We start from the raw sequence: 72,089 nt of genomic DNA, 5'->3' as shown, positions 1-72,089 counted from the left end.
CGGCTGATAAGTTTTGGTCGCCGATATATATCAGTGCATCCCCTAGTATAACCCCTGTCAGGTTTCTTCTTTTTTTTGCCACCTGTGCCCCATTATGAAGATAAGCAAGTTATTATTAGTTCGTTATTATTTCAGGATTTTCAGGTTTTTGGATTTACTAATTTACGAGTTTTCGAATTTGTTGAAATTCGTAAAAAATGAATAAATAAATTTGGAACAAATTGAATTGCACGTGTCTAGTTGGGATGTTGCTGTGTATTGTGTCATATTGTACAGTGCAGTGTATGTGGTCGGCTCCTGTCACCAGGATGGAGATATACACCCAGCCTCTCTATACATAGGCAGACGGTATATATTTCACTCCTCCGATGTTCCGCTTATGTGGCGATTTGTCATGTTATGTCTTCGAAAGAGCAAAATTTCACGGAGGTCAGACCCTAAAATTAGACCGCCATGTGCCTGCGAATGTTGTCACCCGACCCCGTCCATTCGGCGGCCCCAAATTGGTGCTCCGAGGAATAATACCGGACGGAATGTAGAGGGAAAAAAATATTCTTGTTGCCCAGCCAATCAAATTCTTCCCTTTAGTTCTATCGTGCGGCACTGAAAACATGAAGAGTCAATCTGATTGGAGGATTCTGACCAGACACGTCTGATTGGTTGGATGAAGCACAGCCAACGTTTAATTTAATACGGGGATCAGCAAAATGATGACTTTTCCATCATGATTATTATTATAATAATAGAATAAAATAAAATATAATAATAATAATATATTAAAAATAAATAATAATACATAATCTATTAAAAATAAATAATAATACAATATATATATAGTATTATTATTTATTTTTAATATATATTATGTATTATTATTTATTTTTAATATATATATATTATTAAAAATAAATAATAATACATAATATATATTAAAAATAAATACTAATACTAATATATATATATATATATATATATATATATATATTTATTAAAAATAATAATACTATATATATATATATATATATATATATATATATATATATATATATTTATTAAAAATAATAATACATATATATATATATATATATATATATATATTTATTTATTAAAAATAACAATACTATATATATATATATATGTATATGTATATATATATATATGTATATATATTTATATTTATTTTTATTTATTTATTTATTTATTTATTTATTTTTTTTCTTGTTGCTGCCACTTCAGTGAACACTTTTGAGAGACTTGAATCAACTCTACCGTTCATCCTTGTCCCTTCTTGTTTCAACATCATTGTAGCATGTATCTATTACTTGAATACGTTTTTTTTTTTTTTTTGTTTCCCCCACCCCCCCTTGGGCTACTAACATGCCATCTCGCAGTATACATCCATTTACAAAATATTGTCCCTCCCGACCCAGTTCCACCCACCCGCGTCCCACCATTAGGTCTCTCCAAGTATCTAAAGTCCAGCCCTTGCGGCCCTTAGTACTTCTGCCATCCTTTCGACGTATCTCGGTGATTGCTTATATTTTACCCAATCTTTCCATCATTTTTCGAACCCTACTTCTCCGCTCAACTTTAAAAGCTCTAGATTGTAAATTTTGTTAATTTTACAAAACCAGCTTTTCAAAGAGGGGCTCGCTAGACCTTTCCACTGGCGGGGGATTAAACTCTTTGCTGCGTTTAGGAGACATGGTATCGATATTCTCCTATATTGTTTGATGGACATGCTGACTCTGGAGCAGGCAAACCCTTGGCTCTTCTGGTATTTTAAAACCCGAGATATATATTAAAAATAAATAAATAATAATAATAATAATAAATATATATATATATTTTCTTTTTTTTTTAAATAATATATATATGTTTTGTTTTTTAACATACTGTTACCAGTAAGTGTCTCTGATCATCGCCACACCAGTTAAATAATGACGCTGTACTGCACTGGTGACACTATGTAAAAAAATAATTTTTAAATAATTGTTTTTTGAAAATTTCTTACATTTTTCAAAAAGTTGTGACAAAAAAAAAAAAATATATATATATTAATTCATCAATACTGATCTCATTTCTTGAAGCCTAAAAACACAAGGACAGTACGAATACCCCCCAAATGACCCCTTTTTGGGAAGTAGACAGCGTCCTCATAAAACTGGTGTGGCAGTGATCAAGGACACTGACTGGTGACAGTATGTAAAAAAAAATAAAATAATATTTTATACATACATATATATATATACATACACACACACACATACAATTTTTTTTTTTAATATTTTTTATTACTTTGTTTTATTTTTATACAGCTGATAATAATATTTTTTTCAAAACAAACAGAAAAAGACTGCACGTTTAAAAAAAAAAAAACATGTTTTTGTTAAAAAAACAAAAAACTTAGCAAATAATCTTTTTCTTCAAAAAATTTAGACCAAAATAAATTCTGCTGCATCTCCTTGGTGAAAACTACACAAATGAGTGTAAATTATTTAGTCTGTAGGAAAGTTATAGTCCACAAACTATGATCATATATATATATATATATACACACACACACATTATATATATATATATATATATACAGCAGAATAAATTTTGGCCTAAATCTGGCCAAAATTTATGAAGAAATATTTAATTGCAAAATGTTTAACAAAAACAAGTTTAAAAAAAAAACAAAATCGGTCTTTGTTTGTTTTGCAAAAATAGGAAAAAAAATAAAATAAAATCAGCGGTGATTAAATGCCATCAAAAGAAAGCTAAATATCTGTGAAAAAAAAATTATTACATTTTGGTTTGGTTACAGTGTAGCATGACTAATTGCCATTCAAAGCGTGACAGCACTGAAAATTGGCCTGGGCAGGAAGGGGGGTAAAAGTGCCCAGTATTGAAGCAGTAAAGGAACTTTTTTTTATTTTTTTTTGTATTATTATTATTTAAGGGCTCTTCCATACATGCAATCCTTTGGATAGGATTCCTGATTGAGGGATTAAAAGGGTCAGTTTCGCTCCACTTGATACAAATACAGATAAGATCAGTAAATTGACTTTGTCTCGGTGTTTATTTTCGGTATCTATAAATCCTCCGGGAACAATTCCCCAATTTACCACCAATTTCTCTCCTAACCCAAATCATTTACAAAGACTGTCGCCTGCCAAACAATTCCAATTCTCACCCTAATTAGAGATCCCATTGTATGTATGGGGGGGGGGGCGGAGTCATCACACCGGTATCTATGTGCTGATATCTCATTGGCTGATATCATTTTGGATTACAGACGGAGACGGTTTGTTCTCCTATCACTGAGTATCTGGTAGAATTGGGGTTCATGCACTGTATCCTTCAGACATTGCAGGAAAAAAATAAATAAAAAAAAAACCCCACAGTAAAGGCCGCGTTTTATTTATTTTTTTTTTTTTTGCATGTGCGTTCGGCATTAATGCATTCTGTTGTCCAGAATATTAATTTAGTCTGCCCATTAAAATGTATTAACGCACATTAAATGTGCCCAGCCTCAACACGCGTTTATGCATTTTTTATTTATTTTTTCCCTCAGCCCAAGCCCTCCTCTTCAGAATGCCCGAGAGTTCTGTCATTTCCAATTATACGATTTAGACTCTAGTGCACTGCTGAAAAAAATTGTTCATTTTCATTTCATTCGTTCGTTTCTTGTTTTTTTTTGTTGTTTTTCCGGTCATTCGTTTTGATCGAAAATTTGTTAAGTCTAATAAAATTCAGAGAAAATTTTCAATTCACTATGTTCCATTCGTTGAGATGCGGTATTCGTTATTTCCAACGTTCGGAAAAATCCAGGAAATTCGGATATTCAAAAAATCCTAAAATAGGAACGAAAAGCCAAAAATAATACCCAACTATTAAAATTATAGGTATTGGAATTTCCTTTCAAATTTGGCTGTTAGTGAACGTAACGAATACGAATTTATCCGAAGTTACGAGTTATCCGAAATAACGAATGGCCGCATCTAAAATGAATGGAACGTAACGAATAAATAGTAATAAAAAAAGTGTTTATTATTATTCATTTGTTACGTTCCATTCGTTTAGATGCACCATTCGTTATTTCGGATAATTTGTAACTTCGGATAAATTCGCCTTTGTTGCGAAATTGTGGTGTCATTGGCTCGTTTCCTCGCGCCAGCCGTGGTCCGCACCTGTGCCTCTGGACCCGGCTGGAAAACAACAAGCACCACAGGTGTTCACCCCAAAGCTCAAAAACACGTTTGTGTGATATATATATATATATATATATATATATATATATATACATATATATATTTTTTTTTTATTTTTTATTTATATATTTTCAAATTCAATGGACAGTGTTGGTAGAGCAGTGGACAATTTTATGTTAGTAGGGCAGAGGTTGGTGTCAGCAGAGCAGTGGGTGGTGTCAGAAGGGGCAGAAATTAATCTTAGTAGTTTATTTTTTATATTACTTTTTTTTTTTTACAATTTGCTTCTGTTTTTTTTTTTTTTATATTTTATTTAAATAAATTTTTTATATATATATATATATATATATATATATATATATATATATATATATATATATATATATATATATATATATATATATATATATATATATATATATATATATATATATATATATATATATATATTTTTTTTTTTTTTTTTTTCTTGTTGCTGCCACTTTTTTTTTTTTACAATATTTTTATTGGTTGTTTTAAAAACATTTTTATTGTTTTTTTTTTTGTTTTTTTTAAATTTTTAATTTTTTTGTTTTTTTTTTAGGAGCCCCCTTGGGTCTAAACAGACCCCTGATGCCTCACTTTTGAGACATAGAAAGGGATCGAGGACAGAGATTCCCCAGTCCCTTTCTCTGCAGCCAAGCAGCAGTGAGAATCTTCCCAGCACAGGGTCATTGGGGTGTGCCCCCGGACTGATGTGCGCTCTAGGCCCGGCGCCTACCATGCCTATAAGCAGTGGCGTCGAGGGGGGGGGGCCTGATGGTGGCTGGAGCCCCAAGTGGGTCCCCAAAAAGCCCGGGCATGCACAGTTCTATTATTAGCCCCGAGTGCCACTGCAGAGCAGGGACCGATCTGACCCAGAGTGCGGCTGAGTGACATAGCAGGTCCCGCCTTCTAGAGCCTGCAGTGCCTATGATGGATGTCCCACTGGTCCAATGCGGGGACCGTGGGATGTGTGAGGTCCATAGGCGCTGCAGGCTCCAGAAGGCAGGAATTACAATGCGGCCACCACGCCACTGTCAGAAGATCCACATTTGGAGCTCGGGCAGGCGGCTCTCCTCTCCACTCCTGTCCTGTCATCATGGCTCTGGCTGCCTGGAGTGCCTGCTGTCTACTCTACTGTGATGGGTATGCCGCACGCTATGACTGAGCTTCAGGAGGAGGTCACGTCACCTGAAGTGTGGTCAGGTAGGTCAGTATATGTCAGGTAGGTCTGCGTGGGTCAGTGTAATGGTCAGTGTGGGTCAGGTAGGTCGTGTAATGGTCAGCGTGAGTCAGTGTAATGGTCAGTGTATCATGTCAGGTAGGTCGGTGTAATGGTCAGCGTGGGTCAGGTAGGTCGGTGTAATGGTCAGCGTGGGTCAGGTAGGTCGGTGTAATGGTCAGCGTGGGTCAGGTAGGTCGGTGTATCGTCAGCGTGGGTCGGTGTAATGGTCAGCGTGGGTCAGGTAGGTTGGTGTATCATGTCAGGTAGGTCAGTGTAATGGTCAGTGTGGGTCAGGTAGGTCAGTGTGATGGTCAGTGTATCATGTCAGGTAGGTCAGTGTATCATGTCAGGTAGGTCAGTGTATCATGTCAGGTAGGTCAGCGTAATGGTCAGCGTAATGGTCAGTGTGGGTCAGGTAGGTCAGTGTAATGGTCACTGTGGGTCAGGTAGGTCAGTGTAATGGTCAGTGTATCATGTCAGGTAGGCAACACTGCCAACCTCCCCTCCCCCTTGGGGCTGGGACTCTGTTTTATTATGCCACCTAGCACTGCCCCTGCCTAGTTAGCACCAGCCCCACATTGGACAGTACGGCCACCAAAGTTGACAAAAGGGGATCATTTTTGAAATGCGTTGAGCGACCCGCGGGATGTAAAACACTCTCATCCGGCCGCCTTTGTGGCTCAAGGCCGGGTTCACACCTAGCGTTGTGTGAATAGACGTTTATGTGTTTTTTCACAATACGCACACAGGACCCTCATTAAATGTAAACGGGCTTCTGTACGCTGCACACAATAAAACCACCACAGTAACTTATGTATATTTTGGGGGCGCTGAGCTTTGCGCGTTTTTTTAAACGCGATAAAATGCCCATCTGCTTGCCATGTTTGGGGTGCCATTAACAACGAATGCCCACTGCAAGCACGACGCATGCGTCGCATTGGTTTTGGGTGCGTTCGCAAAACTCTCTTCTACATACCCACCACCAGCACTACTCCATAAAACAGGCGGAGCGCGCCAGCAAGGATTGATTTCGCTGTGACTTGTGCACTGGCACCATCTAGTGACCAAATCTGGATATTCAGGCTGTTCTACTATACTGTTCATAATATATATATATATATATATATTGTTGTTTTATTCCTTTTGATAAGCCGATTTCCTCGGCAGGTTGGACATGTGTGCGGTTGGCATCAGAGACCCAAAGAGACATCATTGCTTGAGGAGGGGGGTGGGGGGAGCCTAAAAGTAGAACTAAAAAGGCAGAGCTTCTTTTATTTTATTTTATTTTATATTTTATTTTTTCTATTTCTTTTAATTTTCCTTGTTCAAACATTTTATTTTATTAGACAATGTATGATGCAATAAATGTAGACTTTGGTCCTATTTCTTTTATTTTAATGTGTGAAAAATATTTCCCTGCGGCCCAGTCTCTGAAGTATGTCACAGTACAAGTTGGCATTCATAACTTTTGCACAAACCAGTCAATATACGCTCTTTGGGCTTATTATTTTATTATTATTTTTTTTTTACCAAAAATAATGTAGCAGAAGACCCAAATACCATTTATGAAAAAAAAAAAAAATTCCACAAATGCACTATAGCAGAAATTTTTTTTTTCAAAAGTGTCTGCTTTTTTTTGTTTATAGCACAAAAACAAAAAAAAACAAAAAACACAACAAATATCACCATTTTGTTTTTACAGTGATTTCCTACGATCGTCAACTCCATCTAGTGGCCATAATGCGGTATTTTGTTTTCACAGTGATTTCCTACGATCGTCAGCTCCATCTAGTAGGCATAATGCTGTATTTTGTTTTCACAGGGCTTTCCTACGGTCGTCAGCTCCATCTAGTGGCCATAATGCGGTATTTTGTTTTCACAGGGCTTTCCTACGGTCGTCAGCTCCATCTAGTGGGCATAATGCTGTATTTTGTTTTCACAGTGATTTCCTACGATCGTACTGGCCATTGGGACTACAGGGAGTTTCCCGGTGGGCCGATGGCTCAGTGGGCCACTCTGATGCAAGGGGGCTGGTGATGGGACACTCTGATGTAAGGGGCTGCTAATGAGACACTCTGATGTAAGGGGCTTGTGATGGGACACTCTGATGTAAGGGGGCTGGTGATGGAACACTCTGATGTAAGGGAGCGCTGATGGGACACTCTGATGTAAGGGAGCGCTGATGGGACACTCTGATGTAAGGGGGTGCTGATGGGACACTCTGATGTTAGGGGGTGCTGATGGGACACTCTGATGTAAGGGGGCTGGTGATGGAACACTCTGATGTAAGGGAGCGCTGATGGGACACTCTGATGTAAGGGGGTGCTGATGGGACACTCTGATGTAAGGGGGTGCTGATGGGACACTCTGATGTAAGGGGGCACTGATGAGAAACTCTGATGTAAGGGGGTGCTATTGAGACACTCTGATGTAAGGGGGTGCTATTGAGACACTCTGATGTAAGGGGCTGCTGATGGGACACTCAAAATGTAAGTGGGCTGGTCTAAGGATAAAGTCCAGGGCCAAATTTCTTTCCCAGTCCAACCAATGGCTCCATCTAGTGGCCATAATGCAGTATTTTGTTTTCACAGTGATTTCCTATGTTCATCAGCGCCATCTAGTGGCCATAATGCGTTATTTTGTTTTTACAGTGATTTTCTACGATCTTCAGCTCCCTCTAATGGCCATAATGCGGTATTTTGTTTTTACAGTGATTTCCTATGGTCGTCTTCTAGTGGTCCTGTAAAACTAAAATAATGCCTAATGGCCACTAGATGGAGCTAAAGATCATAGGAAATCACTTGTAAAAACAAAATGCCACGCTATGCCCACTAGATGGAGCTGACAATCTTAGAAAATCACTGTATTTAGGAAAATATGGCCAGAATTTCGCCAAGGATGGGCAAAGGTTTGTTACATTCGTCCAACAACTTTGTTCATAAATAGACCCCCTTAGCCTTTTTTTCGCAGGTCTGGCCATCATTTTCTTACTTTTCTCTACAGTGATTTCCTGTCACTTTCAGCTCCATCTAGTGGCCATAATCCAGTATTTTTTTTTCTTTTCTGACTATTAGAGATATTATTATTTCATAAAGATATTTGAGGGAAAAAAGATCACTTGATGGAGCTGAAAGTGATAAAAAAAATCACTGTATTAAGAAAATTACAGCCAGAATTTGGTCAATGATGGGCGAATGCTTGTTACATTCGTCCATCAAGTTTTAGTTTTATAAATAGCCCCCCTTAGTGTTTTATATATATTTTTTTAATACATTGATTTCCTATCATAGCTCCACCAAGTGGCCATAATACAGTATATTCATAGGTAGATATAGGAAATTATTGTATGAAGGAAAATACAGCCAGGATTTTGCCAAGGATGGCTTGTTACATTCACCCTAATTTTTCTTTTTCTTTTCTTTTTTTATTAAAAGACCCCTTAGTCTTCTATTACAGGAGTAATGCTTCTTTTTTTTTTTCGTTTTTTTTCTAACAGGTATTTTTTTTTTAGATATTTCAGAAAAAAATGGCCACTAGATGGAGCTGATGATCATAGGAAATCACTATATTTGGGGAAATACAGACAAAATTAGGCAATAGTCTTCTATTACAGGAGTAATGCTGCTTTTCTTTTCTTTTTTTTTTTCTAACAAGTATTTTTTTTTCTGAGATATTTTCAGGAAAAAATGGTCACTAGATGGAGCTGACGATCATAGGAAATCACTATATTTGGGGAAATACAGACAGAATTAGGCAACAGACTTCTATTACAGGAGTAATGCTTTTTTTCTTTTCTTTTTTTTTCTAACAGGTATTTTTTTTTTCTGAGATATTTTCAGAAAAAATGGCCACTAGATGGAGCTGACGATCATAGGAAATCACTTTATTAGGGAAAATACAGACAGAATTAGGCAATAGTCTTCTATTACAGGAGTAATGCTTTTTTTCTTTTCTTTTTTTTTTCTAACAATGTTTTTTTTTTCTGAGATATTTTCAGGAAAAAATGGCCACTAGATGGAGCTGACGATCATAGGAAATCACTGTATTAGGGAAAATACAGACAGAATTAGGCAATAGTCTTCTATTACAGGAGTAATGCTTCTTTTCTTTTTTTTTCTAACAAGTATTTTTTTTCTGAGATATTTTCAGAAAAAATGGGCACTAGATGGAGCTGGCGATCATAGGAAATCACTGTATTAAGGAAAATACAGACAGATTTAGGCAATAGTCTTCTATTACAGGAGTAATGCTTCTTTTCTTTTTTTTTCTAACAAGTCATTTTTTTTCTGAGATATTTTCAGAAAAAATGGCCACTAGATGGAGCCGATGATCATAGGAAATCACTGTATTAGGGAAAATACAGACAGAATTAGGCAATAGTCTTCTATTAGAGGAGTAATGCTTTTTTTCTTTTCTTTTCTTTTTTTTCTTTTTCGTTTTCTTCCAGGCATTTTTTTTTTCTGAAATATTTCAGAAAAAATGCCCACTAGATGGAGCTGACGATCATAGGAAATCACTGTATTAAGGAAAATACAGACAGAATTAGGCAATAGTCTTCTATTACAGGAGTAATGCTTCTTTTCTTTTTTTTTCTAACAAGTATTTTTTTTTTTCAGAGATATTTTCAGAAAAAATGCCCACTAGATGGAGCTGACGATCATAGGAAATCACTGTATTAGGGAAAATACAGACAGAATGAGACAATAGTCTTCTATTATAGGAGTAATGCTTTTTTCTTTTCTTTTTTTTTTTTTGTTTTCTACCAGGTATTTTTTTTTTCTGAGATATTTTCAGAAAAAATGGCCACTAGATGGAGCTGACAATCATAGGAAATCACTGTATTAGGGAAAATACAGACAGAATTAGGCAATAGTCTTCTATCACAGGAGTAATGCTTCGTTTCTTTTCTTTTTTTTCTAACAGGTATTTTTTTCTGAGATATTTTCAGAAAAGAATGGCCACTAGATGGAGCTGACGATCATAGGAAATCACTGTATTAGGGAAAATAGGTCCAGAATTTTATCGCGGATGGGTGAATGCTTGTTACATTCGTCCAACAAACCTGATTATAAATGGGTCCCTTAGTCTTTTATTTCAGGTCCGGCCGTAATTTTCTTAACAGTGTGATTTCCTATCACTGTCAGCTCCATCTAGTGGACATAATGCGGTATGACAAGTATTTAAAAAAATAAATCAAAATGACCACTGCTGACGATCAGGCGGAATTTGTCAATAATGGACAAAGGCCCGTTACAGCTTGTGGCCCTATAGTGCTGCTCTGGCCCAGGGGCCGCCAATCGGACAGCCATGGCACGCCGGTAAATAAACATTCAAAAAACATTTTATAAACAACATTGTAAAAAAAAGGAGAATTCCAGATGTGGTTTTATTCCTCTTCAGAAACTCCCTCCCCGCACTTTAATGATATGAAACAGCAGCTGGTGATCTGTGCTGTCGTCTTGCGGTTGTGAGATCCGATCCGTGTGACGGACTTTTATTGCCGGAATAAGGTAGTGAAATTTATGGTACTTTTTGGCACTTTTATATTACTTTATAACTTTTTGTTTGGTCACAAAATTCTGCAAAAAGTCTGTGTTCAAAGGAGCTGACAATCTAATGTCTCCGCGGCAATCACTTACACATCCTGAGCTCAGTGCGGTCGGAGGTCAGAGGTCGGAGGTCAGTCCGTCTTCAGGTATGGAGGAGATTGTGGCGTCTGTGAGCTCGGAGCCCGGTGCTGGAAAAAAGGGAAGCAGGTTGCCCCACCAGGCTGTCCTCCTGGCCTAGGGAGGACTTAAAGAGGAACTCCGAACAATTGTTTCCCACCTCCCCTCTTGGCTTCCTCAGATTTCACCGCACACTGTGAGCGTCTCACCATGTGCATTAGAAGCTGCAGCAAGTCAGACAGAGATTTTCTAACTGGAGAACGTCCAGTACAATCTCTAGTCTAGCTGCCCCCCTTCACATGACAGCCCCCCCTTTACATCAACCTTCCCCCCCTTTACCTCAGTGTTCTCAGTCTCCCCTTCACATCACAGCCCCCCTTTTAATGATTGTCCACAGCCCCTCCTTTACATCACAACCCCCCATCCTTTACATTAACCCCCTCTTTACATCAGTGTCCTCTGTCCCCCTTCACATCACAGCCCCCCCTTTACATCAACCTTCCCCCCCTTTACCTCGGTGTTCTCAGTCTCCCCTTCACATCAAAGCCCCCCTTTACATCACAGCCCCCCTTTAACCAAGTGTTCACAGCCCCTCGATTAAATCACAACCCCTCATCCGTTACATTGACTCTCCCTTTACCTCAGTGTCCTCAATCCCCCGTCACATCACAGCCCCCCCTTTACATCCAACCCCCCTCCTTACATTAGTGTCCTTAGTCCCCCCACCACATCACAGCCCCCTCCTTTAATAAAACCTTTACATCAGGGTCCTCAATTCCCCCCTTCGTATCTCAGCCCCCCTCCTTTACATCAACCCTCCCTTACATCAGTGCTCTTAGTCCCCCCTACACATCTCAGCCCCCCCTTTACATTAACCTTCCCCCTTTTACCTCAGTGTCCTCAGTCCCTCTTCACATCATAACCCCCCTTTTACATCACAGCTGCCCTTTAAATTAGTGTTCGCAGCCCCTCCATTAAATTACAAACACCCCATCCTTTACATGAACCCCCCTTTACGTCAGTGTCCTCAATCCCCCTTCACATCACAGCCCCCCTCCTTTAATCAAACCTTTACATGAGTGTCCTCATCCCCCCCTTCATATCACAGCCCCTCTCCTTTACTTTAAACCCCCTTTACATCAGTGCCCTCAGTCCCTCCCACATCACAACCCCCCCTTCCTTTGATCAAACCCCCCCTTTCCATCAGTGTCCTCAGTCCCCCCAATCACAGCCCCCGCCCTTTTACATCAACCTTCCCCCCCTTTACATCAGTGTCCTCAGTCCCCCTTCACATCACAGCCCCCCCTCCTTTACATCACTGTCCCCTTAACATATCACAGCCCCCCTAACATCACAGTCCCCTCCTTTTCATCACAACCCCAATTTACCTCATAGCCCCCCCCCCTTAAATCATTATTTTTTATTATACAGTGCCAACAGTTTGCTCAGCTCTTTACAATATAAAGGAAGACAACACAATAAAATACAAAAGAGTTAAGAGGGCCCTGCTCATAAGAGCTTACAATCTAATACCTTCATATCTACATGCACTCACTCCATGCATTGGCTTTGCACCAAACAGGCTCCACCTACTATAAAAAAAACGATGGGAGGGGGCGGAGACAAGACCAGTCACCCTGCACAAGGAGAGAGACCAGAGCTGTGGGAGGGGCCCAGCAGGCTCCACCTACTAAAGAAAACGACAGGGGGGGGGCGGAGACAAGACCAGTCACCCTGCACAAGGAGTGGGAGGGGCCCAGCAGGCTCCACCTACTAAAGAAAACGACAGGAGGGGCGGAGACAAGACCAGTCACCCTGCACAAGGAGAGAGAGCAGAGCAGTGGGAGGGGCTCAGCAGGCTCCACCTACTATAAAAAAACGACAGGAGGGGGGCGGAGACAAGACCGGTTACCCCGCACAAGGAGAGAGGGCAGAGCCGTGGGAGGGGCCCAGCAGGCTCCACCTACTAAAGAAAACTACAGGAGGGGGCGGAGACAAGACCGGTCACCCTACACAAGGAGAGAGAGAGAGGGCAGAGCCGTGGGAGGGGCCCATCAGGCTCCACCTACTAAAGAAAACTACAGGAGGGGGGCGGAGACAAGACCAGTCACCCTGCACAAGGAGAGAGAGCAGCAGTGAGTGGTCTTTATTACAGAAAGAAAGTCTCACACTGGATTACTGCAGATCTGGAAGAAATGCACAAAGGACACAGGAAGAACACACATGACAAATATATCTTATTTATATTTACTTATCCCAGAGTTCAGCATCAAGGATGAAATAAAGGAATACTAAGCTATAATATTTCGGATCGTATATATCTGCTTGGGATTTAGAATTAATTTTTTTTATTTTTTTACTTTTTTTTAAATTATTATTATTATTATTATTATTATTGTTATTATTATTATTATTATTAATATTTAATGCCCTTGCAGATGTCCCCAACTGAATTTTTATGACTAACACCCACACTGTCTGCTCGTGCTATTTTTTTTCCTCTGAAATAAATCACAAGTTGAACTTCCCCCATTTGCTCACACATCTGTACACTCAGCTCAACCTTTAGACAGAAAGCATAAAAAAAAGGGAAATGACACATTTTATTTTTACCTCTACTGAGTCTTTAGTTTGTAGATTTGTAGCGTTGTTAAAAAAAACAAAAAAAACAAAGCAAAAAAAAAAAAAACTTTTATTTTATTTGTATATAACATCACCATATTTTGTAGTAGAAGCATCATTTTAGTGTCATGAACTATACAAATCACAAATAAACGTCTTATATTTACAAGAAGAGATGAAGGAATTAAAACTACCATTGTTCCCAGGCACAAAGTAAAAAAAAAAAAATCCTTTTTATTTATTTTTTTTATTTTTTTTGAAACTCAACTTATGAAATAGGTGGATAAATTAGTCTTTCATTTGGTGGTATATGGTAATGGATATAATTTTTTTTTTTGGATATCATTTTTTGATTTGGATGGATATTGATTTTTTTGGGGGTTTTTTTTATTTATTTTTTTGGAAGAAAATAAATTTTTTTAATCAAAGGAAATCTGGCACAACATTGTAAAAAAAATAATAATAATATAATTTTAAAAACATGTAGCTATATATTTGATGCAAGTACCATAACCTACCACCGTAGAACAACCCACCACCATAGAACAACCCACCACCATAGAACAACCCCAGATAAATTCTCCTGCTCCTTATGATCTCAGCGATACCATATACCAGGGATATGCAATTAGTGGACCTCCAGCTGTTGCAAAACTACAAATCCCAACATGCCTCTGCCTCTGGGTGTCATGCTTGTGGCTGTCAGGGTCTTGCTATGCCTCATGGGACTTGTAGTTCTGCAACAGCTGGAGGTCCGCTAATTGCATAATCCTGCCATATACCATATACCAAGCATATGCAATTAGCGGACCTCCAGCTGTTGCAGAACTACAAGTCCCATGAGGCATACAAGACACTGACAGCCACAAGCATTACACCCAGAGGCAGAGGCATGATGGGACTTGTAGTTTTGCAACAGCTGGAGGTCCACTAATTGCATATCCCTGGTATATGGTATCGCTGAGATCATCAGGAGCAGGAGAATTTATCTGGGGTTGTTCTATGGTGGTGGGTTGTTCTATGGTGGTGGGTTGTTGGTGTTTTTTTTTATTCTACTTAAAAACACTGATACTGACACTAACTTACATATATTTAATATTATATTATATGTTTGTAATCCTACCAAAAATACACTGACCTTGACCTTTGGCTCTGATTATGACCTATGACCCTAACTCTAACCCTGACACCGACCTAGATCAAACCCTGATCTACCTATTTTTTTCTATATTCTTTTACTTTTCTAGGCTTACTATTTTCTAGTCTAGAGGGAAAAGAAAACGCACAGGGGTGGGCTGTACAGTGACTGATCACTGTGACAGCCAGTCAGACGCTGATCAGCAACCTGACAGCTGTCCAGGCTGTCCACAAGGTTTAGGAGTGTGTCTAACTTTAATGGCATCCCAGTCTTAGTCCGTAGGGTTCAATGTTGAGTTGGCCCACCCTTTGTAGCTATGACAACTTCAACTCTTCTGGGAAGGACGTCCATAAGGTTTAGCAGTGCATTTAGGGGAATGTTTTGACCATTCGTCCAGAAGCCCATTTGTGAGGTCAGGCATAGACCCCAAAGAGTCTATTTATAGAACATTTGCATAGCTACACTATATTGCCAAAAGTATTAAGACACCTGCCTTTACATGCACATGAACTTTAATGGCATCCCAGTCTTAGTCTGCAGAGTTCAATATTGAGTTGGCCCACCCTCTGCAGCTATAACAGCTTCAACTCTTCTGGGAAGGCCGTCCACGAGGTTTAGGAGTGTGTCAATGGGAATGTTTGACCATTCGTCCAGAAGCCCATTTGTGAGGTCAGGCACTGATGTTCGACGAGAAGGCCTGGCTTGCAGTCTTCGCTCTAATTCAACCCAAAAGGTGTTCTATCGGGTCGAGGTCAGGACTATGTGCAGGCCAGTCAAGTTCCTCCACCCCAAACACGCTCATCCATGTCTTTATGGACCTTGCTTTGTGCACTGGTCCGCAGTCATGTTGCAGCAGGAAAGGGCCATCCCCAAAACTGTTCCCACAAAGTTGTATTTTGAGTTGTTGGAGTTGGAGAATGAAAGTTGGGAGCATGAAATTGTGCAAAATGTCTTGGTATGCTGACATATTAAGATTTCCCTTCACAGGAACTAAGGGGCCAAGCCCAACCCCTGAAAAATAACCCCACACCATAATCCCCCCTCCACCAAATGATTTGGATCAGTGCACAAAGCAAGGTCCATAAAGACATGGATGAGCGAGCTTGGGGTGGAGGAACTTGACTGGCCTGACCTTAACCCGATAGAAGACCCTTGGGATGAATTAGAGCGGAGACTGTGAGCCAGGGCTTCTCGTCCAACATCAGTGCCTGACCTGACGAATGCGCTTCTGGAAGAATGGTTAAACATTCCCATAGACGCACTCCTAAACCTTGTGGACGGCCTTCCCAGAAGAGTTGAAGCTGTTATAGCTACAAAGGGTGGGCCAACTCAATATTGAACCCTACGGACGAAGACTGGGATGCCATTGTCTCAATACTTTTGGCAATATAGTGTAGCTATGCAAATGTTCTATAAATAGACTCTTTGGGGTCTTTACATGTAACTCTTATGTACAGATATGTTGATTACATTGTCTTTGAGTGTCACATGATTTAATGCTGTAAGCACAAACCCTATTTAGGTTGCAAGAGTCTATTCAAGCATTAGCAGCAGGCGCTTTCCAGCATCACCAGATTACAGACAATACGGAGTGGAGAAAAAAATAAAGCAGCAAAACAGATGGGTCGTGCTCCGTGTGCTGATCTCAAAGCTGCATTTTCAGTTGTGACCGGAATGTACCTTTCATGTTACTTTTCATGTTGCATGATGTAGAATAATGCACAGCTCTTCATTCTTGGGTGGTCTTTCAGTCACAATACATTTGAACACTATCATCGCCTTGAAGCAAATCTCCTCTGTTATAGGCTGATTTCTGTAATAAAAAATAGGCAGAGATTAAGGAATTATGGAACATTTACTGTAATTAAATGTGTAATTGTTAGCTCTGAGCTGTGGTCCTAGGCTCAAATCCCACCAGGGACACTATCTGAATGGAGTTGGCCTGTACTTTGTACTTGACTTCCCATCCTGTGCTTAATATGAGTTTTTTGGACATCCAGGTACTCTTATGCCGCAATCGGACTTTCCGGCAGAAAAAGTCAGACGGAATCATTTCATAGGATATTCCAATCGTGTGTGGAGTTCATCTGACTTTTTTCTTCAAAAATTCTGATGGACCTAGAAATAGAACATGTTTTAAATCTTTCCAACGGAATCAATTCCTATCAGGAAAGCCACTCGTCTGTATGCAATTCCGACAGACAAAATACGATGCAAGGGCAGCTATTTGCTACTGGCTATTGAACTTCCTTTTCTTGTCCCGTCGTACGTCATTGCGTTCAAAACGAACGGACTTTGGTGTGATCGTGTGTAGGCAAGTCCGTTCGGTCAGAGCTCCGTCGGAAAGACCGTCAGAATTTATTCATACGGAAAGTCCGGTCGTGTGTACGCGGCATTAGATGGGCCCCGTCTTTTTATATATATATATATATATATATATATATATATATATATATATATATATATATATATATATATATATATATATATATATATATATATATATATATATATACTCCTTTAGGCGTAGATGGGCCCCATCTTTTTATCCTTTTTCTGTATATATTCCCTTTTAGGAGTCATTGGGCAGCTGGTTGAAGAATGTGAACTTAAAGCCTAACTCCAGGAAACTTGAAAACTCTTCTTTGCAAAAGTTAACAGCTCATTTAGGTCTAGGGAGGCATATATATTTCCCTTCAGGGGGTCATTGGGCAGCTGGTTGAAGAGTACTTTTGGGTACTCTTAGATGGGCCCTGTCTTTTTATTCCTTTTCCATATATATATTCCCCTTTAGGGATCATTGGGCAGCTGGTTGAAGAGTACCAGTGGGTGCTCGTAGAAGGGCCATGTCTTTGTATACCTTTTCTGTGTATATTTCCCTTTAGGGGTCATTGGGCACTTGGGCAGCTGGTTGAAGAGTACCAGTGGCTACTCTTGGATGGGCCTCATCCTTTTAACCCTTTTCTGTGTTTATTCCCCTTTAGGGGTCATTGGGCAGCTGGTTGAAGATTACCAGTGGGTACTCTTAGATGGGCCCTGTCTTTTTATTCCTTTTCCATATATATATTCCCCTTTAGGGATCATTGGGCAGCTGATTGAAGATTGCCAGTGAGTACTTTTGGATGGGCCTTATCTTTTTATCCCTTTTCTGTGTATATTCCCCTTTAGGGGTCATTGGGCAGCTGGTTGAAGAGTACCAGTGGGTACTATTAGATGGGCCCCATCTTTGTATCCCTTTTCTATGTATATTTCCCTTTAGGGATCATTAGACATCTGGTTGAAGAATGTGAACTTAAAGCCCACGCCAGGAAGCTTGAGAATTCTCCCTTGTAAGAGTTAACAGCTCATTTAGGTCTAGGGGGCATATATATTTACCTTTAAGGGATTAATGGGGCAGCTGGCTGAAGAGTACCAGTGGGTACTCTTTGGTGGGCCCCGTCTTTTTATCCTTTTTCTGTCTATATTCCCTTTTACAAGTCATTGTGCAGCTGGTTGAAGAGTACTAGTGGGTACTCTTAGATGGGCCCCATCATTTTATCCTTTTGCCATATGTATATTCCCCTTTAGGGATCATTGGGCAGCTGGTTGAAGAGTACCGTTAGGTATTCTTAGATGAGCCCCATCTTTTTATCCTTTTTCCATATATATTGCCCTTTAGGAGTTTTTGGGCAGCTGGTTGAGGAGTACCCGTAGGTACCATAAGCTGAGCCCCATTTTTATATCCCTTTTCCATCTATATTGCCTTTTAGGGGTTATTGGGCAGCTGGTTGAAGCCCCACTCCCGGAAGCTTGAAAATTTTCTCTTGCAAGGGTTACCAGCTCATTTAGGTCTAGGGAACATTAAAAGAAAGTTCACTTGCCCTATTCTCTGCTTCTCTGCACTGCTGGACCAGTTCCCATTACATCTTCTCCCCTATGCTCATGCAGTCTAAGGTCCTTTGGTAATGAAAACCAATGTATGAACCACAGCTCTGTACTGGACATGATGATGCTGAAGGACAGTTCACCGCCAGGGCATGGATGAGCAGAGTATCTGTATCTTGCCCACTTGTGATAATGTCAAAGGATCACTACGTAGATATGTCCAAAAGTTGTGGCCACCTGATCATCACACCTTTATGAGCTTGGACACCCCATTCAAAAAACATAGACATTCATATAGAGTTGGCCTTCCTTCAACAACCTCCACTTTTCCCAAGAAGGCTTTCCTCAGGACTATGAAGTGTGTGAAGGAATTTGTGTGCATTCAGTCAAAAGAACATTTGTGAAGTCAGGTACTGATGTTGGGGGAGAAGATCTGACTTGCAATTGGCATTCCAATGCATCTCAAATCTTCAGTATGGTTGAGGTCCAAAGGTCTTCAGTAGGGTTAAGGTCCAAAGGTCTTCAGTGGGATTGGGGTCCAAAGGTGTTCAATAGTGTTGGGATTTTAGTATTAATAGGACCCATCACTGGAAACGTCTGAACTCTGGTCCTGCTCCAATTACATTTGGTCATGTATTAGGTGTGATGGTCAGGGTAAACAAATGTTGACTATAGTGTGTAGCTCCACCTTTTTCAATGATAGTTCTACTATTTAAAAAATATGTGATAAAAGAGAAATGGTGAATATAATACGGTTTTACTTCATGCGTACCCCAGATACGCGTAGCGATGTCATATATACAGGATCAATATTCAGGTTTCCTTTCCTTGCGGTAGCCTCTGTTTTACTGCAGGCCTGCAAAAATGGATTGAAATAAATCAGAACATGGACCCATGGGGACATGGACAGCATTAAAAGGTTAATAGAGGTTTTAACCTTTCCCTACTTACTAACTAAATATGTTTGCCACTCACAAGCCTATAATACTGGATCACTCTTCAGGAAGACTGAGTGCCAAAGGCTAGGAAGGAGCTCATTTATGCCCCAAACGACCAATGAATCCAAGAAGAAAAGCCAATGGTTTGCTTTTAAAATTCAACCCAGGTAACTTTATTGACCTGGACACAGACACAGACCTAGAATCCCCACCTGGGATGTCCTCATTTGACATATTTCACCCACAGGACTGGCCTTAACATTCATGTTCAATTTTAATGGAATGTTGCCAGGCGCCAGTTTTTATACCTGGATTAATTGACTGAAACATACCAAATTGTATTTACCTATTGCAGGTGACACTTTAAGCACTTAGAATTGGGTTAAACATATAAAAGGACATTGATGAGTTTGTAGTAGAGGAGGTTGTTGGAAACTTTATTACTTTTTATCTAGACCAGAGTTTCTCAACTAGAGTTCCTCCAGAGGTTGCTAGAGGTTCCTTGAGCAATGAGCAGTGTCTGCCTCTCAGATAAGTTCCCACTGACACTACTTGTCTTTTTAGCTATCTGTAAGGAGCATTCTTCCCACTAACCTTGACACTAAGTTGTAGATATAGTTATTTTGGCAGGGGTTCCCTGAGACCAGGAAAATTATTTCAAAGGTCCCTATGTGTTGAAAAGGTTGAGAAAGGTTGATCTAGACCAGGGATCCCCAAACATTCTAAACAAAGGGTCAGTTTACTGTTCTTCAAACTTCAGGGATTCAGACTGTGGCCAGAGGGAGTAGAAAATGTCATTATTGATGTCAGTGGAAGGAATAGTGCCCCATCATTGGTGTCAGTGGGAGGAATAGTGTCTCATTATTGATATCAGTGGGAGGAATAGTGTCCATCGTTGGTGTCAGTGGGAGGAATAGTGTCCCATCATTGGTGTCAGCGGGAGGAATAGTGTCCATCATTGGTGTCAGTGGGAGGAATAGTGTCCCTTCATTGGTATCAGTGGGGGGAATAGTGTCCCACTATTGGTGTCAGTGGAAGGAACTATGCCCCGCTGTTGCTGACAGTGGGGGGAATAATGGCCCCTGTGGGCCAGGTGAAAGCAAGCAAAGCAATCCTGCCCCCGGGCCAAAGTTTGGAGACCACTGATGTTGACAAATACATTTTGTAAGACATTGCAGACCCACTTGCCTTTGATTGATCAATATCCCAATAAACATGTTCAGTTTGCTGGGGGTCCTCATTTGTAGAGGTTAATTTTTTCTTCCTCTTCCTCTCAAAAAAAGCACAAAAAAATGAATGAAGAAACTTAATAACCTTAAATATTCAAGTCAAAATAGCATTTAAAGGTAAGGTGTTGTGGTTCTCTGTACATATTATTTCCATTTTTTTGAGTCGCACCTAATAAAAAATGATTAAACACAATCTTTTTTTTTTTTTATCAAGTAAATCTAAAATATTGCATAATAATATTTTTATTATTATTATTATCTTTTTTTATTATGGCTAGTGTGTGGTCACCTGGGACAACAAAATATGATGTGCAGAACCATCCCCTGGTTTGCCAGGGACTCATTATCTCATTCAGTGATGTGATCTCAGTCAGTGAATCTGTTATTTTTTAATTATGATACACTGTTGTAAACTCTGTCTTATTGCTTCTCTTACAATGTATTGTAATAAAAATGTAATAATAGAATAAAAAATAAAAAAAGATGATAAAGGCTTACCAAATGTAATTGTGTTTCTTCCACAAATAGCAAATGCATGCAATGATTGCAAGTAGGGAGAGACAAGTGAAAACAGCAATGATGATGATTTTCCATTTGCTTTCTGTAATAAAGAACAAAGTTTTATTAATTTCTAGAAAAATACAGGATATACAGTGGGAAGAACTAGCAAAGCATCTTCTCCCCAGATTGATGATAGCAAAGGCCTCTTCCCCCACAACCGTGGCCCGGTGTTTATGGGGGGTGGGGGGGCTTACTGGAACCTGTGACAAGCTCACAATGGCAGCCCAATAATATAAAGAAACACAAAATATTTTTTCCTAGTTACAGTGGGGAGAACAAGTATTTGATACACTGCTGATTTTGCAGGTTTTCCAACTTACAAAGCATGTAGAGGTCTGTAATTTTTATCATAGGTACTCTTCAACTGTGAGAGACAGAATCAAAAGCAAAAATCCAGAAATCACATTGTATGATTTTTAAGTAATTAATTTGCAATTACAATTCCAATAAGCCCCCCATATGTGGACCCCCAGAAACACTGGGCCACGGTTGTGGGGGAAGAGGCCTTTGCTCCCATCAACCTGGGGAGAAGATGCTTTGTTAGAGGGGTTGCCCCTTGGAAAGGAACCCCACCATGTTGAGGGCATGTGGCCTTGCATAGTCCAGGAAGGGGATTGGTATGCTAACATGCTAATCACCTCCCTTGGCCTGTATTCTCAGATAAGGTTTTTTTTTATGGCATTTCGGTTGGAGACCTCATTCTTTTCTCTTGGTTTTTGCATGGTGTTCCCTTCTAAAATCTATTGTATACCAGACCCTATGGGCCTTGTATAGAATTTGAGGAGGAGCCTCATGCCTGCCTTTTCTTTCTGTTTTTTTCTTTCCACATAAGGTTCCCATTGTAATTTAAACCAGACCTGAAGGGCCCCACACAGTCCCTGGCTCCTTTGCTTACATGGCCAGAGATTCTCACGGACCCCCACAAATACCGGGCCATGGTTGTAGGGGAAGTGGCCTTTGCTCTCATCAATATGGGGAGAAGATGCTTTGCTAGGAGGGTTGCCCCTTGGAATGGAACCCCGACACATTGAGGGTGTGAGGCTGTGCATGGTTCAGCAAGAGGATTGGCATGCTAATCACCCCCTTTCATGGCATGTATGCTCAAATAAGGAATTTTTATCTTGGCATTTGGGGGGGGGGGGCTTTTACCTCATTGTATTCTCTTGATTTTTGCATGAGGTTCCCTTCCTTCTAAAATCGATACCAGACTTGTAAAAAAGTTAATGGGGAACCTCATGCCTGCTTTTTCTTTCTCTTTTTTGCATAGGGTTCCCATTATATTTTAAACTAGACCTGAAGGACCCACACAGTCTCCTTTGCTTACATGGTCAGGGATTCTCAGCCATGTGAGTGATTGGGGCCAGTGGTGGGAACCTTCAGGGTCCTGGTGCAAATAACAATAAAGCCCCCCCCTAACCTTTCCATTGGTCTTGGGGCCCTTTCCATAAATTCCAGGGCCCTTTCCATCAGTCCCAGGGCCTTTCCCTCCAGTCCTGGGTTACTTCCATCAGTCCCAGAGCCCTTCTCTCAGAGCACAGGGGCCCTTCACTCCGAGCCTGGGGCCCTTCCGACTGATCCTGGGGCCCTCAAAACACATTGATATCAATGGTTGCCATCCTAATCAATGCGACTCAAGTGGCAGCATAAAAAAAAGGTTCCTGCACTACTTTTCTGTTACTTTGGTGCTATTTGAGTCCCATAGACAATGCAATGTCAATGCACAAGTGGCAAGCAAGTTTCACCACTTTGGGGTCACAGCAGTGTGATCCTGGCCCCTCCCCATGGGGGCAGAATGCCAGGGTCCAGTTGCAAGTGCAATCTTTGCGACCCTTGTAGTTCCGTCACTGCTGGAGACTAATCTACAGTACAGATCTATACATTAAATTCAGTTATTAAAATATATCCACATGCAATCCTTAACATTTCATATAAGCTGTAACATGTTAATGTGATATGTTTTGCAGCTTTCATGTTCATCCTGCCAGGAAGGTCCTTGTTCAGCCCCTTCCTGTTATGGGTTAACAACGGGCAGCCAACTGTGCCCTTGCGCAGGGCCGGGACAAGGGGTGGGCAGGGGGGATGGCTGCCTTGGGCACTGTAGGGGGTGCCCACAAAGAGATTGGGCAGAGCGGATTTGGTTGAGAAAGGGAATTTGGGGGTGGCAGGGGGTAAGAATTGTTCTAGGAGGGCAAATTTGGAGGAGGTGTGCTATGAGTGGTGATTTGGGGGGATTTGTGTTAGGAATGGTACTTTGTTTTTTTTTTGTTGGGAAGGAGGATGGGTATGAGGATTTGTGCTAGGACGGGGGATTTGGGTTTTTGTTTTGGTAGAAGGGAAATTTTTTTTTTTTGGGGGGGGGGGGGGGTGCTAGTATGGATGATTGGAGTATTTGTGCTAGGGGGGAAATTTGTGGGGGTCATTTGTGCTAAGATGGGAGATTGGGGGAGGGGAATTTTTGCTGGAAGGGGGAATTTGGAGTGTGCGGATGGGGGGGATTTGTGCTTGGGGGGAATTTTGAAAGGTAGAGGATTTGTGCTAGGAGGGGAGGAGGGGGAAGAGTATTTTTTGGAGGGGTTTGGGCTAAGGGCATATGTTGAGAGAGAGGATTTTAGCTAGGTGCTTAGGGAGTGATCATGCAGATTAGTGCTCGACTTTTATATGGGGGGTGGGGATTTTTGCTGACATATAATGCTCATACATCTAAGGGGGGGGGGGTGCAATTGCAATTTGGCAAGTTCACCCTGGGTTCTAGTTGACCTTGTCCCGACGCTGCCCTTGGGTTGTCACATGAGCCACTACAAGTGGTCTTGCTGACGCACATTGTACAGGCATGCCCCACCGTTGTCACCATCATGAAGCTGATCCAGAGCAAAGAAAAGAATTGCAGCCAAGTACATCTAGACATGAAGTGGCTACAAGAGCCTGCAGGAGATCCTTTTAAGCTCACCATTCTGACAGAAGTCCAGCGGTATGACGGTTCTGGAGATGCTGGCAACTGGATGTGAGACCGTACAGGTCCAGCTGGAGTTGGTGTCTGGGTCGGCAACCTGTATGGTTGAGGTCTTCATGACAGTATTGGTCACGGAATCGTTCCAAGAGATTGACACGTCTTTTTTATCAACGGCGCATATTAAAGTCACATTACAGATTTCGCTGTAATGTGTGACGTTGTGATAAATCCTGATGTCACCATCCAACAGTTTACCTGCATAAAAACAAATAAAAAAGATCCACCAAAGAATGAGATGTTCCAGATATGGAATCCAGAATTATTCTCTCGTTTTCACTATTGGGAAAGTCATGGGGCCAAGGACCACCGAGATAGGACCGGTTGGAGGGCCAAACCACGCATCAGCAAGAGTTTCATGAGGATAATCCCCGGGGGGCCAAAGATTAAGGCTGGACAGGACCTCTTTTTGGAAAGCAAACACCCTCAAGGAGATCTAACGTTTGTCACAATTTAATGGAGATGAAGAAAAATCGGGGTAAAAACATGGCGCTTGGTAATGGTGCACTAGATACAGAGCATGCTGGTCATACACAGAGGAAGGGGCACGAGGAGGGGATAATGTACAGGTCACATACACTGGAAGGGTGGAGAGAAAGGGGTTAATGGATGGATGTGCAGATCAAGGAAGGTCTACCGGGGGTGCTTCTGGTACGGCACTGGAACCTCCATCAGGTACGAGTTCCGGCTGTAAACAATATAAGTATTGGAAGTGGGGGGGGGTGATAAAGCACCCCTAAAAATTCTGCAGGCCCCAAACAGCGGCAGCCAAAAAAACATATTTTACATTTAAATGCAGTAAAATAATGGGATTTATTGTTGCTTCTGAGGTATTTATCTTTGCTGACAGGAGATTCATTGATGCTGCTGAGGGATTTATTGTTGCCAGTGAGAATTTTTTCATTCGGTTAGGTGATTTATTGTTGCTGTTGGTGGATTTATCGATGCTGATGGGAGATTTATTGTTGCAGCTGGGGGGATTTATCGATGCTGATGGGAGATTTATTGTTATAGCTGGGGGATTTAACAATGCCACTAGGGGATTTATTGTTCCTGATGGGGGGTTTATCAATGCTGCTGTAGGGGATTTATCAATGCTACTGGGGGATTCATTGTTGCTGATGGGGAATTTATCGATGCTGCTGAGGGATTTATCGATGCTGCTGAGGGATTTATTGTCGCTGATGGGGCATTTATTGTTGCTGATTGGGGATTTATCAATGCTGCTAGGGGGTTTGTTGTTGCTGATGGGGAATTTATTGGTGCCGCTGGGGGATTTATTGTTACTGATGGGGAATTTATCAATGCTCTTAGGGTATTTGTTGTTGCTAATGGGGGATGTATTGATGCCACGGGGGGATTTTTTATTGTTGCAGCTGGGGGATTTATCAATGCTACTAGGGAATTTATTGTTGCAGCTGGAGGGTCTGTCAATGCTGCTGGGGGCCTTATTGTTGCTGCTGATTTTTTGGTGTTGTGGGCAAGTAATTTATTTATGGTGCTGGGAGATTTATTGTGAATTCTGGAGGATTTATTATTCCTGGCAAAGGAACTGAATATTACAATAGGAGGATCTATTCTTTTAATGGTGGTGGTGCTGAGAGGTGGGTAGGGGTGGAGAGAGACAAGTATGATTGGGGGAGGGGGGGGGGTGGGCTTGGCAGTACCTGCCACTATTCTCTGATAGAAAAAGCCCTGCAAATATGTATAATGGGTCAGATTTGCTTTTCCTTAAAATATAACATCAACAGGAAGGACAATTTATTGATTATGTCTGTGCATGCTCTTGGGGTATCTAGATTGTAGGATGGGCTCTGGGCACATCTGGGTACAATGTTCTATGGAATACTCACAATAATATATAACCATGACTACACTCTGAATCAGGGTTTCTCAACCAGGGTTCCATGAAACTCTAAGGTTCCACCCTGCTAAGGGTTTCTTGAGCCATTAGCAATGTCTCCTTCTCAGATAAGTTCCCACTGACACCCTTGATCTTTTTAGCTATCTGTAGGTAATTTATGCTGATGACTATCCCACTAGAGCACCATGAGTTGTAGATATAGTCATTATTAATAGGAGTTCCCTGAGACCAGAAAGTTATTTCAAGGGTTCCTTGGTGTTGAAAAGGTTGAGAAAGGATGGTGGGTCTTCAAACTTTCTAACCAAAGGGCCAATTTACTGTCCTCAAGACTTTAGGGGGGCCGGACTGTGGCCGTTGGGGGTACAAAATGTCCTAGCATCAATTGTGATCCATGGTTGTTTTTTATTGGGAGGAATTATGCCCTATCATTGGTGTCATTGGGCCCCATCGTTGGTGTTATTGGGAGGAATTGGGCCCCATCATTGGTGTCATTGGGCCCCATCGTTGGTGTTATTGGGAGGAACTGTGCCCCATCGTTGGTGTCATTGGGCCCCATCGTTGGTGTTATTGAGAGGAATTCTGCCCCATCATTGGTGTCATTGGGCCCCATCATTGGTGTTATTGGGAGGAATTATGCCCCATTATTGGTGTCATTGGGCCCCATCATTGGTGTTATTGGGAGGAATTGTGCCCCATCATTGGTGTGCTTGGGCCCCATCGTTGGTGTTATTGGGAGGAATTCTGCCCCATCATTGGTGTCATTGGGCCCCATCGTTGGTGTTATTGGGAGGTATTATGCCCCATCATTGGTGTCATTGGGCCCCATCGTTGGTGTTATTGGGAGTAATTATGCCCCATCATTGGTGCCATTGGGCCCCATCATTGTTGTTATTGGGAGGAACTGTGCCCCAACATTGGTGTCATTGGGCCCCATCGTTGGTGACATTGGGAGGAATTGTGCCCCATCATTGGTGTCATTGGGCCCCATCATTGGTTTTAGTGGGAGGAATTTTGCCCCACCATTGGTGTCATTGGGCCCCATCATTGGTTTTAGTGGGAGGAACTGTGCCTCATCATTGGTGTCATTGGGCCCCATCTTGTTGTTATTGGGAGGAATTATGCCCCATCATTGGTGTCATTGGGCCCCATCATTGGTGACATTGGGAGGAATTGTGCCCCATCATTGGTGTCATTGGGCCCCATCTTTGGTGTTATTGGGAGGAACTGTGCCCCATCATTGGTGTCATTGGGCCCCTTCGTTGGTGTTATTGGGAGGAATTGTGCCCCACCACTGGTGTCACTGGGTTCTACTGTTAGTGTTATTGGGAGGAATTGTGCCCCATCATTGGCGTCATTGGGCCCCACTGTTGGTGTTATTGGGAGGAATTGTGCCCCATCATTGGTGTCATTAGGCCCCCACTGTTGGTGTCCGTGGGAAGAACTGTGCTCCATCGTTGATGTCACTGGTGGGAATTGTGCCCTTCATTGTTGTCAGTGAATAAAATATCACCCCAAGGGCCTGATAAAAGCAAGCAAAGGGCCATAGCCGACCCCCGGGCTGCAGTTTGGAGACCACTGGTCTAAAGGGTCAGCTCCCATACACTCATTCTGTAGAGCTACAGAGAAATAAGACGCAATGACTTACTGTATATGGTGAGGTTGTAGATCTGATTGCACTCTTCATCCTTATCTAAACGTATGTTGGCTGCAAACTCTCCTTGGTCATCTCTGGTCAACTTTGTGATGTTCAGTGATCCGTTTGTTCCATTGTAGAGTCTGTTTTTGAACTGACGAGGCTTCACCTCCACAGATTCATGAGGCTTGGTCAAGGCAATGAGGGTATTCCTGAGGACCCAAGAAATTTCTGTCACTCCAGGCTGGTCCACTCGTAGAAGAACGTCTCCTGATTCCTGGCCGACCACGTGTTTCATTTCTCCACAGGGATCAGCAGTACACAACACATCTGAGAATGAGTGGAAGAATTAACGTGATTGATAGATAGATCAAATTTACAAAGAAATTCAAACTTACATCTGTAGAGAGACGGCAGTAGAAGCAGCCAGCAGTACAGAGACATTTCCGATGCTTTGTGGCACCTACTTCTTCATTTATTATTTTTGTACAGATAAGTTGTGTGCTTCCCTTTAACTCTTTAGAACTTGGACAATAAACTGAATATAATGGAAATCACCAGATGGAAGCATGCTCAGTCATCTAAGGGGTGTGAGACATTACCCAACAGAGGCCTGCTGAGCTGAAGATCAAAGGAAGCTAGTATAAAGACATGTCTGGTGACTTCTACTTCTACTAGCTTCATTAATAAAAAAAAATATATATATATATATATATATATATATATATATATATATATATATATATATATATTTTAGGATTTATTTGTAACTACCTAACTGGAATATATAGGGGATAATAAAACTGGAGAGGGCAAAATCTGGTGCAGCTCTGCATGGTAGCCAACTTCAGCTTGTTCAATCAAAGCGGAGGTTCACACAAAAATTGAACCTCCACTTTTCGGATCCCCCCCCCCCCCTCCGGTGTCACATTTGGCACCACTTTTCAGGGGGGGGGGGAGGGGGGTCCAGATACCTGTATAATATAATACAGGTATTTGTACCCACTTCCGGGCATAGAAGTGGGCAATAGAAGTCTGGGAAACACACGGGTCCCAGAGACAGCAGGGACCATCCGTATTGCGCAGCACGACTGACGCATGCGCAGTAGGGAACCGGGAATTGAAGCCACAAGACTTCACTTCCTGATTCCTTTACCGAAGATGGTGGCGGTAGCACCCAAGAGCTATAGGCTCTTATTCAGTGGTAACTTTCTCACTACTTATGATAACTAAGTAATATATAACGTGCATATATCTATCTATCTATCTATCTATCTATCTATCTATCTATCTATCTATCTATCTATCTATCTATCTATATACACTGTATTTATTGGCGTATAACATGCACCTTTTCATCCTGAAAATCGGGTGCAAATTGTGTGTATGGTATACGCCAATACTTCAACTTTAGCTGCCTCGGAGGGGACAGGGAGGGGGCGGGACGAGCGCTGTCAGATTACATACAGTGAGAATCTCCTGTTTACTCTATGGTGAGGCTGCTGCATTAATGCCAATTGTGAGGCTGCTGCGTTGATGGCAATGGTGAGGCTGCAGATGGGCATTGATCGGGCTGCATTGATGGAAATGGTGAGGCTGCAGATGGGCACTGACCCTTATTTTGCTTCAAAATTGCTTATTTAAAATGTATTTTTTCCCCTCTTAAAATTAATGTGTGTGTTATACACTGATAAATATGGTATACATATATAAATAGATAGATATAGCTAAGACCCACTTTTTGTTGCCACTTTGACTGCTGTTAGTAAAACAACTAACTACCAAAACTAATAAAATAGCATTACTGTAGACAAAAAGTAAATAAAATATATGCTATAAATTAAACCTTTAAATTCAAATTAAGATTTTAAATAATTTCAATTTCCAAATTTTTCCTCCTTCCAAATATTGATACTTGTGTGTGCGTGTGTGTGTGTATATATATATATATATATATATATATATATATATATATATATATATATATATATATTGGACTTGTGTCTTTTGTCAACCTCACCAACTATGTAGCTATGTATGTATTAACATTTTAAAAAGTATAACATATAACAATATGCAATGCGTTAAAGATTTGTCAACAATAAAGAACACTCCAAAAAATATAACAAATAGTACACCGAAGAAAAGGCTGCCCTGAGAGAAGCATCTTGCATAGGGGGTAACACAAAGCCAACTTCTTCTTAGGTGAACCAAGAAACAAATAGAAGAGAGAGAAAATTAAGAAAAATAAAAAAAGGTGTGGGGGGGTAGAAAGAACAGGGAAAAAATCTCTTGCTTAAGTAATAGGTTATAACTTGTAACTAAGAATTAAATAACCCCTAAATGTAAAGAGTTAAATATACATAGGGTAACCAAGTACCATCATCCAAATCGATTGAGATGGACAAGTTGAGGGACCAATCCCCAGCTTTTATTGGTGCAATTACCTTGGCTGGGCATGTTTTTTTTGTACCTTTTGATTGATTTGTTTATTTTGTATTTGCGTTAATTATTTATTAACCACTACAATACAGGGCACTTTCACCCCCTTCCTTCCCAGCCCAATTTTCAGCTTTCAGCGCTCTCGCTCTTTCAGTGACAATTGCGCGGTCATGCTACACTGTACCCAAATGAAATTGTTATCATTTTTTTCGCACAAATAGAGCTTTATTTTGGTGTTATTTATTCACGACTCCGTTTTTTTTTTTTTGCGATATAAGCGCAAAAATAGCGGAAATTTGGAAAAAAAACTATATTTTCTTTTTTCTATTTGAAAAGAAATCCAATAAAATCAAATTTTGTCATAAATTTAAGCCAAAATGTATTCTGCTACATGTTTTTGGTAAAAAAAATTCCGTTAAGTGTATAATAATTGGTTTGTGTGATCACGGACATATGTACGCAAATGATCATGTACATATGTGTGCAGGTGATCACGTACATATGTGTGCAGATAATCATTGGGACATGTGATTTTAGTGGGACATATGTGGGGGACATGTTTTTATTATTAGGGACATGTGTTTTTATTATTTGGGGACATGTATGTTTTGGGGACATGTGTGTTTTGGGGACATATGTGGGGACTGTGTTTGTACTGTGTGGTGTGTTGTGTGTGTACACTACACTGATGATCAGTGAGTAAAAAGCTGTAAAAAGCAGCCCATACTCACTGATCATCAGCCGGCTGCAGCGATCTGCTCTCTTCTCCTCAGCGGTGACTTCCGTGTGAGGAGAGGAGAGCCGATTGCCTAGCAACCGGCTGTTTGTTTACATCACATGACGGCCGTGATTGGACACGGCCGTCATGTGATCAGGAGGGCCAATCACAGAGCCCTCCTGCCGATCTGAGATGTGCCGTGTCCGGGTGACACGAGCACATCGGGATCGCGCCGCTGCGCGGGCGCGCGCGCGCGCGATCCCGCTGCTCCTGAATGACGTTCCCAAACGTCCTATCAGGAGCAGGCGGCTCCCACCCGGCCGTATATACGCATTGGCCGGGTGGGAAGTGGTTAAAACCTATTTACAGAATTTCTCCTGAAGAAACAGCCTTGAGACCGCGAAACTAGTTGATATGTCATCTGTGAACAGTCATTCCAATGTGATTTTTTTTCCCCCCCTGGGGGCCATTATACTGGTGATATCTATTGATTTTTCATCATGCTATATTTTATATATCTATGACTGTATGTTTTTCCTGATTTTACACGCGTTTCGTCAGCACCTCTGCCGTCATCAGGGGCTTATGTGACCGTATACGTTGAATCCTTGTTTATATACCGCCGCCCATTAAGAGGATCCAATCCAATGTAATCCTCTTAAATCATAAACTATTAAAATAAAGCAATTCGATCTTGTGTGGGCTCCATCGGACCTTTGCTTGCCAAAAATCCGGCGGACTTTAGAAATAGAACATGTTTTAAATTTCTCCACCGGACCGAGAAAGCCGTTCGTGTGTATGCTAGTCAGACGGACAAAAACCGACGCTAGGGCAGCTATTGGCTACTGGCTATGAACTTCCTTACTCTGGTCCAGTCGTACGTCATCACGTTCGAATCCGTCGGACCTTGGTGTGATTGTGTGTGGCCAAGTCCGTTCATTCGGGAAGTCCGTCGGAACTCCGCTGAAAGTCCGTCGGTAAGACCGTCTGATCTAGTCCCTCGAAAAGTCTGGACGTGTGTACGCGGCACTACAGTTTTTTTATTTAAGTCAGTGATTCTCAACCAGGGTTCCTCCGGAGGTTGCTAGGGGTTCCTTCAGCATTGGGCCATTTCTGCTTCTCAGATAAGCTCCCACTGACACCATTGATCTTTTTAGCTACCTGTAAGGAGGTAATTCTTCCCAATGACCACAAGTGTAAGGACCATTCTTCTCACTGACCATCACACTAATGTATCATGAGTTGTAGATTTCTCATTTTTAGCAGGGGTTCCCCGAGACCGGAGAACTATTTCAAGGGTTCGTCTTTGTTGAATAGGTTGAAAAAGGCTGATTTAAGTAATACTTAGCTTAGAGTTCAGGGGTGTGCTGTGCTATGTACAGAATGCAAAGTTCAAGAGTGCGCTGTGTACAGAGTGCAGGGTTCAGAGGTTGTGCTGTGGACCCTGCACTCTGTACACAGCGCACTCTTGAACTCTGCATTCTGTACGTAGCGCAGCACACCCCTGAACTCTAAGCTATTACTTAAATATAATAACTGTTAGAATTAAATGCAGAGACAATTATTTAATATGATAAACGGTAGATACACAGTCTTAGGTATACAACTGGCCCACAGAGTGCAGGGACAGAGTGCAGGGTTCAGGGTTGCACTGTGGACAGAGTGCAGGGTTCAGAGGTTGCTCTGTGGACAGAGTGCAGGGTTCAGAGGTTGAGCTGTGGACAGAGTGCAGGGTTCAGAGGTTGAGCTGTGGACAGAGTGCAGGGTTCAGAGGTTGAGCTGTGGACAGAGTGCAGGGTTCAGAGGTTGAGCTGTGGACAGAGTGCAGGGTTCAGAGGTTGAACTGTGGACAGAGTGCAGGGTTCAGAGGTTGAGCTGTGGACAGAGTGCAGGGTTCAGAGGTTGAGCTGTGGACAGAGTGCAGGGTTCAGAGGTTGCGTTGTGGACAGAGTGCAGGGTTCAGAGGTTGCGTTGTGGACAGAGTGCAGGGTTCAGAGGGTGCGCTGTGGACAGAGTGCAGGGTTCAGAGGTTGCGTTGTGGACAGAGTGCAGGGTTCAGAGGTTGAGCTGTGGACAGAGTGCAGGGTTCAGAGGTTGAGCTGTGGACAGAGTGCAGGGTTCAGAGGTTGAGCTGTGGGCAGAGTGCAGGGTTCAGAGGTTGCGCTGTGGACAGAGTGCAGTGTTCAGGGTTGCGCTGTGGACAGAGTGCAGGATTCAGGAGTTGCGCTATGTACAAAGTGCAGGGTTCAAAAGTGCCCTGTGTACAGAGTGCAGGATCCATGGGTGAGGGGGTTCAGCTCACCCCACTAACTAACGCCCCTCCACTACCAGATCCCCCACCCCCCCAAATACTGCCCTGCCACTCACCACTGACAGACCCCCCCCACACTGACAAATCACCACCCCAAACTAAAGCCCGGCCCACTACCAGACCACCACCCCCTGTGAAATCCCCAGGGATAAGCACTCAACTTTTGGCATTCAAGTGGTTCATCCAGCCTGTGTGTCCTCCATTCCAGCCTGTGCTTGCGTGTCCGGCCGACCGCTCGGCATGTAAGAAGTTAATTTTGTAAGCTGCCTGTTCGGCTGCAACATCTCAGCGCTCGGCTTGTATAGCCTGAAATGGGCGCATGCGCAGTAACAGGAGCGGGGACTCGCTGAGACCATAGCTGTCACTGTAAACACAGAAGTTCCTGTGCGTACAAGTGACAGGAGGAAGAGTGGGTGAGAGCCAGAGGTGGCTGCCACATGACAAGCCTCGGCGGGCCTTGTGTTTGACACCTGTGCCCTAGACTATCACAATTGTGTCGAATGCGCTTCAACTGACCCTTTGGGATCCCCCCTCCAGCCACTTTGGATGATGGCAACTAGCTGTGGGGATATAACTGTTCCTGTCAGTCTCTTTAAAAAATGTTTTGGTGTTGATCTGTCCACCGCGCTTCATCAGAACCAGATCCGGGAAGCTGAGCTCTTGCAAGTCCCAATTCCCAGTGAACTTAAAGAGGTTGTAAACCTTGGAAAAAATATAAAAAAACAAACAAACCCTGCAAGACAAAGGCATAATGAGCTAGTATGCATCGCATGCTAGCTCATTATGAAATACTTACCCTAGAACGATGCCTTGGATCAGGGTCGGCCCTCCAAGTACAGCGTGGACATCTTCCACCGGAGTTACTTCCGGGTTCGTGGCTCTGGCACTGTGATTTGGCGGAGCCACGATTTACGTCAATTCCACGTTCCGGTCACGGCACAACTCGTGAAGAAACGGCATAGCGCATATACTGAATATCTCCTAAACTTTGCAAGTGTCAGGGCTGGTCTCAGCCCTTCCTTCTCAGAGCTGGCCGCTCAGCTGTCGGCTGATTGCCAGCTCCCATCTCTCTCCACAGTGACTCAACTGTTGATGATATCCTGCTCGTCAGTCCTGCCTACTTAAGCCGTCCAGTCCAGAGGATCGCTGCCTTCACCTTGGTCAACATCATAGAGATGCATTCTCCCGCGTTCCTGTTTAAAGACTTTCTTTGCTGGACATCCCTTCTGGCTGCAGATCCTGCTTGTTGTTCCACTACATTGATCCCTGACTTCTGGCTTGGCTGACTATCTGTTCCAGTTACTGAACTTTGGCTATGTTTTTTTTTAAAATTCCTTTATTTTTCTGTGCAAAACAGCCAAACTATACAGTAATTTCACACGTTACTTTTTAGCTATACACACCATCTACATGAACAGAAATTGAGAACAGTGAGCGATACAATTTAGACATAGTAAATATTGGCACATAACTTCGGAGAGAAACTGTCATCTCAATGCTTCGAAGGAACCTTAAACCAGGGGGTCCATGTATTCCACACAGACCCGCCCCGTAGACGACTGTTTTAATCTGTATCCCCATACCTATGTCATCTGGTTAGGTCTACAGGACATATCCGCAGCTCTGAGCGTAGAATGGTGAAAAGTCTAAAAGACGCAGAAAGAAAGGATAGAGAAGGAAACTGGGCAGGATGGAGAGGGACGTGGAAAGGGAAGGTGGGGGGGGACAAAACAAAAGGAGAAAAAAAAAAGGGGGGAGAGAGGACGAGGGTAAGGGCGAAAGGCTTGTTACCCACTCTCGAGCCAGAGTCATGTGCCCAGCTCCCTGAGCACTAGTTGTGTTTAAGGCGGTCAGGCGGTTTCCAGGGCAGCCGCACCAGCTATCTCAAGCAAATACTCTTGGGTGCTTGTGAAATACCTCCAGGGTCTCCACTTATCTTGGAACTGCTCTTCCGTGTTGGTAAGAGTGGCAGTCAGTTCCTCCATCCGGAGGATGTAGTTTAACAGGACCCTCGATGGAGGCTGAGGTTGCCTCCACATCGAAGGGATGCATACCCTTGCCGCGTTCAGGAGTTGTATTCTCAGCGTCTTTTTATACTTCCGGATGGGCCTCTCCGTCAGGTGGAGAAGGCACAACTTTGGTTATGTTCTTTTTACTTTTATCATTAAACAAGTGTGATTTAACTGTACGTCTGTCTCGGCCTGATTTCATGGTTTCTGACAGCAAGTTTAGGAGATATTCACGTGTACCTACAGGTAAGCCCTGTTATAGGCTTACCTGTAGGTCAAAGTGGTGTAAGAGGGTTTACAACCACTTTACGTTCATAGCAGTTATTGTTGATACTAGCTAAAAATGTTCTTTAATTTTCCTCTTAGCCATCCCATAAAATATGTATATCATAAATATATCTTTTGTACAAAGGTATTTCTGATATGTCCTGACCAAAAATACTTGATTCCTCCCATTGACTCATCAGTAGGTTGGCCACGCCAAGAGCATATTTGGCTCCCATGGCCACTTTGCTGATCTGGATTATGGTGAGAGGCCTCGTGCCAAAAATAATTGCTAGACAATGGCTAAGTTGAGAACTTCCACCAAAAATTCTTTCTGTTCCCTCCTGAGGTCAGACTTGTGATCTAGAGCATTTCTGGTGGTCAATTGACCACTAGTTGTCCCAAACTGGTATATAATGATTCAACATCTATCATAACAATAAACGTGTTGTCATTAATAGGGATAGCTTTTGGGATGTTCATGAGATGTTTACTGTCCCTCAAGTAGGATGGATAAGTTTCCACAATGGGCTGTAAAAAAACAGTACACGTATTCCCCTATACGAGAGAACACCGAGTTAAAAACACTAATGATGGGTCTCCCCGGTGGAGTTACATAGCGCTTATATATTGTAAATTCACATTAGTCTCTGCCCTCAAGGAGCAATACAATCTAAGGTTCCTAACTCACATATACTGAGGCCATTTTAACTGTGCTTCTGTCTCGGCCTGATTTCATGGTTTCTGACAGCAAGTTTAGGAGATATTCACGTGTACCTACAGGTAAGCCCTGTTATAGGCTTACCTGTAGGTAAAAGTGGTGTAACAGGGTTTACAACCACTTTAAGTTCATAGCAGTTATTGTTGATACTAGCTAAAAATGTTCTTACATATTCCTCTTAGCCATCCCATAAGATATGTATATCATCAATATATCTTTTGTACAAAGATATTTCTGATATGTCCTAACCAAAAATACTTGATTCCTCCCATTGACTTATCAGTAGGTTGGCCACGCCAAGAGCATATTTGGCTCCTATGGCCACTTCGCTGATCTGGATTATGGTGAGAGGCCTTGTGCCAAAAATAATTGCTAGACAATGGCTAAGTTGAGAACTTCAACCAAAAATTCTTTCTGTTCCCTCCTGAGGTCAGACTTGTGATCTAGAGCCTTTCTGGTGGTCAATTGACCACTAGTTGTCCCAAACTGGTATATAATGATTCAACATCTATCGTAACAATAAACGTGTTGTCATTAATAGGGATAGCTTTTGGGATGTTCATGAGATGTTTACTGTCCCTCAAGTAGGATGGATACATTTCCACAATGGGCTGTAAAAAAAACAGTACACGTATTCCCCTATACGAGAGAACACCGAGTTAATAACACTAATGATGGGTCTCCCCGGTGGTGGACTTACATAACGCTTGTATATTGTAAATTCACATTAGTCTCTGCCCTCAAGGAGCAATACAATCTAAGGTTCCTAACTCACATATACTGTATTGGAAGGAACACACTGCTAACAAGAGCAAAAAGGGTGCTGCTCACCCCTATGAATCAGAAAAATAAAACGAATTCCCCCACCAACGGGATTTTTAGGCAGCAATAAACAGTAAGCGTAGCATACTATATAAAAAAGATTACTTTATTGTGTGGTAAAAACATGAGCTTCACCCAGGTATTTAAAATAAAAAGATATAAATAGAACCAAGCTTGTACATACAAAAATTGCAATGACAATTGGGCATACATTAAGCAGACCTAACTATAAATATACTGTATAAGATTAGTAACAGCAAAAATAAATTTATAAAAGTCTGTTGATAGAGAGACAAGATACAACTTAATAAATCTATCGAATAGGATTAGTATTAAACATATTCTAGATTTGTCAGTGTAATTACCCAGTATGGTATTGCCGAGAGGTTCATACAAATTATAGTGCTTAATGGTGGAGTTTACCCAGGTTCATGCTTAGACGTCCTTCACAGGTTACAAAAGATATATGGTCCATACATCTCGCCACAGAATCCAGCAGTGGGGTGAGGGTCGGAAGCCCAGAGGCGCGGCTCACGAGCGGTCACACGACAAAACCCTATGCCCCACAAAGGTTGTAGGGAATAGGTGCAAGCGTAGGCAGCCTGCCTGTATGGTAAGTCACGCCTGTGATGAAAATCCCAACATAGTCGCAATTAGACATATATATTTATATATTTGTTTTTTATATTCTATATTATATATATATAGACCCACATATAGGGTATGGAGATGTCTTATATATGATTTGTGTGCATATAAAGGGAATATCCCCAGATATCTGTATTCACATCCAAAAAAAAAAAAAAAAAAAAAAAAAAGGGGGGGGGGGGGGGGGGGGGGAAAGGGGAGGGAAGGGGGGGAAAAGAAAAACAAAACTCAGAAGGCAAACACGTATTGAAAAGAAGGAACAGAAACAGCAAACGTGGTTGAAATCAAAAGGAAACAAGCGTGAGATGACATGTGGTAGGAACAGTGTGTGTGATGACAACCCGATATTGGGTGACTGTAGTGAATGAGTGAGTGAATGATGTGCAGGTGAAGTGAATAATGAGGTGAAAAGTGTGGGTGTTGGTGTGATGAAAAAAATCAATCAAAAAATTTTCAATACGTGTTTGCCTTCTGAGTTTTGTTTTTCTTTTCCCCCCCTTCCCTCCCCTTTCCCCCCCCCCCCTTTTTTTTTTTTTTTTTTTTGGATGTGAATACAGATATCTGGGGATATTCCCTTTATATGCACACAAATCATATATAAGACATCTCCATACCCTATATGTGGGTCTATATATATATAATATAGAATATAAAAAACAAATATATAAATATATATGTCTAATTGCGACTATGTTGGGATTTTCATCACAGGCGTGACTTACCATACAGGCAGGCTGCCTACGCTTGCACCTATTCCCTACAATCTTTGTGGGGCATAGGGTTTTGTCGTGTGACCGCTCGTGAGCCGCGCCTCTGGGCTTCCGACCCTCACCCCACTGCTGGATTCTGTGGCGAGATGTATGGACCATATATCTTTTGTAACCTGTGAAGGACGTCTAAGCATGAACCTGGGTAAACTCCACCATTAAGCACTATAATTTGTATGAACCTCTCGGCAATACCATACTGGGTAATTACACTGACAAATCTAGAATATGTTTAATACTAATCCTATTCGATAGATTTATTAAGTTGTATCTTGTCTCTCTATCAACAGACTTTCTCTGAAGAAGACCCTAGTGGTTGAAACGCGTTAGAACTATAAATTTATTTTTGCTGTTACTAATCTTATACAGTATATTTATAGTTAGGTCTGCTTAATGTATGCCCAATTGTCATTGCAATTTTTGTATGTACAAGCTTGGTTCTAGTTATATCTTTTTATTTTAAATACCTGGGTGAAGCTCATGTTTTTACCACACAATAAAGTAATCTTTTTTATATAGTATGCTACGCTTACTGTTTATTGCTGCCTAAAAATCCCGTTGGTGGGGGAATTCGTTTTATTTTTCACTCACATATACTGAAGCCATTTTAGACCGGAGCCCATTCACCTACCACCATGTCTGGGAGGAAACCCACATAGGCAGCAAAAGAACATGCAAACGCTGTACAGATAGTGCTGTGGTTGGGATTGACGACCTCAGTTTTGCTAGGCGGAAGTGCTAACCGCTTAGTCATTGTGCTGGCCACTAAAGCTCACAAGTATAGAAACATGATATTGTAGTTGTGCTCACTAGTTTGAGACCCAGATCATATGTAAAAGATCTTGTGTAAAGTAAAGTAAAAAAAATATATATATTTTTTCTATGTACGCTGTAAGATACGTGTCACGTGCATCATAAAAAATTGAGTGTTCTATATATTAAAAAAACGTTGCTGTACAAAAGTGCCACTTACACAGCCCCAACAAAACTTTTTTTATTTTTTTTTGCAGTATCATTATCTCTAAATCCTAATTGCTATCCAATGGCCATAATGGTGTATTTTTCCTGATTAAGGTATTTTTTGAAAAATACCACAACATGGCCACTAGATGGCGCTTATGGCCACAGGAGACAATTATATTACACAGAATATCGCATGTTTTATTGGGGTTGTGCAAATCTTTGTCACATTTGTGGATTTTTTTTTTTTTTTTATGCATAGGCCCAAATGTTACAGAAAATATTTCTGTATGGTATGTACCTCACAATGAACACAGAACCAAGATTTATATATAACTTATATATAACTTTTGTCTCAAATCAGTGAGACACCTAGTGGTAGAAGTTCAATATAACATATTGTTACATGTACTTGTACCTTACTATTTCTATAGGTGAGCATTATTATTATTATTCAGGGGCGGACTGACCATTCGAGCACTCGGGCACTGCCCGAGGGCCCCATGCCACCAAGGGGCCCCATCAGGGTTGCCAGCCTCAATAAAACCAGGGACAGTATGTAAAAATCTGTGTTTTTTTAAAAATCCCAAGATTATACCTGCCCCGCCTCTCCAGTACCTTTTCAATGTGTGTATTCTGTTTGTGTATACTGTGTGTGTATATTGTGTGTCTGTGTGTGTATACTGTATGTATGTGTGTGTGTGTGTATATACTTCGTGGCCCCATAATCTATTGCCTGGGGACCCCATAATCTCCCATTGCCTGGGGCCTCATAATATTCTATTGCCCGGGGGGACCCATAATCTCCTATTGCCCGGGGGCCCCATAATATTCTATTGCCCAGGGGCCCCATAATCTCCTATTGCCCGGGGGCCCAATGAGTTGTCAGTCCGCCCCTGTTATTATTATAATACAGGATATATATAGCGCCAACAGTTTGCACAGCGCTTTACAACATGAGGGCAGACAGTACAGTTACAATAAAATTCAATACAGTAGGAATCAGTGGGCCCTGCTCCTTAGAGCTTACAATCTAGGAGGGAGGGCATACTCTGATAATTACCTTCTTGGAAGAAATTGTCATTTTTTGTAGAGTCCTTTGTCTCTGTTTTTCCTTTGACTGTATATAGTGTACACCCCTGAGGAAGACGGAGGATTACTGACATTTAGGAATTGACTGAGTTGACCTCTACCTGTATGTTCCCCACAATTTTATTTTGTGGTGTCTGCTGTCTTCAATGCTTGGTAAATCATTGAACTAGTCCAAGTACAAGCAATTTACTGGTTGCATGCTTGTTCTAGATCAGTGATTCACCAAATCTGCCACTAGGTGTCATCAGTCTTCCGGGATGAAGAATGCCCAGTGTGGTACAATCAAGAAGACTGAGGACATACTGTGAGTGTTGGTGGGGTATCATGAGCCCCTTGCATTGGGGATGGGGGGGGAGTATATGTTTATTCCGTCAAGCCGGGACAAAATACTCATCACACAAAACATTACGAAATCAATTGTTTATTTCCTTTGCAGTTGTACCACATGTTGCAGCTGTGTGTAGACGGCCGCTTGTTTTTGTCTCAGGCTGGGTTCAGCAATGGGCACCTGCAAGAGAATCAGAAAAGAGGGGATTTTAAAAACAGTTGCAGACATATAGGAGCAGCTGAGGAGTACGGGATGACATATAGGGGACCTCCAGCATTAGTCATTTTATGCAATATCAGGTCATGGGCATTAAATTCTCCCCTCTTCTGACTGTGACCTGCAGCAATCCTTCCAGTGAAGCCTAAAAGGATGCATTTGATGGCGATCAGCCTAACCTCTTACCAGCCAAGTAGGACATACACTATATATTATCAAAAGTATTGGGACGCCTGCCTTTTCATCTACACAAACTTTAATGGCATCCCAGTCTTAGTCCGTAGGGTTCAATATTAAGTTGACCCACCCTTTTCAGCTATAACAGCTTCAACTCTTCTGGGAAGGCCGTCCACAAGGTTTAGGAGTGTTTCTATGGGAATGTTTGACCATTCTTCCAGAAGTGCATTTGTAAAATCAGGCGCTGATGTTGGACGAGAAGGCCTGGCTCAACCCGATATTGATCCGCAACCCGGATCAATATCCTTACAGTATCGCCGGGTCGGCTGAAAGAATCTGGTACTGCATGGTAGTTCTTCCTAAAACTCTCAAAACCACTAAGTTCAATTGACAAGTCTGCGGCAGAGACTTTGTTTAGCGTTTCATCGGCTGCTAGGGTCAAGTGAGAGGGGCCTATCCGGTGACTGCTGGGTCCAGTCTGTGGAGCTTTTTGTCCTCTGGATTTGACTAATACCTCCAACCCGCAATTACCAGGTCCCTGGACTCCCCCTTTATACTCTAACCCTCTATTGAAGGACTATGTCTTTTGTCTTTCTTTGGTGTTACCCATAAATAAATCTTCAAAAGGGACCAAGTGTCGGATTTATCATCATTTGGGCTACTTTTCCACGGGACCCCCCTAAGATGAAGAGGTGAGCAGGTGAGCCCAAAAACCAGCAGCTCCTTCGGGGGGTTAGTGCTACATACAGTACGTCATTAGAAGTCTACCAGACAGGTTCTGTCTGATTAAAAGCATTAGATGCTCTACACAGTATCTGATCACAACGTTCCTGGAAGCCAAAGATCATGTGATCTTTGCCTAGGCGAGGCTTCAAGTCACATAATGGAGCAGCGTATTTTTTTTATTTTTTATAAATGGGTCTTTTTTTTCTACAATAGGAATTTGGTTACTATGATATGCACTACTGATATAGTGAAATGTGAATTGGGGGAAGGGCCACTGTAAAATAAGATAGCATTGTGTGCAATGGCAAGTTGGAATTAGAAAAAAAAAAACACAAAAAAAAAGGATATTTATCAGAATTTTGGATTCATTTCCTCCTATGAGCCAGATTTATGTACATTGTTTTTTTTTCCAAAAAGGAGATCTGAAAACAGAAGCAGATGTAGCTTTGTTCTATACAAACAAACTGATGAGCAGGCGCTATTGTTTTTGTAAAGTTAAGTTGCCTGAAGCCGCAGTTGGGCTTCGGGGTTATTTCTCTAAATTTCTGGTTTCATTACCAGTTCAGCTAGGGTGCACTGGGTTTCTCCTTGACCGCAGGTGTCGCTGTCACCGCCGGCAAGAGTAGAAACGCAGTCTAGCTGGATGCATTATATGCCACTTATCTCTCGGAACCAGCCCAGTCCTATGTTGTGCATTCTGGGGGGGTGGTATTTAAGGTACCAATGGCATTTTGGCGGGGGATTATGTTCTGTCTATTTGGTTCTGGCAGGCCTCCTGACTCAGCCCCATGGCCCTCCTGGCCTGGGGTGCGGAACTATGCATCCTGCGTCTCGGGGGCTGGCTGGTCCGAGGCAACGCAACTGAAAGGATAGGCCCAAGTGAATTTTGGGGGCCTACTGATCCAGGGATGGTCCAGTGCCATCTCTTCAGAAGGGATAGGCCCAAGCGAATTTCAGGGCCTACTGATCCAGGGATGGTCCGGTGCCATCTCATCAGAAGGGATAGGCCCAAGCGAATTTCGGGGCCTACTGACCCAGGGATGGTCCAGTGCCATCTCATCAGAAGGGATAGGCCCAAGCGAATTTTGGGGGCCTACTGATCCAGGGATGGTCCAGTGCCATCTCATCAGAAGGTATAGGCCCAAGCGGATTTCGGGGGCCTACTGATCCAAGGATGGTCCGGTGCCATCTCATCAGAAGGGATAGGCCCAAGCGAATTTCGGGGCCTACTGATCCAGGGATGGTCTGGTGCCATCTCATCAGAAGGGATAGGCCCAAGTGAATTTTGGGGGCCTACTGATCCAGGGATGGTCCGGTGCCGTCTCATCAGAAGGGATAGGCCCAAGCGAATTTCAGGGGCCTACTGATCCAGGGATGGTCCAGTGCCATCTCATCAGAAGGGATAGGCCCAAGTGAATTTTGGGGGCCTACTGATCCAGGGATGGTCCAGTGCCATCTCATCAGAAGGTATAGGCCCAAGCGAATTTCGGGGGCCTACTGATCCAAGGATGGTCCGGTGCCATCTCATCAGAAGGGATAGGCCCAAGCGAATTTCGGGGCCTACTGATCCAGGGATGGTCTGGTGCCATCTCATCAGAAGGGATAGGCCCAAGCGAATTTCGGGGCCTACTGATCCAGGGATGGTCCAGTGCCATCTCATCAGAAGGGATAGGCCCAAGCGAATTTTGGGGCCTACTGATCCAGGGATGGTCCGGTGCCATCTCATCAGAAGGGATAGACCCAAGCGAATTTCGGGGCCTACTGATCCAGGGATGGTCCGGTGCCGTCTCATCAGAAGGGAGAGGCCCAGCAACTGAAGAACCCCAGGGGAGACTCTTTCAGGAGAAGACAGTGCGCAAGGCTGGTTTCTCTGAAGGAGCCTGGAGACTTAGTTGAAGGACACAACCTGGATCAACACTCATACGGTATCGCCGGATCGGTTGAGAGAAACTGGTACCGTATGTCAGTTCTTTAAATGTATCCACATCCCTCAGTAATGCTCAAGTGTATCTCACTAGTCTGTGGCAGAGACTTTACCGAGCATCCCACCGGCTGCTAGGCCTAGTGAGAGAGGTCTATCCGGGGGTTGTTGAATCCAGTTGAGGAACCGTTTTATTCTCTAGATTCTCTTAATACTTTCACCTTGCAATTTAAGTGCCTGAACTCACCCCTAACCCTCTACCCTCCTACTTTGTTTTTTCTAAATAAATAACCCAAACGAGGATTCAGTGTCAGTTTTCAACATTCTTTGGCCCATTTACCACGGGATCCCCAAGACGGAGAAGCAAGCAGGTGAGGTAACGGTAAGCCCAAATCATACCAGCAACTCCTTCGGGGGTTAGTGCTACATATAAATAGCTATTGTCCCCTGAACCTCTCATGAGATAGAACTTAGAACTTAACTCATCATGACAGTCATTGTATCTTGTGTCCCTCAAAGGGTCATGTGATACAATATTCACCCGGAGGAAAAAGATGTGCCAGGCAAAGAAAGCCCGGGCATGAGAATAAGGCAGGACAGAACCAATACATTATGTAGAGGGGCATGTGCAAATATATATTTATTTACATAACCAGCATCTTATGTTTCTGGGGAACAATGTGGTTTCATTTGAAAATCACAATGACCAGTTCTCTTTAATGGACAACCGCACCTAATATAAAAATGATTACATTGAGTTATGAGAAAGAACTTCTAATTAACAGTATATAGATCGGCACACCTTTTTGGCTAAAGATATGTGAACCACCCTCCAAATGGCTGAGTTCAAGTCAAGTGTTTCCAGCGAAGGGTACTGTTCATACTTCAGCATACAATGACATTGTAGACAATTGGGCTCTTCCAACCTTGTGGTAACAGTCAGTGGCGTAACTAGAACCTTCAGGGCCCCGATGCAAGAAACCATGAAGGGCCCCCCTGAACCCCAGTCAGGGCCCTTCCCTCCGAGTCCGGCGGTGGAACTCCAGGGCGTGGTCACAGGTATGATCTTTGTGAGCCCTGTAGTTCCACCACTGGCATCAGTAGTTTTTTTTTATTAGTTTTTTTTAATTTTTAGGTGCCCCATTGGGGGACTGTCCATAGGCAGGATGGGGTCCCCGTCCCCAGAAGAGATGAGCTCCTTTTCTCCAGGGCAGATGAAGTTACTGCCCCCAGGTGAGAAGGGGTCCCTGTCCCCAGGGGAGATGGGGGTCCCTGTCCCCACGTGAGAAGGGGCCCCTGTCCCCAGGGGGAGATGGAGGGGGTAAGTAATGGTGTGTGGGGGATGGGGTCCTCTCACTCACCATGACCAAGCTGTAGGCCACGCACTCATCCATGTTGGCCTGGGCTCCATCCAGTGTGCTGGACGGGTGATCAGCATATCTCCCAGAAAGACCTTTCATCATCTGTGTATGACGGGGGAGGAGTGGCAGTGGCAGTGTCCTCCAGGGAGCCAGCTCTCATAGGGCTGCACTGCATCTGTGTGCTTAAAGTTTGTTTACCCGGGAGAAGTATGCAGTGCAGTGTGGGCCGGACTCGGGGGGGCTGGACTCTGGCTGGGGAGAACAGACATCGGACTGAGCGGCAATGCATGGAGCAAGAGAGGGGTACTTTGAGGAGCCAACCGAGGACACAGGTCATGCGGGGAATGCACAACCAAAGAGCAGCCAGTGCGATAGTCGAGCATGGAGCTCTGCTAGTCACCGTCCACCTCCAGCCACCCGGGTGCATGGTGCACTGGTACCCCTAGCTGCCTATGCTGCTGCCAGCCATATGTAGAGGGGGCTGCATGGGCCCCCTGTAGCACAGGGCCCAGTTGCAGTCGCGACTGCTGCACCCTCTATAGTTACGCCCCTGGTAACAGTTGGTTGAAGACCCTTTTCTAATCCACCAATGACTGTACCCCTATTTACAAAGCCAGTTTCATATAGACAAGGTTTGACCAGTTTGGTGTGGAGGAAGCTGAGTGTTCCTGGCCTCAACTGCACTGAACACCTTTGGAATAACTTGGAACGCCAATTGTGAGCCAGATCTTGTCATCCAACATCAGTGCCGGACTTCATCAATGGTGGCCAGCTCCATAAAGGCATGGTTTGACCAGTTTGGTGGGGAGGAACTTGAGTATCCTGCAGCATGTCCTGAGTCCTGACCTCAACCCTCCCTACTGAACACCTATGGGATGAATTGGAATGCCAATAGTAAGCCATGTCTTCTCATGCAACATCAGTACTTGACCTCACAAGACGTACTCCAGAATCTTGTTGAGAGTCTTCCCAGAAAGGGTGGAGGATTTTAAAGTGACAAAGGGGGGCCAACTCCAAATGAATGTCCATGTTTCTGGAATGGGACATCCAACAAGCTCATATAGATGTGATGGTCAGGTGGCCACAGCTTTTGGACATATTGATGGGGGTCTACTATGTTATGGTCACAAAGGAAGGCCAACTCCATATTAATGTCCATGTTTTTGGAAGGGGATGTCCAACAAGCTCATATAGGTGTAATGGTCAGGTAGTGACAGCTTTTGGCCATATTTATGGGGGTCTACTATGTTACAGCGACAAAGGGAGGCCAACTCCATAATAATGGCCAGGCATTCGAAATATAGGTGTGATGATGGTCAAGTGGCCCAGTTTATGGGCATATCAATAGGGGAATACTGCATTCTAACTACAAAGGGATGCCAACGCCATATTGTTAGCAATTTGTAGTGCCCTTGTCCCTAGAACAGAGCTACAGGTAAATTTAGTGTGCCAGATGGTAGTCAGTCTGGCTAATTTGTAGTGTTTAGTAATTACATGACTTTTGTTAATTGCATTTATTGGTGGCCTCTCCCTTCTGTCAGTAGGTGGTGCAGTTGCGTTTGACATTAGAGTGATGAGCTATAGTTAAGCTCAGGTTATGATATACATACTTTTCTCAGCCAATCATATTTGTGGCTAAGCATGCTGGGAAAAGGTATTTAATGGAATGAAGTCAGGTGATCAGGCAGGGTGTTCCTGCCCAGGCCTAGGGCCTGGGTGGATGGTGTATGAAGAGTTCCTGGCTGCTAGGTCCGAAGCCTGAGGCCTATCCAGGAGTCTTCCAGATGCTAGGCCTGACCGAGGCCTACCCAGGTGTTCAAGTTTTTGCAGAGGAAAGCCTGCCAAAGATCCGGTAACAATTCTAGAGGGATGGGGTTCTACGGAAGCACCAGAGGGGACTTTTCATGAGCTGGATGCTATGAACTGGCTGGGCGGACTTCAGAGAGAACTCATCCAAGGGAATTATGCCCAGGAACCTGCACCCTGAGGATGTATGTCAGCCATCCCTACCCTCTGTAGTCACCATCGGGCTCCTGGAAAGTTGGGGCCAGGGCTGCGCATGTTTTCACAATGGAATGTCCAACAAGCTCATGTAGGTGTGAAAAAGTCAGGTGGCCACAGCTTTTAGGCATATCAGTGGGGGACTACCACATTGTAGCCACTAAGGGAGGCCAGCTCCATATTAACAGCCATCGTTTCTAAACGGTATGTCCAACAATTTCATGTAGGTGTGATGGTCAGGTATACGTGTTTTAGGAGCCATTCATGCAGAATCGACTCTTTGCAACTGTATCAATTTGAGCAGGATGATGCCACTTTTCAGAGTGGTATCCTTTAAAAAAAAATCACTTCTAGTGATATATATACGTAATATTTACCTTATCACAGATTGTACTGACTTCTGTGTCCTTCTCTGTACCTGTAATTTGAGCACACATTGAAAATTGATGATAGAAGGCTGTATCTCCCCAGTGGGACAGACAGCAATAAAGACTGTATTTTCTAGTTCCAGCCAAAAAATAAAACACTCATTAAAAAGTAAAATAAAAAAGCCAGCTTTTGCTGCAATGTTCAACTTTAAGCAAGAGAATTTCATTGCAATATATTTTTCTGACACTAGATGTCCTCAGTCTGATGGCCAGCACTATTTAACCCACTTCCTTTGAGCTCAGGTCATCTTGGACCCATTGCAGCTTGTGACTGGACTGTGAAAGGAGAAGCAGTGATGAGCTCATTCTGGCAGGTATCCAGTACACAAACTAGATATGCAGCAAGTTGGAATTTTTTTGAAATCCCAGGACAGTCCCACAGACTCTGGGATCGTTTGATGTATGTAGAGGACACTTGCTGTTCAAGACTCAGCATGATAGCCAGACAACAAGCGCTTCAGAAGGAGAGGCCAACCTATAGTCCTCAGGGTTCAGGTTTTGGATGAAGACCCCAAGATGTTAAACTAAAAGTGAAAGTGTAATACTGTTGCAGTGCAGCATTAAGGTTCAAAACGTGGCTTGGTGAGATGGTATTTACAGTGGTGGTTGGAAAATGTACCTCATTTATGTTTGTTGGCAGATCAAGTAGACGGAGGTGTTGAAGCACACAGGATGTAACACGTCAATGTGCTAAAGACTCCCATGCATACCTTCTCAATTACTATGAGAACACATTCAGGTACTGTCAGGAACTCCTACTTTCTGTCTCCTGTGGTCCTTAAAAGGGAAGCGTCAGTGCTCTTGATGGGCCTTTTAGCCGTCAGTATCTCTAGGATAGAATACCTTCTGAATTTTGCAAAGCACCAGACTCCGTCTTCCCAGGTGGTCATAAGTCGATCCAGCTGGGCTATTAGCTCTCAGAAGAAGCCAAATGGCTATGACAATTGGTTATTACAGTCAGGGTACTTTATAATATTTGCCAAATTAATGTGCAGCTCTTATTGATAGTCTGAAAAAATTGTTACTCTGTTGAAGTGCTACAACATTTTTTTTTTGCAGTGGAGCAGTGACGGGATGGATCCTCCACCAGGGTTCTACTGGTGTCTATGTTCCCCTCACTTCTTGGCCACATGACTGGTCTCAGACAGAACAGGAAGATATAATCATGATACTGATGTTATTTAAAACCTGAGGTTCAAATTCTTTCCTATTCTACGTAAGAGTCAGGAAGGGTTATAAGTTTGGTCTGGTGTCCTCAATGGGGAAATTTCATCCTCAATCCTTGGCCACGTGACTGGTCTCAGACGGAACAGGTCGATTAATCTTTTATATCAGTGGTCTGCAGCCTGGGGGCCAGATGTGGCCCTTGGCCTCCCTTTATCTGGCCCTTGGGGCAATATTCCAGCAACTGACATCATCTATGGGGCACTATTCTTCCCATTGATACCAACAATGGGGCACTATTCTTTTCATACAAACCAATGATGGGGTATTGTTTATTCCCACTGATGTCGGGGTATTTTCTGTTCCCACCAGTCAAAGTCTGGCCCCCCTAAAGTCTGAAGAGATTTATAACTTGATAGAGGTTCAATTTCTTTCCTAATCTACGTAAGAGTCAGGGTCGGTTGTAGGTTTGTCCTGGTGTCACCCCTGGGGAAATTTTACCTTCAATTCCTGGCCATGTGACTGGTCTCAGGCAGAATAGGAAAATTAATCTTTTATATGGTGATGCCAACTGTATTTAAGACTCAATAGAGGTTCCAGTTATTTCCTATGCTATGTAAGAGTAAGGAAGGGTTATACGTTTGTGTTGCTGTCCCCACTGGGGCAATCCCCCCTCACTTCCTAGCCGTGTGACCGGTGTCAGGCAGAACAGTAAGATTAATCTTCTATATCAGCTATTCTTTTCAACAAAGAGGAACCCTTGAAATAATGTTCTGGTCTCAGGGAATCCCTGCTAAAAATTACTATATCTACCCTACCACTCATGATACATTAGTGTGATGGACAGTGAGGAGAATGCGCCTTACACTTGTGGTCATTGGGAAGAATTACCTCCTTACAGATAGCTAAAAAGATCAGTGGGGTCAGTAAGAACTTTTCTGAGAGGTAGAAATAGCTCATTGCTCATGGAACCCCCTAGCAACCTCTGGAGGACCTCTAACATTCTATGGAACCTTGGTTAAGAAAGCCCTGTTCTATATGGTGATGCTGATGGCATTTAAAAGTCTATAAGGGTTCCAATTATTTCCTATTCTATGTAAGAGTAAGGAAGGAGAAGGGATCTCACCGCTCCAGGAGCACACATGCCGGCTGTAAACTGTCTCTTCGGCTGGGAAGCCACAGATGCTGGCTATTACCACTAGCAACAGACGAAAAACAAGCCCTGGACTGCCGCACTCTTCAGAAGACCACTTTCTTTTATTGGAAAATCACATCACAGCTCAACAAACACAGCGAACAAGGAAAAATGGCTAAATTAGCCATTTTTCCTTGTTCGCTGTGTTTGTTGAGCTGTGACGTGATTTTCCAATAAAAGAAAGTGGTCTTCTGAAGAGTGCGGCAGTCCAGAGCTTGTTTTTCGTCTGTTAAGAGTAAGGAAGGGGTAAAGGTATGTGATGGTGTACCCACTGGGGAGATTCCCCCTCACTTCCCGATGTGTCGCCAGAAGATGAAGTAAGGGGAATCTCCTCGAGGGGCGCACAAGGTTTTATTGCTGATTTTATTCTATAGAGAGCGGGTACTCTAGCCTAAAGATGCGTGCTGCGAAAAGGCCACCAAGAGCACTTCCCCTTTAAAGACCACAGCAGGAAAATAGTAGTAGTCGTTGACAATAGCTGAACTTGCGATCGTAGTGATTGGGCTTCTTGTGTCAAACAGAACAACAATCTCTTCCAATGGGACACAGACAGCATTTAAAGCTTGACAGAGGTTCTAATCCTTCCTACTCCAAAACCTGAACTTTTTTTGACCTGGATCCTCTGTAACCGATTACAGACCTTCTCAGCTCAATCATAGAAGCAATGGATCTTTTAAAGGTCATGGGATGGATCAATGGAATGGCACGATTTGTCACAGGAGGCTGCAGACTCTTTAATAATTACAAAGCAAAGCTGTTTGTGTAGTTTGAGCATCAGTATATGGATACCAGTTTATATTATTGCTTTTTTTTTTTTTAACAAATACTTACCTATATTTTTTCTTTTCAGCTTCTTGTAGGATAAAAATATAATTATAATAAGGGTGATAATTAAGGCAATGGTGGCAAGTACAATCCACTCCAGTGCAAATGTATCCGTTTGTAGAGGACTGGTGTGTCCTTCTGAAATGAAAGTTGAAAGGCCTTATTAAAACACTTCCAGATCACATTAAAGTAATGATATTTCCTAAAATATTTCATTTCACAAAAATATCTTATTTTAAGAACTACAACCCTCTTTGGTCAGCTGAGAGTCAGTCCTTGAGTGTCCATTTCAGATGTCACTTTTACACCCCATTGCTATTATATATCCATCTTCCTTTCAATATCCATCAGTCTTTTTGGCAAATACAGGTCCTACTTGCTATGCAGGTCTAAAGAGGACCTGTTCCTTTCATGCCTGTCCGTGGTTTTGGAATGGGATGTCCAGCAATCTCATATAGGTGCGTTGGACTTATCCATGGGCAGGGCAAAGCAGCAAGTTTGCTGTTGGTTCCATCAACTGCTGGGTCTGTGTTGGAGCATACACAGGGCTAATGAGGGTTACATTGTTGGGGGAAGAGGAGAGAATCCCATGGTCTCCAATACTAAGACGTACCATAAATTTCTCAATTCTCTAACAGAAATTAGGGCAAACAGTTCACTATAAGGTCAAAGTTGGTGGACACCCCTACAAATGATTGAGACAAATGTGCACTTCTAAAATTGTAGTAATGATTTGTTGCAGACCCTTTGTTCATGTTCCCGCATGACTGTGCCCCTGTGTAAAAAGGCAGCTCCATAAAGACATGGTTTGGTGTGGAGGAAGCTGAATGACCTGCCCAGAGCCCTGACCTCAATCCTACTGAACAGTTTTGAGATGAATTAGGACACCAACTACAAACAAATTCTTCTTATCCAACATTGACCCCACAAATGTTAGCCAGCTCCATAAAGACATGGTTGGACCAGTTTGCTATATGGGGGAACTGGACTGGCCTCTGCAGAGTCCAGACCTCAACCCTACTGAACACCTTTGGGGTGAGTTGGAACACTGATGGTGAGCCAGATCATCTCATTCAACATGAGTACCTGAACTCATAAATGGTGGCCAAGTCCATACATACATGGTTTAAACAGTTTGGTGAAGGAACTCAAGTGTCCTGCACAAAGCCCTGACCTCAACCCTACTAATCACCTTTGGGATTAATTGGGACACCGACTGTAAACAAATTCTTATTGTACAACATTGACCTCACAGACTGTGGCCAGCTCCATAAAGACACAGTTTGACCAGTTTGGTATTGGACAAGCTCAACTGGCCTTCGCAGAACCCAGTCCTCAAACTCTACTGAACACCTTTGAGATGAATTGGAACACCAACTGCAAACGAATTCTTCTTATCCAACATTGACCTCACAAATGGTGGCCAGCTACATAAAGACATGGTTGGACCAGTTTGCTATGCTGGAACTTAACTGGCATCTGCAGAGCCCAGACTTCAAACCTACTGAACACCTTTAGGGTGAGTTGGAAGACTGATGGTGAGCCAGATCATCTCATTCAACATCAGTAACTGACCTTGTAAATGGTGGCCAGATCCATAAAGCCACAGTTTAAACAGTTTGGTGTGAAGGAACTCAAGTGTTCTGCACAGAGCCCTGACCTCAACCATACTGATCACCTTTGGGATGAATTGGTACACTGACTGAAAGCCAGATGTTCTCATCCCATATCAGTACCTGATCTTACAAATATTCTTTTGGCTGAATGGGCACAAATTCCCCCAAACACCCTCTAAAATTTTGAGGAAAGCCTTCTGAGGAAAAGTGGTGGCCAGTGAAGCCACAAAGAAAGGCCAACTCTATACAAATATCATGTCAGGAGCATGTAAGTGGTCCTGTTCCATGACAGCTGCTGGTCTCATCCCGGCATCCTGGTTTTGGCTGTGATGCATTCTCCTGTATGTCCGCCTGCAAGATGATTGATGTATCCACTCTCTGGGTGGTGACTAAACCTGATTTAAGCCAGCCAAGCCTGCAGTCTCATGCTCATGTTAGTTTGTTATTCGCGCTAAAGCTCCCTGTTTGTCTACCCTGCTCTTCTGTTTGAACTCACCTGTTTATGACTGTTGATTGGAACTTGGGCTAGTCTCTGAACTTTGCTTGATGTTGGACTGTGGATTGGATCCTGACTATTCTGAACCTTGCCTGCCTTGTACCTGGACTATCATTGAACCATTCTGCCTGTCTGCCAACAGCGAATACATGTTTGTTGGGCTCAGTTCGCCCCTGCCCTGGCATGGTGGCCAGATGCTATAGCATTGTGTATAAGGCCTGGGGGAATCCGAGTACCAGTAGGTCTGCTTACATTATGGGAAAGGGGCTGCTATAGGTGAAGAACACACAAGTCAGCCGTAGTGTCTGACCACTTGTGTTTGGGTAGATGTGACATGTCTACATTTTTCTGAACTGGAAAGACAATTGTGAGCCCAGGCTTGTCATCCAGCATCGGTACCTGACCTCAGAAATGATGGCCAGCTCCATAAAGACATGGTCTGATCAGTTTGGTATCAGTACCTGATTTTATAACTGTTCTTTTGGCTGAACGGACACAAATTTAATGAAACACTCCAAAATCTTGTGGGAAGCCTTCCCAGAGAAGTGGAGAATTTTAAAGCCCCAAAGGAAGGCAAATTCCATATTTATGTTTTGGTTTTGCAAAGAGATGTCCAAGAAACTTATAGAGGTGTGATCAGGGCTCAAGTACTGCGGAAACGCATGGGAACGGAGTTCCTGTACTTTTTCCACAACAGGAACTCAGTTCCCATTAGCAGCCGTGTCCTGAAAGACTTTGAAGTATGCAAGCTGTGTGGCAGGTGCTACACCAGCAGCCGCTGGCACAGCTCGCAATAGTAAGTGCCGCACATGTAATCATTCAGGCATTGCCAGTAGGGGGCCCCATGACAGATTCCACTTCGATCTACCTGTCAATCACAGCTAGCTGATGGATAGATCAGGTTCCTGCTGCTAAGAGATTGTATTTAGTTAGACCTCTCGTGATGCGCTCCTCCCCGTCGGTCCCTCCTGATTTTCTGTCTCCTCATCTCCCCCCCCCAGTCTCCTGCATACTTGCTCTGTGTGTCCCGCTGAATCCCCCCCCCCCTCCTCTATCTTCAGTGCCATATGATGAGAGAACCCAGAGGAGGAGCACAGCTATTCTGCTCACAGGACATGCAGGGAGAGAGGTGAGCTGAGGGAGGAACATCAGTTTGGGGTGGTAAGCTGGGCACAATACCTGGCAAAGTTTAATGCCAGGAGGGAAGTTTATGTGGAAATATGTGAAGGGTTGGAATAGCAGTGAGTGTGTGTTGGAGCCCTGCAGAGTTTGCAGCCCCCCAAGCTAACATACATCTCCTAAGCAGGAACACATCACTATCTCCCCAAGCATTCTGTCCAGATAATGTGCAGTTAAATTATGATCTTTCAGTTTAACCCTGTGTTATCCAAACTCTGTTCAATGAAAAGTGTAAACTCACCACATAAACACTCTATATACAAAATAACATTCCCCAATAAAGATCAGAACATGATGTTCACATTTGCATGGAAGCACAATTGAATGAATGCTGATTATTCAGAGAATTACCGTGTTTATGTTTATTGAGGATTGTTTTTTTTTATGTACTAACAGTTAAGATTCATACACAAAATACGAAAATTGGATGAAAAATACTACTTTTGAAGTGTTCGTGCATATGAGCGTATCGTTTTCTATTTTTTTTGGTGGGGGAGTGGATCTTGGGTGGGAGTTCCCACACTTTTTTCCCCAGGACTTGACCCCTGGGTGTGATGGTCAGGTGCACACACACCTTTGGACATGTCAATGGGGGTCTTCTATGCAACAATCCTTTGACTTTATTCTGAAAAAGCAAACTACAGGTCCTCTTTAAGTCTCTCCATTCTTGGAGGATTTGCAATAATCTTAGTTATCCTCCTAGCATAAGTAATGTGGGGCACATTTTTCACAGTGGTCTTTGCAGCAGTAAAAACCAGCACAGTTTAAATCTTCAGAACGAATGGCCTCACTGCACTTGCACTGCAGAAAGTAAGTCGCCCACTTGCAGGAGGTCTGTGGTTCACCCAATGTTACGTACTTCCTTAGTCAACTGTAGATACAGTAGGTGTGAAAGGTGTTATAAAAAAAAAAAAACGTATTGAAAGGTAAATGTTTTACAATAACTCTAAAGGGAAATATGTATGTATATGTATATATATATATATATATATATATATATATATATATATATATTATAGTAGTAGAGCGTCCCAGAGAGAGAGAGCCAGGAAAAGTCCTGTTCAGGGTTCATACGTCTCCCAGGCTCCTCTCTTATAAGTTCAGGGATCTCTGATTCATGGTCCAGTTTGGGTCTTGGTCCTCTTCCCCAAGCTAATGTAAGCTTATCTGAGCAGACAGCCTTTGCTCTCCGCCTGGGAAACACAGACAATGCCGGTCTGTGAGAGTACAAAGGTGGGTAAAAACCTGTGAAGCAGTTTCTGTTGAAACCGACAAGCGGTAGGCTTGCTCAGCTGAGTAGTTAGGGCCGAGACACGGCTAGGTTTTTCTTTGACTATTTTGTTTCTGTTTGTTTTATTTTGAACACTGTATGTACCGCACCTCTATGGACTTGTAAATATCACCATTAAACACTTTACTTGTTCTGGTATCTGTGCCTAAAAGCCTGCTTATCCCAGGAAGCTTCTGTACCTGCTACCAGCCCCCCAGGTTACTCTATATATATATATATATATATATATATATATATATATATATATATATATATATATATATATATATTACACTCTCTATTGTCAAACAAATTGAGACACCTGCCTTTACACGCACAGGAACTTCTTTAATGGCATTCCAGTCTTAGTCCGTAGGGTTGAATATTGAGTTGGCCCACCCTTTGCATCTATAACAGCTTCAACTCTTCTGGGAAGGCCGTCCACATGGTTTAGTAGTGTGTCTATGGGAAAGTTTGACCATTCTTCCAGAAGCACATTTGTGAGGTCAGGCACCGATGTTGATGAGAAGGTCTGGCTTGCAGTCTCCACTGTAATTCATCCTAAGGGCTCTTTCACACGGGACGGATCAGTGATGATCCCTCCCGTGGACATCCGCTTGCTCAGTGGGGACCGCTCCGTCGATCCCCGCTGAGCAGGAAGATGACAGGTCCATCTCTTGCACACTGCGCAGGGACGGACCTGTCAGAGCGCCGCTCTCCCCTATGGGAGACCGGATGACGACGGACCGCAGAGTCTGTCGTCACCCAATCCGATCCGCACACGGATGGAATAGTAGGCTTTTCCTCCGTCACACTTTTTTCGGATCGGAGCGGGTCGGAAGGCAGTGGACGTGTCACCGCTGACATCCGACGCTCCATAGGGGTCTATGGAGCATCCGTTCAGGTCCGTCTAAAAAAACTGACAGGCGGACCTGAACGGATCGGTCGTGTGAAAGAGGCCTTAAGGTGTTCTATCGGGTGGAGGTCAGGAATCTGTACAGGCTAGTCAAGTTTCTCCACCCCAAACTCGCTCATCCATGTCTTAAAATTGGGCCCCCATGTGTGAGCCAACTCAATATTGAACACTACGGACTAAGACTGAGATGCGTATATATATATATATATATATATATATATATATATATATATATATATATATGTAAATATTGTATCCAAGAATAGGAAAAGGGGGGGGGCAGGGGATTTTTTTACGGTACACTATATAAAGAAACAGAGATTTCTTAAAAAAGAGTTCATAGTTTTAATATTGGAAATATGTTAAAATTATTTTGGAAAAACCAAAATAGCAAAAATATAATAACAAATACACTTTTTATACAAAAGATTACATAACACAAAGTATAGGGGATCCTGAAAATGTTAGTTGCTGAGAATGATCATGTGTCCTCCCGACATGTTTCGCGTTTTTGCTTCTTCAGGGGAGTATGCAACTAACATGAACATAAACACAAAAAAAGGTTTAAGAATACAGAAAATACATTTATGCCATACAATTGGATACACATAAATTTCAGAACATTAAGTATGAAATTGGTCTCAATTCGCTCAGTCCAAGGAGGTACTATGCTTACCCAGGTATAATCATTCCCGGCATCGCAACCCACAAGCCAATAGATGGTGAAATAGGTGGCAAGAATTGGGTGACAGGATCAAATGCTAAAAACAACCCAGCCCCACGCAGGGCATAGATGGAGGTAGACAAGCGCTACAAAGATCAAAAACAAAATCCAGAGATAAGTACCAAGTTTACAAATCCAGCACAGGTATTGAAAAATGTTAGTTTGTAACAGAAAGGGTAACTGATATCAATCCCTAAATTATAAGAGGGAATTGGGGCTGAAAAACAAGCCTCCATAGTAGAGCATGAGATACTCATTATCAAAGGAATGAAACAATTGATTTTAATTACGCTGAATTGGTAGCTTGTAAAAAGTGGCTGCTGGGGATATACTACCAATATACTGTTAAAGAAAGTGAAAGGAATAAAAATTATTTTTACCTGCAGTTAGAGTCAAAGATGGAAGAGTTAATTCCATATGATAATATTGGTGCAATACAAATGCAACAGATTACAAAGAAAAAATCAATTGATTCAGTGTGGTATTTTGTAAATTACAGAGTGCAGCGGTATGCTGCCACTGCCAGGCTTGCTGAACCTACAAGCAAATAAAAAGAAGGATGAATAGATATGGGTATAGAAAGATGAGAAACAGTGTTGTAACAGTATGAAGTTCAACTAAAAAAAGTATATTTACCAAAAGGAAAAGTCAGCGTGGCGGTAGTATCTGTGCTGAACCTGCACTACAGATGAAGTGACAGCGCTGCCTTTTGTATCCCCCATCCATCGAGCCGGCGTCTGACGTCACCGGCTCGATGCGGACAGCCATAGGTGGAAGCAGTGAGCATGTGCAAAGCCTTCCAAGTCAGCATTTAAACTACCAACCCCATAATGGCTCAGTGCTGACACGAGGTTCATTTGGATACATGCTGATGGAGATAGGGCTATGCTAGCTCTCCGCCCTTAAAGGGGCGGGAAGGCACAAGCCTGCATAGAGGGCAGATAAAACGACGATTGTCATGGCTTTTAACCCTTGAGGGGATTACATGCTCCCTTCCACCTCAAATCGGGAGCCGCCTGGGGATATGACCCAGCGGCGCCCTTGGGTGTCCATATGCCCTTGCATACTTGGAGCAAGGGAAGATAAAAAACAGAGGATCCGGTCCCAAATCACAAAATAGTAAGGCTTAGGAATGCGGTGTAGGGAAGGAGGGAAAAAGCAAAGCTCCTCAATGTGGGTGGGACTCATAGAGAGCAACAGAGATCCCCAAGTGTGCAAACCATGAAACCCACCTTGGGCCAAGCATAGCGAGACATTAAACGGTATATATTACCTGTACAGCGTTAATAGTAATTAGAAATGACATTTTTTGATGTACAGAGATATTTTTAAATATAACATAAACATATCAATAAAGAAAAAAAAAAAATAAAAATAAAAAAAAATCAAATAAATTGGGGAGAGGGTAGGAGGAATAGAGGGAAGGGGGAAAGGATAAACAAAAAGGGGAAAAAGGGATATCACTTCTCTCTCTTCATGCCAGGCTCCACGGGGGCTCACAGCTGAGGTATGAGGGTTCATGAAACAAACAAACAGAGATTAGCTATAGAAAAGATCTGTAGCTTATATTTTCATTGAAACCAGGGTATTTTGTGGCTTTTAGGATAAAGATCCACTTGGCTTCAGTTTGTAAGAGAAGCTTGTCCACTGAGCCACCTCTTGAGTTTAGAGGTATATGGGCCAGGGCTGAAAATCGTATCCAGTTGGGGTCAAAGGCATGATGGGTGCCTATGTGCCTGCTTATGGCTGTAATAATTTTTTTATTGAGAATGGGTTTGATGTGGTCTTTTATGCGGATAGAAAATAGTCTTTTAGTTTTACCCACGTAGAATCCTCCACAACGGCATTGGGCCAAATACACAACGCCTGGAGTGGAGCATGTAACGTGGAATTTCGAAACAAACAGGTTGCCATTTGGCAGTCTGATCTTTCGAGAATTATATATATAGGGACACATGTCACATTGCCCGCATGAATAAGTGCCTGGATATTTAGGTTTAGTTTCACCTGAGGAGTCCTGAAAGTGACTTCTAACTAAGCTGTCCTTGAGTGATTGAGGTCTCATATAGGTGATTGATGGTACATCGTTTATGTACTGATTAACAATAGAGTCGGCTTTTAGAAGAGGCCAGAACTTATTAATTATAGCACGTGCTATAATTAATAAGTATTAATAATTAATAATTTAATTAATAAATATTATTCATGCGGGCAATGTGACATGTGTCCCTATATATATAATTCTCGAAAGATCAGACTGCCAAATGGCAACCTGTTTGTTTCGAAATTCCACGTTACATGCTCCACTCCAGGCGTTGTGTATTTGGCCCAATGCCGTTGTGGAGGATTCTACGTGGGTAAAACTAAAAGACTATTTTCTATCCGCATAAAAGACCACATCAAACCCATTCTCAATAAAAAAATTATTACAGCCATAAGCAGGCACATAGGCACCCATCATGCCTTTGACCCCAACTGGATACGATTTTCAGCCCTGGCCCATATACCTCTAAACTCAAGAGGTGGCTCAGTGGACAAGCTTCTCTTACAAACTGAAGCCAAGTGGATCTTTATCCTAAAAGCCACAAAATACCCTGGTTTCAATGAAAATATAAGCTACAGATCTTTTCTATAGCTAATCTCTGTTTGTTTGTTTCATGAACCCTCATACCTCAGCTGTGAGCCCCCGTGGAGCCTGGCATGAAGAGAGAGAAGTGATATCCCTTTTTCCCCTTTTTGTTTATCCTTTCCCCCTTCCCTCTATTCCTCCTACCCTCTCCCCAATTTATTTGATTTTTTTTTTTTTTTTATATTTATTTATTTTTTCTTTATTGATATGTTTATGTTATATTTAAAAATATCTCTGTACATCAAAAAATGTCATTTTTAATTACTATTAACGCTGTACAGGTAATATATACCGTTTAATGTCTCGCTATGCTTGGCCCAAGGTGGGTTTCATGGTTTGCACACTTGGGGATCTCTGTTGCTCTCTATGAGTCCCACCCACATTGAGGAGCTTTGCTTTTTCCCTCCTTCCCTACACCGCATTCCTAAGCCTTACTATTTTGTGATTTGGGACCGGATCCTCTGTTTTTTATCTTCCCTTGCTCCAAGTATGCAAGGGCATATGGACACCCAAGGGCGCCGCTGGGTCATATCCCCAGGCGGCTCCCGATTTGAGGTGGAAGGGAGCATGTAATCCCCTCAAGGGTTAAAAGCCATGACAATCGTCGTTTTATCTGCCCTCTATGCAGGCTTGTGCCTTCCCGCCCCTTTAAGGGCGGAGAGCTAGCATAGCCCTATCTCCATCAGCATGTATCCAAATGAACCTCGTGTCAGCACTGAGCCATTATGGGGTTGGTAGTTTAAATGCTGACTTGGAAGGCTTTGCACATGCTCACTGCTTCCACCTATGGCTGTCCGCATCGAGCCGGTGACGTCAGACGCCGGCTCGATGGATGGGGGATACAAAAGGCAGCGCTGTCACTTCATCTGTAGTGCAGGTTCAGCACAGATACTACCGCCACGCTGACTTTTCCTTTTGGTAAATATACTTTTTTTAGTTGAACTTCATACTGTTACAACACTGTTTCTCATCTTTCTATACCCATATCTATTCATCCTTCTTTTTATTTGCTTGTAGGTTCAGCAAGCCTGGCAGTGGCAGCATACCGCTGCACTCTGTAATTTACAAAATACCACACTGAATCAATTGATTTTTTCTTTGTAATCTGTTGCATTTGTATTGCACCAATATTATCATATGGAATTAACTCTTCCATCTTTGACTCTAACTGCATGTAAAAATAATTTTTATTCCTTTCACTTTCTTTAACAGTATATTGGTAGTATATCCCCAGCAGCCACTTTTTACAAGCTACCAATTCAGCGTAATTAAAATCAATTGTTTCATTCCTTTGATAATGAGTATCTCATGCTCTACTATGGAGGCTTGTTTTTCAGCCCCAATTCCCTCTTATAATTTAGGGATTGATATCAGTTACCCTTTCTGTTACAAACTAACATTTTTCAATACCTGTGCTGGATTTGTAAACTTGGTACTTATCTCTGGATTTTGTTTTTGATCTTTGTAGCGCTTGTCTACCTCCATCTATGCCCTGCGTGGGGCTGGGTTGTTTTTAGCATTTGATCCTGTCACCCAATTCTTGCCACCTATTTCACCATCTATTGGCTTGTGGGTTGCGATGCCGGGAATGATTATACCTGGGTAAGCATAGTACCTCCTTGGACTGAGCGAATTGAGACCAATTTCATACTTAATGTTCTGAAATTTATGTGTATCCAATTGTATGGCATAAATGTATTTTCTGTATTCTTAAACCTTTTTTTGTGTTTATGTTCATGTTAGTTGCATACTCCCCTGAAGAAGCAAAAACGCGAAACATGTCGGGAGGACACATGATCATTCTCAGCAACTAACATTTTCAGGATCCCCTATACTTTGTGTTATGTAATCTTTTGTATAAAAAGTGTATTTGTTATTATATTTTTGCTATTTTGGTTTTTCCAAAATAATTTTAACATATTTCCAATATTAAAACTATGAACTCTTTTTTAAGAAATCTCTGTTTCTTTATATAGTGTACCGTAAAAAAATCCCCTGCCCCCCCCCTTTTCCTATTCTTGGATACAATATTTATAGAATTATTAGGGGATGAGGTACCTTTAACAGTAATGTGTCTCTGGGATAGTGTGGACCAACTTATTTCTTCTCATATATATATATATGTGTATGTGTGTGTATATATATATATATATATATATATATATATTTATATATTATTTTTTATATTTCTTATTTCTTATTATTATTATTTATGATTATAATATTTTTATTTATTATTATTATTTATATTTTTATTTTATTATTTTATTTTTTATATTTTATATATTTTTTTTATTTACAGTACTCTGCAAAAGTTTTTAGGTATGCATGAAGAAATGCAATAAAGTAAGAATGCTTTCAGAAATATATTTGTTTATTTTTATAGATTTACGAAATGCAAATTGAGCGAAAAGAATAAAAACCTAAATCAATTCAACCCCCCCCCCCCCCTTTGGCTTCACACCGGCATCAGTTCTTACACAAGTCGGGGATTTTGTAGGATTAGAATCAGGTGTTTTGATTAACCAGTTATACCAATCAGGTGCTAATGATCATCAATTTCATATGTAAGTTGAAACACAGTCATTAACTGAAACAGAAACAGCTGTGTAGGAGACGTCAGACTCGGTGAGGAACAGCCAAACTCTGCTACTAAGGTGAGGTTGTAGAAGACCGTTTCATGTCACAGGTCATACACCATGGCAAGCCTGAGCTCAGCTACAAGACACTTGGTAGTTTATACTGCATCAGCATGGTCTCTCCCAGGCAAAGTTTTCAAAGCAGACTGGGGTTTCAAGAGGTGTTGTTCAATTGTACACCTGGCACACCCCCTGCGCACGCCTAGGTGGGCCCTCCCACATCAGAAGATGTCCAGCAAGTGGCATCAGCGCAAGAAATGGTGGAAACCACTGGGACCCAAATACACTCATTTACTATCTGGAGAAGTCTGGCCAGAAGTGGTCTTCATGAAAGAATTGCATCCAAAAAGCCAAATCTCTGATGTGGAAACAAGGCTAAGCGACTCAACTATATGAGAAAACATAAGAGCTGGGGTGCAGGAAAATGGCAGCAGGTGCTCTGGACTAATGAGTCAAAATGTGAAATATATGGCTGTAGCAGGAGGCAGTTTGTTGGGGGAAGGGTTGGAGAGTGGTACAATAATGAGTGTCTGCGGCCAACTGTGAAGCATGTTGGAGGCTCCTTGATCGTTTGGGGCTGTATTTCTGCAAAATGGAGTTGGAGATTTGGTCAGGATCAATGGCGTCCTTAATACTGGGAAATACAGGCAGATATAGTACTTATCCATTATGCCATACCATCAGGGAGGCGTGTGATTGGCCCCCCAACTTGATTCCCAAACATGCAGCCATGTCATTAAGAACTATCTTCTTAAGGAGTCCTGGAAGTGATGGTTTTCCCCCCCACAGAGCCCTGATCTCACCATCAACAAGTCTGTCTGGGATGACATGAAGAGACAGAAGGATTCAATGCAGCCGACATCCACAGAAGATCTGAGGTTGGCTCTCCCAGATGTTTAGAACAACCAACCTGCCAAGTTCCTTCAAAAACTATGCAAGTCTACCTAGAAGAACTGATGCTGGTTTGAAGGCTAATGGCGCGTACACGCGATCGGAATTCTCGTCTGAAAAAGCTCTGATGGTTTTCCTGTCAGAATACCGACAGAATTCCACTCAAACTGTCTTACCTACACGCGGTCACGCCAAATTCCGACCGCCAAGAATGCGGTGACGTACAACACGTGCGACGGGACTAGAAAGAGGAAGTTCAATAGCCAGTAGCCAATAGCTCTCGTAGTCTCGTAGTTGAATCTGAGCATGCGGGAGTTTTTGCGCGTCGGAAAATTGCATACACACGATCGGAAATTTCCGATAGGAAGTTTTTCCATCTGGAAAATTGAGAACATGCTCTCAAATTTTTGCTGGCGGGAATTCGGCCAGCTAAATTCTGATGTCACACCATTAGTCTAAGCGGACGTTGCTGGACGCATCTTTATCTCCTCCGGTACTCAGCGATCGGGGTCCTTAAGCGATCGGGGAAACCCCATATTGGGGCCCTCTAACAAGTTGTTAGGGGGTTGTTTATTACAACAAACCCCATTGATTGCCCCTTGGTTCTAGGGAAGCAATGCACACAGTACACCTCCCGTTTCGGAATATTTTTGGAAGACTTGTATCGGGTGGCACCATCCCATTACAACTTCTTTAAAAGTGTGGCCATACGCCTCAGGCGTCGTTTCAGTGTTCCTGCCTTACATTTATGGAGGAGCACTTCCAACAAGAACTGCTATGATATTCTTCTTTTGCTCTCTACCCCTGACGAAGGTTCTGCAGTAGCAGAGACTGGAAACGCGTCGGGTTTGGGACACCAATGAGAGTTGTTGTATACACGTCTTTTTCTATATATATATTTGTTTGATTGTATTTTATTAGAGAAACTGTGTGTCTGGATGTCTTTTTCTTTTTTTATATTGTCTGTAATATGAATTAAAAATACAAGTTTTAGCTTTAATTTTGGTGGTATTGGTGGTCCATTTAAAGTCCCATTAAGGGGGATTCTCTTGTTATCTAACATAGAGATGGGACCGCCATGCCTGATTTTCTGACACAGTGACAGCCCCGTATTTCTTAAATTCTGATGGACCGTACACACGGTCTTTTGCTGGCCCAAAATTCCGTTTGCGCGTGTCTATTTTTTTATGATCGTCAGCTCCATCTAGTGGCCATAATACAGAATATTGCGGATTGTGGTTCTTGTTATAAAATATCGCATTTTAGCCACTAGATGGAGCTGACGACCATAAGATATAATCATATTAGACAAAATACAAGGATAATTCATTACGGCTGGGCGAATGCTTTTGACATTCGTTCAGATTTTTTATTTTTTTTTTTATAAATGGACCCTTGAGTATTTACTACAGATCACTTTTTAGAGGGTGGTAAGCCCAGTGCAAGGTCATCTAGAGCCCAGGGCGAACATGCCAAATTATGCCCCCCCCTGATGTATGAGCATTATGTGTCAGCAAAAGTCCCCTCCCCTAAAAAAGAATTTGAGAACCAATCTACATGCTTACCCCCCAAGCATACCCCCCCCATACAAATCCACCCCTGCTGAAATCCCCTTCCCAGCACAAATCTTTGCCCCCCCAGCTCAAATCCTCTCATTCTCCATATGCCCCCAGCACAAATCCACCTCACCCCCCTAAAAAAAATTCCCCCCTCTTATTACAAATCCTCTACCCCTCAAATTTGCCCTATGAGCACAAATCCTCTTCCCCCACTCCAAATGCCCCTCCCAGCACAAATTCTCTCCAATCCCCCATCCTAGCACAAATCCCTTCCAAAATTTCACTCCTAGCACAAATACCTCCAATCATCCCCGTTGGAATAAATCCCCCCCCCCCAACAAAAAAAATCCCTCCTAGTATAAATCTCCTCTAATCCACCTTTTCTAGTACAAACCCCCACTCCCAGCACAAATCATCTTCCACCATCCCCCCTCCCAGCACAAATCCCCTCAAATCACCATTCCTAGGTTCCTAGGAGGGGACATTTAGGGAGGTGTTCTAGAACAAATCTTATCCCCTGCCAAATTTCCCCTCTCAACACAAATCTCCTTCCCCCAACCTTATTGCGGTGCCCCCCCCCATCTGACATGATACCACAGTGCCCAGTGCAGCCGTCCCTCCTGCCCACCCCTTGTCCTGGCCCTGGGAAAGCCTTACCACCTGTCTGAAAGAGCCCCTTTCTGGTATATGTCTCATTCCCCCATTATTTCAATATGCCCCACTACAGTGGTAGCTTTGATAAATCTTGTGCGTTTAATGTAAAAGATGACATAATTACCTTTGTGACAGTACTGCCAGGGGGTGACGGATTTGGAGACATTGCTGACGGGGTTTTTGGCGGTACATTCGCAGGTGATGTTGGGGTAAACATTAGATATGTGAAGCGTTCGATTCGTTATATATAAGCCACTGGTGTTTGGGTAGCTCCAGAAAATGTTGAGGTTTGAAGCATTGGCTAGGCAGGTCAAGGCCAGACTGCAGGTCCCGTTGCTGGTCACGTGGGCACGGATATTTATGTCATTACCCAACAAGACGGCTGCAATAGATTAAGGAATATGTACATGTAAAATGACGGACAATATCGGGGGGGGGGGTCATCAAAAGCTTAGCCGGAAACGAGATGCAATGAGTCTATTAAAGCTGACGTTTGGGCACAAAAACTTTCATTCCTTAGTAGCCACAAAGGATATGAATACACTTTGTGTGCACCAAATGCCTTGGAAAACCTAGATATAACCTAGGAAATGTAATATTGAAATCATCTCTGTGCTGTGCAGAGAGCAGAACTGCTCATTTTGAGGGGCCCCACCATTCTTGCTCAGAGTTCCTGGGTCTTCATCTGCTGTGCCCATTATGAGGGGTTCCCACCATCCTTATGCTGCGTTCCCGGGTCTATACAACTGCTCTGCCCACTATGAGGGGTTCCCACCATCTCTGCACTAAGTTTTCAGGTCTGCACACCCCTTGTTCCCATTATGAAGGGTTCCCACCATCCCTGTGTTGAGTTCCTGGGTCTGTACACCTGCTGTGCCCATTATGAGGGGTCCCCACCATCTCTGCACTAAGTTAACAGGCCTTGACACCCCTTGTTCCCATTCTAAAGGGTTCTCACCATCCCTGTGTTGAATTCATAAATCTGTACACCTGCTGTGCCCATTCTGAAGGGTTACCACCATCCCTGTGCTGAGATCCCAGGTCTGCATACCCATTGTGCCCATTCTGAAGAGTTCCCACCATACCTGTGCTGAGTTCCTGGGTCTGCCCCACCTGCTGTGTCCATTATGAGGGGTTCCCACCAACCATGTGCTGAGTTCCCAGGTCTTGTTCCCATTCTAGAGGGTCCTCAACCATCCCTGTGTTGAGTTCCTGGGTCAGTACACCTGCTGTGCCCATGCTGAAGGGTTCCCACCATCCCTGTGCTGCGTTCCTGGGTCTGTCCACCTGCTGTGCCCATTATGAGGGGATCCCACCATACAAATGCCTAGTTCCTGGGTCTGTACACCTGCTGTACCCATTATGAGTGGTTCCCACCACCCCTGAGCTGAGCTCCCAGGTCTCTACACCTGTTGTGCCCATTATGAAGGGTTCCCACCCCTGTTTTGAGCTCCTAGGCCTCTACACCTACTGTGCTTATGGCATTCTCATCAAGAATTTACCGGTATGCAAAAAAATGTAATAATAAAAAAAAAGACCCCGAAAAACACAAAAAAGTCAATTTCCACTTACGGTAGACTTTGAGACGAAATTGATGGTGGACATCTAAGACATTGGCCGTGTAGGTTCCTTGGTCTTTCCTGGTGACATTGGAAATTTTCAGGGAGATGCCATCCACGCAATGCAGTCGCCCCTCAAACTTTTTATTCTTTACTTCGATCCCCTTGTGGGTCTTTGTTGTGGCAATGTGAGTTTTATCAAAGATCCAATAGATTTCAGTCACTCCCGTCTCATTGATAGGTAGAATGACATCCCTCCCCTCGGCAGAGATAACTTGCTGAGATGCTCGGGCAAATCGCACTGTTAGCAAAAAATAAATAAAAAAATGTAATTGTCTGCAGTAGACTGGTACATTGATGGATTGTCCTTCTATACCACCCTTGCTCTTTGATGTGACAAAGCCCAACATTATCCCTTATTTAAATTATAAGCTCCTGCTTTCCCGCATGGCATGACTAGGTACCTGCAAAATTCAAATTTAAAATTCCTTTGATCTTTTTATTTTTTTTGACAAAAACCTAAACGTTTTGGCAAAAGGCTGCTATTTTGAAAAATGAATTGAAGTCAAGGGGGGACATTCTGCCATTTTTAGTGTTTTTTTAATTGGTGCAACGAGTTTTGAATAGGTCCTCAAGGGGTCCACTCAAGTAATTTAAATGATAGCTTCACCTTTCCCGCAAGGCATGACTAGGTACCTGCTAAAAAAAAAAATCACCTTTTTCATTTCCCTAAAAAATTGTTTGGAGAAATATAAAAAATTTTGGCAAAATTTTGCTACTTTGGAAAATGCACTGAAGTCAATAGTGAGGTGCAATCTAAGGGGGTTTAGTGGTTTTAATTGGGTGCAATGAGATTTAAATGGCTTCTGAGGGTTGTGGAAGAGCCTTTCAACTAATTGAAGTTATAGATCTGCCATGCCTACAAGGCAGGAATAGGTAACTGCAAAATTAGGTTCTTTGATTTTTCTAAAAAAAAAAAAAAAAAATTGATTATGTTTTTGTTTTTATTTGGATGCCCTAAAATCTGTTGAGAAGGAGAAATGAAGGTGGTTTTGGTTGTTTTAAATGGATGCAGTGGCTCCGGAGGGTTGTGGAAGCCCTTGTACACACAGTCGGAGATTCTGACAACCAAGTCCGTCGGAGTAATTCCGACGGATCAATTCCGGAAGAGGTCCGGAAGTGATGTTGCATACACACGGTCGGACTAAGTTGTTGGAAAATCCGATTGCACATAACGTGATGACGTTATTTCGTTACAACGGGACTACGTTCAGGCTAGTAGCCAATAGCTTTGGTCTAGGAATTTGATCTGAGCATGCGTGGCACTTTGTCCTGTCGGAGTAGGCTACACCTGATCGGAGTATGTCCGATAGGAGCATTTTGTCGGAAAATTTTACCGGCAAGTTGGAAAACGTGGTCCGTCGGATATTCAGACGGAAACAGTCCGATGCAGACCACACACAGTTGGAATATCCGACAAAACGGTCCGATAGGACACATTCCGTCAGAATCTCTGACCGTGTGTACAAGGGCGAAGACCCTTTCAACCAATTGAAATGATAGATTCACCATTCCCACAAAGCAGGAATAAATACTTTCAAAATTAGGTAGGTTAATTTTCCCTAAATTGTCCGGAAAAAAAAAAAATCACAACATTTTTGCAAAGTCTTCTGATTTTTAAAAATATATTGAAGTCAATTTAAGGGGGTTTTGTAGAGATACGGAAGATCCTTTCAAATAATTGACATTTTAGATCCACCATCCCCACAGAACAGCAATAGGTACCTTCAAAATCAGGTACTGTACTTTAATTTCCCCTAAATAAAATCTAAAAATTTTGGCAAAATTTTGTTTTTTTTTGTAAAATGCACTGAAGTCAGCGGGGAAGAGAAAATTAAGGTGGTTTTGTATGATTTTTTTTTTGGGTTCAGTGAGCTTTATATGGCTCTTCATGTTTGGGGAAGATCCTTTTTTAGCTATCCTAATAAAACCTTCCTCTTCCACGTCATTTTTTTACTTTTAAACGTTGGAGTCCCATAGACTTTAACAGGGTTGGAGTCACGTCGAATCTCCTATTCTATATCGAACTGTTGTAACAATGAAAACGAAAATAAAGCATTTATTTATGTCAGATCTTTCGTTTTTCGGATTCTGCACTTTCGTTATCGTTTGTCAAAACGAAAAACGAAAATACCTGAAATTCGGACGAAAAATGCATTCGGACGAAAACGAATGCACATGTCTACCTTACATTGGCAGCCAGTAGGAAGAATTCCACCCTTACAGCTTCAATCAGAATGCCACCCCTTCAGTCTGCTAAAAACATCATTAGGTTTATGCACTTGGCCCCTCCAGGTGGTGTTGGCCCTGGTGGGACTATTTAGGCACCATCAGACGGAAGCTCAATCAACCCCTAGAAACTCCTTGAAGAACCCTGTTTGAAAATGCCTGGTTTAGGTTGATAATCATTTTCGAGCAATAGATATCTCACAACACAACATCTTCTACAATTGTCTTTCTATTAATTTAGTTCTCACTTGACTCTTGGCCTTCTACAAGATCTTCATCATACGTTCTTAAAAAAAAAACACTGAATGATCCAAAAATTAGTTTCCAGTGAGGCCACCCAGAGGATCCCGATTAGATAAATTGGTCCTTAAGCAGGAAATCCAATGAAGAGGCTGCAGTGGACAGCTTGCCAGGAGATACAGTAGGCTGTAAAAATTTTAACAATCGAGTTTCCGAGTAATGTCAATGGAAGCACTTACCTGGTTGGAGGGAATAATAAAATAGAATGACGCAGTAGAGCTGTAACATTCTCCTCTGGCTCTCTGTACTCTGTACTCTGCCGAAACTTTGCTGTTCCAACTTCAGTCATCTGTGACTTGACTTCCTCTTAACATTACAAATGTAACACCTACAAAAAGTTTCCTTTAACCCCCTCAACACCCTCAATGCTTCTTCATTTTCCCAAAAAGTCTGGCGAAAATGAGATCACATTGGGGGGTCTACATCCTGTAAAGAGGCCATTTTGGGGGTATTCTTACTGTCCTGGCATTTTTATTTTGATAGGTTTTATAACAGAAAGTACGTTTTTGATCTTTTTTTTCTTCTTCATATGATAAGAAACAAAAACTCTAGTGGTTATTAAAAAAAGCAACCCTATCTGTCAGAGTAATTGTCAGTCAAGCTATCAGAGTGCTGACAATTGAAAAGCTGCCTGGACGGGAAGGGGGGTGTAAATTGTTGGTGTCGAGGTTTGTTCAAGAGACAGAACCTTAGATGCACAGGGAGGAGGCCACCAATGACATGTCTGTCGGAAAATGCTAACTTGGTTGACTCTCCGGCTTCAAAACATTGAACCTGGTACCCCCCCCACAAAGAAAAACCACAGTAACCAGCAGGATTTCACTTTTTGAGTGAACTTTCGCTTGAAGGACTGGTAAGCTATAATACAGTATATTACATTATCGCTCTTGGTTTTATACACTATATTACCAAAAGTATTGGGACACCTGCCTTTACACGCACATGAACTTTAATGGCATCCCAGTCTTAGTCCGTAGGGTTCAATATTGAGTTGGCCCACCCTTTGCAGCTATAACACCTTTAACTCTTCTGGGAAGGCCGTCCACAAGGTTTAGGAGATGTGTCTATGGGAATGCTTGACCATTCTTCCAGAAGCGCATTTGTGAGGTCAGACACTGATGTTGGCCACGCAGTCTCTTCTCTAATTCTAATCGGGATGAGGTCAGGACTCTGCACAGGCCAGTCACATTCCTCCATCCCAAACTCACTAACCTTTATCTTTATGGACCTTGCTTTGTGCACTGGTGGGCATCCATGTTGGAACAGGAAGGGGCCATCCCCAAACTGTTCCCACAAAGTTGGGAGCATGAAATTGTCCAAAATGTCTTGGTATGCTGACGCCTTAAGACTTCCCTTCACTGGAACTAAGGGGCCAAGCCCAACCCCTGAAAAACAACCCCACACCATAATCCCCCCTCCACCAAATGATTTGGACCAGTGCACAAAGCAAGGTCCATAAAGATATCGATGAGTGAGTTTGGGGTGGAGGAACTTGACTGGCCTGACCTCAACCTGATAAAACACCTTTGGGATGAATTAGACTGGAGACTGAGAGTCTGGTCTTCTCGTCCAACCTCTGTGCCTGACCTCACAAATGCGCTTCTGGAAGAATGGTCAAACCTTCCCATAGACATACTCCTAAACCTTGTGGACGGCCTTCCCAGAAGAGTTGAAGCTGTTATAGCTGCAAAGGGCGGAGCCAACTCAATATTGAACCCTACGGACTAAGACTGGGATGCCATTAAAGTTCATGTGCGTGTAAAAGCGGGTGTCCCAATACTTTTGGTGATATAGTGTATATTTAATGCATCATTGAGCGCAAAACCAATATCTGAGCACGGTGAGGTGGAAATGACTAAGACTCTCATGCATGGATGTTTCATTTCATGGGAAAGCCCTGTGCGCAATAAGCTTCCTCAATACACTTTCAAGCTTTGAGTTTTTGAAGCTTCCTCTGACAGCTCCACTTCAAACTGAAATAAGTGCAGCATTAAAATGGTATTAAAGCCGAAAGCAAACATTTATTATATTGCAGCTTACCAGTTCTTAGATGTGATGGTTGCATTCGTTTTCTCATTTAGGTTTTCTTTCTTCTATTTTCGTCGGGGTGATCCAGCCAGCGAGTCTGTTATTTTTCGGAAGCACAAACTCTCCAGCAGAACGTATCAGTTTACGTGGATGAGACAAACCTCTTAACATTGGCAGGGCTGATTAAAATGATCAGCTTTTATTTTATTAGTGCAAAACTTTTATCCCAAAAAGGAAAAAAGAAAAAGAAAATGTTTGCTGTAACTGCTTATAAAGT

General features: G+C 42.5%; 2 protein-coding genes and 2 long non-coding RNA genes across 6 annotated transcripts; 1 reads left to right on the top strand and 3 right to left on the bottom strand.

Moving 5' to 3' along the window:
- Window positions 1–16,219: 16,219 nt before the first annotated feature.
- On the bottom strand, window positions 16,220–28,518 carry LOC143942768 (SLAM family member 9-like). The gene is made up of 7 exons (XM_077464160.1): window positions 28,366–28,518; window positions 27,980–28,297; window positions 24,411–24,668; window positions 21,401–21,503; window positions 20,862–20,943; window positions 19,508–19,591; window positions 16,220–16,684 (listed from the first exon to the last, which is right to left on the bottom strand). The coding sequence occupies exons 1-7, from the start codon at window positions 28,409–28,411 to the stop codon at window positions 16,619–16,621; spliced, it is 957 nt and encodes a 318-aa protein (XP_077320286.1). The 5' UTR covers window positions 28,412–28,518; the 3' UTR covers window positions 16,220–16,618.
- A 12,608-nt stretch (window positions 28,519–41,126) lies between these two features.
- On the bottom strand, window positions 41,127–70,180 carry LOC143942766 (SLAM family member 9-like). Of its 3 annotated transcripts, none has more exons than XM_077464157.1 (6): window positions 69,964–70,180; window positions 67,209–67,496; window positions 65,761–66,018; window positions 51,070–51,201; window positions 47,829–47,869; window positions 41,127–41,229 (listed from the first exon to the last, which is right to left on the bottom strand). In XM_077464157.1, the coding sequence occupies exons 1-6, from the start codon at window positions 70,010–70,012 to the stop codon at window positions 41,143–41,145; spliced, it is 855 nt and encodes a 284-aa protein (XP_077320283.1). In that variant the 5' UTR covers window positions 70,013–70,180; the 3' UTR covers window positions 41,127–41,142. The 3 variants fall into 3 exon arrangements, with proteins under 3 accessions (XP_077320283.1, XP_077320284.1, XP_077320285.1); XM_077464158.1 differs by lacking the exon at window positions 69,964–70,180 and adding an exon at window positions 69,733–69,869; XM_077464159.1 differs by lacking the exon at window positions 47,829–47,869 and having other exon boundaries at window positions 69,964–70,176.
- Window positions 56,872–57,782, bottom strand: LOC143942054 (uncharacterized). Its single transcript, XR_013264662.1, has 3 exons — window positions 57,645–57,782; window positions 57,217–57,350; window positions 56,872–57,075 (listed from the first exon to the last, which is right to left on the bottom strand). It is a non-coding gene; the product is annotated as an uncharacterized LOC143942054 (long non-coding RNA).
- LOC143942053 (uncharacterized) lies at window positions 61,136–61,840 on the top strand. The gene is made up of 2 exons (XR_013264661.1): window positions 61,136–61,495; window positions 61,637–61,840. It is a non-coding gene; the product is annotated as an uncharacterized LOC143942053 (long non-coding RNA).
- Window positions 70,181–72,089: the final 1,909 nt, after the last annotated feature.

Source organism: Lithobates pipiens, unplaced genomic scaffold, assembly GCF_037356315.1.
Source record: "Lithobates pipiens isolate NorthernLeopardFrog02 unplaced genomic scaffold, aLitPip1_a1.2 Scaffold_30, whole genome shotgun sequence".
Taxonomy (NCBI): domain Eukaryota; kingdom Metazoa; phylum Chordata; class Amphibia; order Anura; family Ranidae; genus Lithobates; species Lithobates pipiens.
Note: the sequence above shows the minus strand (reverse complement) of the source record. Positions and strands in the feature narration are given on the sequence as shown.

Coding starts and splice junctions, on each gene's coding strand:
- LOC143942766 (XM_077464157.1), bottom strand. CDS start 70,012: ATGTTACAGCTCTACTGCGTCATTCTATTTTATTATTCCCTCCAACCA. Junction 66,019..67,208: donor ATTTCGTCTCAAAGTCTACC/GTAAGTGGAAAT, acceptor AATCTATTGCAG/CCGTCTTGTTGGGTAATGAC. Junction 41,230..47,828: donor TCAGTACAATCTGTGATAAG/GTAAATATTACG, acceptor ATTCTCTTGCAG/GTGCCCATTGCTGAACCCAG.
- LOC143942768 (XM_077464160.1), bottom strand. CDS start 28,411: ATGTCTCTGTACTGCTGGCTGCTTCTACTGCCGTCTCTCTACAGAT. Junction 19,592..20,861: donor GGGATATTGATCAATCAAAG/GCAAGTGGGTCT, acceptor CCATTTTTGCAG/GCCTGCAGTAAAACAGAGGC. Junction 16,685..19,507: donor CATCGCTACGCGTATCTGGG/GTACGCATGAAG, acceptor TTTTTATTACAG/AAATCAGCCTATAACAGAGG.